The 72,089-nt window shown below is 42.3% G+C and overlaps 1 protein-coding gene and 1 pseudogene across 1 annotated transcript; both read right to left on the reverse strand.

Annotated features, from left to right (window-relative positions):
* Positions 1 to 6,499: 6,499 nt before the first annotated feature.
* On the reverse strand, positions 6,500 to 17,243 carry LOC123399427 (annotated as a pseudogene).
* Positions 17,244 to 57,871: 40,628 nt separating this feature from the next.
* LOC123397974 (NDR1/HIN1-like protein 6) lies at positions 57,872 to 59,065 on the reverse strand. Its single transcript, XM_045092482.1, has one exon. It carries the CDS (start codon positions 58,909 to 58,911, stop codon positions 58,282 to 58,284), a length of 630 nt encoding a protein of 209 aa, XP_044948417.1. The 5' UTR covers positions 58,912 to 59,065; the 3' UTR covers positions 57,872 to 58,281.
* Positions 59,066 to 72,089: the final 13,024 nt, after the last annotated feature.

Genomic DNA, 72,089 nt, shown 5'->3' on the forward strand with positions numbered 1-72,089 from the left:
GGCGGCGATTGGGCAAGCACTTCCGAGTACCAGGCACAGGTTCTGTTTGTGGCATATACAGAAGAACATGAAGGAGAACAACGCGACAGTGTTTGCGCAACATCGAGGGATGTCTGATGAGTTACATCTAATAATCAAAAAATCACTAAATGCAGATGAATATGAAGGCTCGTGGAAAAGAGCGATTTCAAAATACAAAGCAGAAGGAAATAGGCATCTGAATGCGTTGTGGGAACTTCGTATATTCTGGGTACCAGCCTACTTCAAGGACTGCTTTTATCCATTCTCATCGACGACCAAACCTAATGAGAGCACAAACTCAATATGGAAAAATTATGTGAACCACAAGGATACCATAACGATGTTTGTTGGTGCTTACAACATCATGCAGCAAAATTGCCTTGCTACGCTTCACAAGAAAAGGCACCAGACAGAAGAGAAGGTACCTTCACGAGAGACGGGTTTTCCACTTGAAACAGAAGCAAGTGAAATATACACTAATGAAATTTTCAGGAAATTTCAGCGAGAGCTGCGCAACCGCACATACTATAAGTGTCACGACCTGGCAAAAGGTAGGCAATACCTTTTAAAAAGGATGTCATCGCAAGATAAAGACAGGAAACCGTACCCAGGTGAGGAATTTGATAGGTCTGACTTCAGGGTAGATGTGGATGAGCATAAGGAAATATACACATGCAGCTGCAAGAAGATGACTAGGGATGGCATACAGTGCTGCCATGTACTTAACGTTATGGACCAGAGAGGCATGGTTGAACACCTTCCAAAATATTTTATCATCCCCAGATGGACCAGGAATTGGTCAGATAGCTTGACACTACTGGCTACAAGTCAAGGTGACAGCATGACCGCACAAGAAGATGAAACTATGAGATTTGGTCTCGTGTATGCAGAGTTGTCCTCCCGTGCCTATAGTGGTTGTGGCACCGTGCCTATAGGGGTTGGACTCCCGTGCCTATAAGGGATGCACTCCCGTGCCTGTTAGTGGCTGCACTACTGTGGCTGTAGAGGCTATCCTCCCATGCCTATAGTGGTTGTGGCTCCATGCCTATAGGGGATGCACTACCGTCCCTATAGGGGCTGCACTCCCGTGCCTGTTAGCGGTTGCACTGCCGTGGCTGTAGAGGCTGCACTCCAGTGTCAATAGGGGCTGCACTCCAGTGCCTATAGGGCTGCACTCCCGTGCCTGTTATTGGCTGCACTCCCATGGCTGTTGTGTTATCTTTATTTTGTGTACTTTGTGTACTTGTTATGAATGATAAAGATTACATAGTTCAAATGATGAAGATTACATAGTTAAAGTGATGAAGACTACATAGTTTCAAATGATCCAGATTACATAGTTCAAATGATAAAGATTAGATAACAGGCTGATGGATACATGACATTGTAGTGCCAAATGATGAAGATTACATAGTTCAAATGATGAAGATTACATAGTTCAAATGATCCATATTACATAGTTCAAATGATAAAGATTAGATGGCAGGCTAATGGATACATGACATTGTAGTGCCAAATGATGAAGATTACATAGTTCAAATGATGAAGATTTCATAGTTCAAATGATCCAGATTACATAGTTCAAATGATAAAGATTAGATAGAAGGCTGATGGGTACATGACATTGTAATGCCAAATGAAAAAAATTACATAGCCTCATTGTCTTTAGGTCCAGGATTGCAGCAAATGACATCATTTCTTTCTTTGACCCATGCCCAACGAGAAGCCTGCTTCGGCAGTGGCGAAAAAGGTTGCTTTACTAACCAATCAATAACCTGACCATGGTTCTGAATGTTAAACTGTTCATGTTCTTCCCTTGTTGCACAAAGCGCAACATGTAATGCAAGATCACGTCGACAACCTTTTTCCCTCTTCTTCAGCTTGGTGATCTCGCTCTCCTTTTTGTCGATTATTCTTTTCCCAACGTCCTTATAAAAATAGAAGTTTGAAAAGGCTCTACAAGCCGCATTCAACGCATCAATCGCTCCCACCCAGTCGTTCATTTTTTTATCAATAAATTTGTGTTCACGCTTTGCCACCGACTCAGCAAAAACCTCAGCGTAAACGAACTGTGTCATCCTGCATTTCAGAGAATGACTATTCAATACGCACTAACTATTCAATACACAAGTTTGAGCTAGGGTTTCTCTAAGAAGTAAATAATCTAAGATGTAAAAATTATAGCATAATAAGAAGAATTAACAAAAAGAAATGAGATGAATCGGAGGAGAATACAACAAGGAACAAATTTATGGAAAGATTTTTGTTAGGGAATCACCTTTTCGCGAGGATTCGATTGGGATCTTTGAGGGCAACGAGATAGGAGGAGAGCATAATAGAAGCAGCAAGCTCGAGGTGAATGAATGGGGAAAGTGAGTGTGGTGGGACCCTCACAGCCACTCCAGAATATATCGAAGCATGGTTCAGGACCCAGACGCCATTTCGCACATTGCCGTTCTGAAGCTGACACGTGGATTCGTCGGGAAGATGGCCCACATGTCAGTAGGCGAGCCTTCGCAAGAAGTTTTCACATGGTCCCACTCCACCACCAAACGTCGGAAAGCATGTACTTACCACCACACTCACTTTAATCCAATAATTACTCCATCAATGCAAGCCTCTCTATATCTCTTAAACAGAGTTACTTGCTCTTCCGCTTTATCATCAGATCTGGTTCTTTCAGTTTAGCGCGTTCCCCTCTTTCTGTCTACGGTTCGTATGTCTTACTTAGATCTCCACTCTTTTTTGCAGTGTGATTTAGCTAGCGTATGTCGGATTCCTGCATATGTTACCTATTTTATATCTGTACGTGTGATTTTGTGTGGCGAAACGGCATCTCCGTTTCTACATTTACGTCTCTCTTTTCTCCAATAATTACTCCGTCAATATGAGCCTCCTTGTATCTCGTAAACAGAGTTACTTGCTCTTCCTCTTTATCATCAGATGTGGTTCTTTCAGTTTAGCGTGTTCCCCTGTTTCTATCTACGGTTCGTATGTCTTACTTAGATCTCCACTCTTGTTTGCAATGTGAATTAGCTAGCGTACGTGGGATTCCTGCATATGTTACCTGTTTTAAATATCCAATCTCTGCCACTAGTGGTAGATGTGTGAATTTTTCTACATATAAACATTAACATCAAAGGATGTACAAAACTATGTCCTCTTTTGAGATTAAATTGAGTATATATCACTAATGCATAGTCTTGGTATAAATGGTTACACATGTTGTCAAAGATCTATATAATTTTTTCCAATTCTGTTGCAACTCAGTCTTATATATTGTTTTGTTTACACATATTGTCATAAATCTGGTGCATCTCAGTCTTATATATTGTTTTGTATTTGTAGACAGCGATGAACTGCAATGTTTGCTGGAACCTCGGTTGTCATGGTGGTGAATCAGTTGTTGACCACTCATTCATGATTATCCCTTTGCCTCGTTGTTATGAGTCGTACCTGGTAAATTTTGGGTACCGGTAACAAGAACATTTTGTTTTGTGGCTTTGCTTCTACCGTTCTTACATAAGCAATAATATTAGTCTTGCAATATAAAATATATAAATAGTGACACAAAATCATTCTTGTCAGTAGCTTTTTTGCATGGTTGTTTTGCTATATGATTCATTACTTATTTATTTTTCTTATTTGGCAGTATGCTCCTTGCTATTACCGGAAGCAGGTCCTCTCTTTGATTTCATTTTGGCAAGATGAAGCTTTAGATGAGGGTTTTCAAAATGATGGTTTTAACCTTGTGTTTGGCACCGATGAGGAGTTGTCATACAATATTAAGTTTACCGATAGCGCTGACTGGTCCAAGTTTCATGGTCCTGGGTGGGAAAAGATTATGCATGACTATGATCTTTGTTATGGTGATATTAATAAACTAGATTTGCAAGGCAAAGATTTCTTCTTTCACAATCAAATGGAGTTGAATGAAGCTCTAGGGACTCACAAAGCCGTTCCCAATCCTTCTGTTGGTATGTTACACTCGCCTATAAAAAGACCATGCCATCTGAATCTCGATTAAGATTGTAGGACTGAATATTTATTTTTACTGTTCTGTCGACATTTTTTCCTTGATTCACACACGTTGACTTATAGATGATTTTATTGTTTCAGATCTTGAAGACCTCGGTATATCCCAGAGAAACTACCTAGACAAGACTCTCTACACCTGAGGCATACAACTTTCATATACTGAAATGGTGTACGTGACCAGCCTCGTTTTAAGTGCTAAAGACACCCCTCTGATTGCCTTTGTGCACTGTCTAAATTTTAGCAATGTTCACCAAGGCCGTTTGGTAAGTCATTTCTTCTTTCTCCAAATGTCATTCCCCTTGATACAATTTCACAACTTACAACGATTTGTTTTTGTACAGAAAATACCTACTATTGTTGCCCGTGCTCTAAGGATGAAGGTTGGATATTTTCCTCTAAAGGGCAGCATCAAACTTGTTGAACTTTCTAGTTCGGTCGAATTCCCTCGCACGTACTGCTTGCACAAAGATGGAAGGTTGGCAATATCCGGGTTTTCTGCTTTGACAAATGCAGCTGAATTGACAATAGACTCGGTTGTGCTCTTCACAATCAACAAGGGAGTCGTGGCCGACAAGGAGTTGCTCTCACTTGTAGTTACTGATCTCTACAGGAAAACTGTGTGAAGTGTGGCGCTTGCAATAGTTGCAAAACAAATCGTTCAACTTCTGCGTCGTTCCTTAGCTAGACTAAAAACCAGTGCGTACTCTTAATGAACATTTTGAACAAGGCTTAGGTGACGTGTGTTTTCCACACGTATAGACGTGCCTCTAATAATCGGCTGCCTTACTCATGTACTGTTTTCAAATGGAGTGCCTCTCCAGTAACACCACGGCCGTGCCTCTACAAGCCACATGTCACTTGTGACATTTGTAGGGTGAACTGATGGGTTACGCGTCATAGACATAGAGGCAGTGAAGAAAAAATCGCGCCTCTGGCCGAGTGCCTGTACCGCTTGGCCGTGCATCCCCCGATAACAAAACCATGCCTCTGGCGGAGGCACGACTGTGCCTCTCATTGATATTAGGCACTTATCTCATTGATGTGTTGTTTTTGCATTCACATCATGAACCTTCAGAACGTGGTAGTCCAACTTGGAAACCCGTGTGTATCCTTAAGAAAAGGCGTGATTCTTCTGTCTTGATGGCGTTGCACCTCTGATATTTTATGTTCTGGTATTTGTTTCAGAACAAGCGGAGCGACAGAAAACATTTTGAACAAGGCTTAGGTGACGTGCGTTTTCTACACGTATAGACGTGCTTCTAATAACACCTCTGATACTGGTATACTGTTTTCACATGGAGTGCCTCTCGAGTAACACCACAGCCGTGCCTCTACAAACAACATGTCACTAGTGACATTTGTAGGGTGAACAGATGGGTTACGCGTCATTGAAATAGACGAAGTGAATGAAAAATCGTGCCTCTCGCCGGGTGACTGTCCCGCAAGGCCGTGCATCTCCTGATAGAAACACCATGCCTAGGGCGGAAGCACAACTGTGCTTCTCGAAGAAAAAGAGAGGCGCTGCCATGTCTCTAGAGTTAGCACAACATGCCTCTCGCGGAAGGAAAAACATGCACTATGATTTGGTAAGTAATTGGTGCCTCAATAATAACAATCATATATGAACTTATCTCATTGCATGGCTGTTTTTGCTTTCACATCATGTATATTCTGGACTACCGCTAGTCCAACTTGGTCTATGTGCCTTGATTACCACCTAAAAACCTACAACTGGGGCACGTAAATTCAGAATAGCACTGCCATTTGACGCGATAGGTATGGTAGCAATTAAATTAGGCCATGGAAAAACCCACTCACGATTAAGGAACCGAGGATTCTACCACTGCCACTCCCGCTGGGCGGTTGCCATGCACAGAAACTGCAAAACCCACTACGTTACTCGAACGAACCGCCTTCCGCTACACTACGAATCAATTGCGGAGAAAATACCTCCACCACACTACACCATTTTCTCTCCAACTTCCGCAAAAAACCAGGCAAGACCACTGTCATAAAGGCCCGTGCGTTTTCTTAATCACAAGGCGTCCTTATTTTGGCCGTGCAGCCGTGACTCTGTGTGTGAACGTGTCATCCAATTTTTCACGTCACACGGGCGCGACTGTCCAAGGGTGTACTATTCAGCGGAAATTTTTGCAAGGTGGGAGAAGTAGCCTTTGGCGATGAAGGTGTGGCCCGAAACATTCGCAAAACTATAACTGAAAATGACATAGTAACTCTTAATACGTTTAAACTTGTTCATACTTGCTATACCATAGAAGTGAAAAGAACTTGTTTAATCCATAAGCAAATGCATGATTACAATGGAAACTACAATGACAAGAAAATCTGTGTTTCGAAAAAGCAAACAACCTACTTTATCTAATGTAAAGCAAATGTGATCAACAATCTAATATAACTAGAAAGCAATCAATCTAAATCTTCACCAGACGTCATCTCCCCAGGTCCTGCCACACTTCTTGGACTTCTCCAGCATTGCGCAGCGAAGTCCATCCTGAGTGACGGTGATGCCACTCCATATCTCGTACGCGGCGTAAGCGTGCTTTGTTGCGTACTGGACATGCTTCATGGACAAGGGCATGCACACCCAGTGCTTGTGATCTTCGTTTGTAAGCTTCCGCTTCATGCTCATGTAGTAGTCATCAATGAGCATGCTAGAGACGTCACCAAGCGAGTCCGTATGCTTGGTGCTTTCGGGCACCCTCCATTCCTTCTGGATGTCGACAAAGTGCGCGATATGCAGGTCCACGCGGTGCAGCTTCTCGATATCCTAATCGATGGAAAAGCTAGGAAAAGTGTACCTTGGTTCAAGGAGGAAGTTGTCGAATACCGTGCACCTCTGTTGGGTGGCGCTCAGTTGGAATAGCAGCACCGGCTAGGAATTACCGACGAACAGCTGGATGAGGGCGGCCTTCTGCTTGTGTGCTTCCTCGTAGGTGTATGACCACCCACAAGTGTAGGGGATCTATTGTAGTCCTTTCGATAAGTAAGAGTGTCGAACCGAGCGAGGAGCAGAAGGAACTGACAAGTGGTTTTCAGCAAGGTATTCTCTGCAAGCACTGAAATTATCGGTAACAGATAGTTGTGTGATAAGATGATTCGTAGCAAGTAGCAAGTAGCAATAGTAACAAAGGTGCAGCAAGGTGGCCCAATCCCTTTTGTAGCAAGGGACAAGCCTGGACAAACTCTTATATGAGGTAAAGCGCTCCCGAGGACACATGGTAATTTCTGTGAAGCTAGTTTTTATCATGTTCATATGATTCGCATTCGCTACTTTGATAGTTTGATACGTGGGTGGACCGGTGCTTGGGTGCTGCCCTTACTTGGACAAACAGATCACTTATGATTAACCCCTCTCACAAGCATCCGCAACTACGAAAGAACAATTGAGACTAAGTCTAACCATAATATTAAACTAGTGGATCCAAATCAGCCCCTTACGAAGCAACGCATAAACTAGGGTTTAAGCTTCTGTCAATCTAGCAGCCCATCATCTACTTATTACTTCCCAATGCCTTCCTCTAGGCCCGAATAATGGTGAAGTGTTATGTAGTCTACGTTCACATAACACCACTAGAGGAAAAACAACATACAACGAATCAAAATATCGAACGAATACCAAATTCACATGAATACTTATAGGAAGACTTATCCCATGTCCTCAGGAACAAAAGTGACTACTCATAAAGCATAATTATGTTCATGACCAGAGAGGTATTGAATAGCATTAGAGATCTGAAAATATGGTCTTCCACCAAGTAATCCAACTAGCATCAACTACAAAGAGTAATTAACACTACTAGCAACCTTACAAGTACCGATCGGAGTCGCGAGACGGAGATTGGTTACAAGAGATGAACTAGGGTTTGGAGATGAGATGGTGCTGATGAAGATGTTGATGGTGACGAGTTCCGTCTGATGAGGGGAGTATTGGTTATGATGATGGCGACGATTTCCCCCTCCGGGAGGGAAGTTTCCCTGGTAGGACGGCCCTGCCGGAGCTCTAGATTGGTTCTGCTCAAGTTCCGCCTCGTGGCGGCGGCGATTCCTCCCGAAAGCCTCCTCCTGATTTTTTCTAGAACGAAACCCTCCTTATAGAAAAAGATGGGAGCCAGAGGGGCAACAGGGGGCCCACAAGCCACCTAGGCGCGACCAGGGGGCTAGGCCGCGCCTAGCAGGCTTGTGGCCTTCTGGTGGCTCCCCTTTGGTACTTCTTCGGCCCAGTATTTTTTATAAAATCCAAAATAATTCCTCGTTGATTTTCACGGCTTTTGGAGTTGCGCAGAATAGGTATCTCAAACTTGCTCCTTTTTCAGACCAGAATTCCAGCTGTCGGCATTCTCCCTCTTCATGTAAACCTTATAAAATAAGAGTGAAAAGGCATAAGTATTGTACCGTGAAGTGTAATAACTGCCCATAAAGCGATAAATATCAACATAAAAGCATGATGCAAAATGGACGTATCAACTCCCCCAAGCTTATACCTCGCTTGTCCTCAAGCGGAAGCCGAGATCAATAAATATGCCCACATGTTTAGAGATAGAGGTGTCGATAAAACAAAATACGGACATGCAGGCATCATGATCATAATTAGAACAACAATATCGTTATATAAACTCTTATGCTAAAGTGATGAATCCTTCACAAAGTAAAGTATGGGTCAAGAACCTTATTGAGAATTAACAACCAATAATCTTTAGTCATTGAAGCAATTGAAATTTTTCATAACAACGGAAAGAGTCAAATAAGATCTTGTAAAGCAAATCCACACACTCAATCATCCTTTCGTCTTGTACAACTGCTAAAACTCACGTGGTATTCATGATATCCAAGTTTCAGTTGGCCACAGAGAAAGATAGGGGCTTGCAGTTTCGCCTCCCTACTACATACCTCAAGGGTAATGTCAACAATAATAATTCATGGATACTTACTTCCAAGTTGACATGTGAATATAGATCTTTCCCTAGCATATGACGTTAGCCAAGATAAAGGCTAAATAAGGAATTGATGTCGATCACCATGACTCTTTTAAGGACAAAATGTAAAGGTACAAGATAGGCCCTTCGCAGAGGGAAGCAGAGGTTGTCATGCGCTTTTGAGGTTTGTATGTGTGATCTCTTAGTGTGGAGGAACGTCACTTTATATTGCCTCATGTGATAAAGAACTTTATTATGCAGTCTGTCGCTTTTATGTCTTCCTCATCACAGGTTCAGACAAACCTTATTTTCCATACAGTAATAGATTATACATATTTAGGGAGCAATTTTTATTACTTGCACCGATGACAACTTACTTGAGGGATCTTCTTCAATCCATAGGTAGGTATGGCGGACTCTCATGGCAAAACTGGGTTGAAGGTTTATGGATGCACAAGTAGTATCTCTACTTAGTGCGGAAGTTTTGGCTGATATGAGGTGGAAGCAATCGTCATATGCTAAGGGATCGCTAGTCATATAACATTGTTCGGAACCAAGCAAACATAATTCATTATGTTGTCTTCCTTGTCCGACATCTACTTCTAAGCATGTAATAGTTTAATGAGTGTTCACAATCATAGATGGTGCCCAAGATGATATATTTATATGTGAACCTATCCTTCTTTATTACTTCCTATTAATTGCAACAATGACCAAGGTCTACGTTTGTCCACCCACAACAAGTTTCAATCATCATTCTTTTTATATGTGAAGCCATCACTTCCCATAAGATCATTACATGATCTTTCATGCTTTTGTTCTTTTATTATTCTTTAGATCATGGCATGAGGAAAGGCCCTTAACTAAAGTACTCTTTATTATATGACTCACGAGATCGAATACATTGGGGGTAACACAAAGCAAAAATCAAGCCTAGAACACTAAGAACTTTATTCTACTAGAGAAAGATAAAACCAAAAAGGATTGAACTAAAAAAAAGGTAAAGGCAAAAGATGTGATGGTGATACGATACCAGGGAAACTCCACCAAGCTTGGCACAACCCAAGGGGATTTCCCATACCCTTGCTTAATTGTCTTCCTTTGAAGGTGATGGTGGTGGAGTTGTCCTGTCTTTTGATTTCAAGAGGGCCATCAATCTTTGATTTATGCCTTGGAGTTCTGTGATATGTTTCTCCAGCAAAACAACTTCGCGGGTGAGATAAGTATTATGAACACGAGTTATTTCACATAACCTCAAGAGTTCAATCAAGGATGGAGGTAAAAGGTGGAGATAGGGTTGAAGAAAATCCTCTTCCTCAGCTTCTTCCTTGTTGAGCACAGATTGCCCTTCGTCCAACGCCGGATTCTCCTCCTTAGTTTTGCCCTTAGTTTCTTCAAGCAGCCTTTCCTTGGCCTCCATGACCTCCATTCTTTTCAGATCAGCATTTACTTCTTCATCGACTTGACGGAGATCGTTCTCCTCGACATATTCCTGAGACGATATCCTTACCCTAAATCTGCAGCAAAGACAGGCTCGAAACAAAAACAGAGGATATTTGCGCGATACGAGGGTCGGACCTTCCAGGAGAATATATAATGAATTTTCCCGACCAAAAGGAGTACTCCGCAAGAAAACGGAGTCCGGGAGGCACACGAGGTGTCCATAAGCCATCCAGGCACGGCCACGGGGGTAGGCCGTGCCTGGCAGGCTTCTCGCCTCGTCGTGCGCTTTCCGGACTGTTTTAAATTTTTCTATTTTTCTAAAAATTCCAAAGAGGAGAAAATTTGCTACTGGAAAAGTTTTGGAGTCGGTTTACTTACCGAATCACATACCTCTTCATTTATGGAGTGTGAAACAGGCTGATAAATATCCCTTATGTACTCCTCCGGAGTTATGGTATTAATAACATTGCTTTCAACATTTATGGGAGTACCTCAGATATAATGCTTGATTCTTTGCCCATTTACCACTCTCGGAAAATTACCTTCCGTTTTGTTGATCTTGATGGCACCGGAACGATATACTTCCTCAACAATGTAAGGACCTTCCCATTTAGAGAGAAGCTTGCGTGCAAAAAATCTTAAACGAGAATTGTATAGCAAGACATAATCACCTACATTGAACTCATGTTTTTGTATCCTTTTATCATGCCACCTTTTAACTTTTTCTTTGAACAACTTGGCATTTTCATATGCCTGAGCTCTCCATTCATCAAGTGAGATAATATCAAATAACCTCTTCTCACCAGCAAGTTTGAAATCAAAGTTGAGCTCTTTGATTGCCCAATAAGCCTTATGCTCTAGCTCAAGAGGTAAATGACATGATTTACCGTAAACCATTTTGTACGGAGACATGCCCATGGGATTCTTATAAGTTCTATAAGCCCACAGTGCATCATCGAGCTTCTTAGACCAATTCTTTCTAGACCTATTAACAGTCTTTTGCAGAATTAGTTTAATATCTCTATTACTTAGCTCTACTTGACCACTGGACTGAGGATGATAGGGAGATGCAATTCTATGGTTGATATCATACTTAGCAAGCGTTTTACGAAAAGCACCATGAATAAAATGTGAACCACCGTCAGTCATCAAATATTTGGGGACTCCAAATCTGGGGAAATAACTTCTTTAAGCATCCTAATAGAAGTGTTATGATCAGCACTACTAGTTGGGATAGCTTCTACCCACCTAGTAACGTAATGAATAACAACTAGGATATGAGTATACCCGTTGGACTTTGGAAAAGGCCCCATATAATCAAAACCCCAAACATCAAATGGTTCAATGACAAGTGAATAATTCATAGGCATTTCCTGACGTTTACTGATATTACCTCTTCTTTGACATTCATCACAAGACAAGACAAACTTACGGGCATCCTTGAAGAGAGTTGGGCAATAGAAACTGGATTGCAATACCTTGTGTGCAGTTCTATCTCCCGCATGGTGTCCTCCGTAAGCCTCGGAGTGACACTTCTGTAGGATCTGTCCCTGTTCATTCTCAGGTACACAACGTCTAATAACACCATCTACTCCTTCCTTATAAAGGTGAGGATCATCCCAAAAGTAAAGTCTCAAATCAAAGAAGAATTTCTTCTTTTGCTGGTATGTGAAACTAGGTGGTATATATTTGGCAACAATATAATTTGCATAATCAGCATACCAAGGTGTACTACGTGAAGTATTGATGACACTCAATTGCTCACCAGGAAATCTATCATCAATAGGTTGTGGGTCATCAAGAACATTCTCCAACTTAGACAAGTTATCTGCTACGGGGTTCTTAGCACCCTTCCTATCAACAACATGCAAATCAAATTCTTGTAGCAAGAGAACCCGTCTGATAAGTCTAGGTTTAGCATCTTTCTTTTCCATCACATACTTAATAGCAGCATGATCAGTGTGAATAGTAACCTTGGAATCAACAATGTAAGATCTGAACTTTTTACATGCAAACACGACTTCTAAAAATTCATTTTTCAGTAGTATCATAGTTTCTTTGGCACTCTCTAGAGTTTTACTAGCATAATGAATAACATTCAATTTCTTGTCAACTCTTTTTCCTACAACAGCACCAACATCATAATCACTAGCATCACACATAATTTCCAAAGGTATGTTCCAATCAGGTGGTTGAACAATAGGTGTAGTTATCAAGGCCTTCTTAAGTATTTCAAAGGCTTCCTCACAATCATCGTCAAAAACAAAAAAGAATATCCTTTTGCAAGAGATTGGTAAGAGGCCTAGCAATTTTAGAAAAGTCCTTAATGAACCTTCTATAGAAACCAGCATGACCAAGGAAACTTCTTATACCTTTAATGTTTGTAGGGCATGGCATTTTCTGGATCTCGTCAACCTTAGGCTTATCGACTTCAATACCTATTTTAGAAATTTTATGTCCTATGATGATGCCTTCATTAACCATAAAGTGGCACTTCTCCCAATTCAAGACAAGGTTGGTATCTTTACATCTCTGCAAAACTCGATCAAGGTTGCTGAGGCAATCATCAAAAGAAGACCCGTAAACAGAGAAGTCATCCATGAAAACCTTAACAATCTTTTCACAAAAGTCATAGAATATAGCCATCATACATCTTTGAAAGGTACCAGGTGCATTACATAAGCCAAAAGGCATACGTATGTAAGCAAAGGTACCGAAAGGGCAGGTAAAAGTGGTTTTCTCCTGATCAGATTGTGCAACAGTTATTTGGGAGAAACCGGAATAACCATCTAGAAAGCAGAAGTGTGTGTGTTTAGACAACTCTCTAGCATTTGATCAATAAAAGGCAAAGGGTAATGATCTTTCCTCTGTGGGATCAATTCATATTTATCATTAGGGACAATGGTAATACCTCCCTTCTTAGGGAGGCAATGCACCAGACTTACCCAATCACTATGAGCAATAGGATAGATAATACCTGCTTCCAGGAGCTTTAATACTTCTTTTCTTACTACCTCTTTCATCTTAGGATTTAATCTCCGTTGATGATCGGCAACTGGTTTGGAATCAGGATCGGTTTTAATTTTATGCTGGCATAGAGTAGGACTAATGCCCTTAAGATCATCAAGAGTATATCCAATAGCAGCACGGTGCTTCCTTAGAGTTTTCAGTAATTTCTTTTCTTCATGTTCTTAAAGGCTAGCACTAATAATAACAAGATATATCTCTTTTTCATCGAGATAAGCATACTTAAGAGTAGTAGGTAACTGTTTAAGCTCGAACACAGGATCACCCTTTGGTGGGGGTGGATCTCCAAGCAATTCAACATGAAAATTATTCTTAAGAATATGATGTTGTTCAAAGATAACTCTATCTATCTCATTCCCTTCATCCATATGCATATCATTTTCATGCTCAAGCAAGTATTGCTCTAAAAGATCAGTAGGAGGCACAACAATAGAAGCTAGGGCAATAATTTCATCCTTACTAGACAACTCTTTTTCATGAGGTTGTCTACCAAACTTGGAGAAATTGAACTCATGTGAGATACCTTCAAAGCCAACAGTGACAGTTTGCTTCTCACAGTCAATATGAGAATTGACAGTATTAAGGAAAGGTCTGCCAAATATGATGGGACAAAAGCTATCTTGTGTGGTAGCAAGAACGAGAAAATCAGCAGGATACTTAGTTTTACCACACAAGACTTCAACATCTCTAACAATTCACAAAGGGCAGATAGTATCTCTATTGGCAAGCTGAATAGTGACATCCATAGGTTCCATCTCGACAGGTACAATCCCGTCTTTAATTTCATCATATAAAGATTGAGGTATTGCACTAACACTAGCACCCACGTCACATAAACCATGATAACAATGATCTCCTATCTTAACAGAAACAACAGGTGTGCCAACAACAGGCCTATGTTTGTCTCTACCATGAGTTTTAGCAATTCTAGCAGCATCTTCATAGAAGTGAATATAATGGCTATCAACATTGTTGGATAGGAGGTCTTTGATAATAGCAATGCTAGGTTCAACTCTACTTTGCTCAGCGGGTGTAGGTGTTATAATGTAGCCCCTACGTATCACAGTTGAAGCTTGAGAATGATCCTTTATTCTAACAGGGAAAGGTGGTTTCTCAATGTAAGCACTAGGAACAATAGGATCATTATAAGCAATGACTTTCTCTTCAACTAGATTGGGTTTAACTACATTGACTTCTAAGGGAGGATGATATTTAAACCACTTCTCTTTAGGGAGATTAATATGAGCAATAAATGATTCACATAATGAATCTACTATCTCAGAGTCATGTCCATGTTTAGCGCTAAAATCACAAAAAGTATTTGTTTCAACGAAGGATTTAACGCAATCGAACTTAAGATTCATACGTGACTCCTTACCTTCATCAAACTCCCAATGTACAGGGTTGCGTTTAATTCTTTCCAATAAATTCCATTTGAAGTCAATATCTCTCTTCATAAAAGAACTGGTACAATAAGTGTCAAGCATGGTGCAATTATCATGAGAAAGCCGAGCATAGAAGTTCTGAATAATAATTTCTCTCGAGAGCTCATGGTTGGGGCATGAATATAACATTGATTTAAGCCTCCCCCAGGCTTGAGCGATACTTTTTCTATCACGAGGACAAAAATTATAGATATAATTCCGATCACGATGTACCAAATGCATAGGATAAAACTTTTGATGAAATTCCAATTTCAATCAGTTGTAGTTCCATGATCCAGTATCATCACATAGCCTATACCCTGTCAATGATTTATCCCTAAAAGATAAGGGAAATACCTTCTGCTTGACCTCATCCTCGGGCAAACCTGCAAGCTTAAAGAAACCACAAACTTCATCTACACAGATTAGATGCAAGTCAAGATGTGATGTTCCATCTCCTGTAGAAGGATTAGTCAACAGTTTCTCTAGCATACCCGAAGGAGTTTCATAACAAATATTTTTGAGGTGAAGTAGGTTGAAGTAGGTGCAGTAGGTTGAGGAGCAACTCCTTGTGCTTCCGTTCGAGGTGAAGATGCCCCGAACAAGCTCCTCAAAGGATTAGTCTCCATAGTGACAAGTGACAATAAATTTCAGCACACTATATAAATGTTTCCTTACAAAATTCTAGTTACCAAAGGCGCTTCACTCCCCGGCAATGGCGCCAGAAAGGAGTCTTGATGACCCACAACTGATAAGTGGTTTTCAGCAAGGTATTCTCTGCAAGCACTGAAATTATTGGTAACAGATAGTTGTGTGATAAGATAATTCATAGCAAGTAGCAAGTAGCAATAGTAACAAAGGTGCAGCAAGGTGGCCCAATCCCTTTTGTAGCAAGGGACAAGCCTGGACAAGCTCTTATATGAGGTAAAGCGCTCCCGAGGACACATGGGAATTTCTGTCAAGCTAATTTTCATCATGTTCATATGATTCGCGTTCGCTACTTTGATAGTTTGATATGTGGGTGGACCGGTGCTTGGGTCCTGCCCTTACTTGGAAAAACATCCCACTTATGATTAACCCCTCTCGCAAGCATCCCCAACTACGAAAGAATAATTGAGACTAAGTCTAACCATAGCATTAAACTAGTGGATCCAAATCAGCCCCTTACGAAGCAACGCATAAAATAGGGTTTAAGCTTTTGTCACTCTAGAAACTCATCATCTACTTATTACTTACCAATGCCTTCCTCTAGGCCCAAATAATGGTGAAGTGTAATGTAGTCTATGTTAACATAATACTACTAGAGGAAAAACAACATACAACGCATCAAAATATCGAACGAATACCAAATTCACATGACTACTAATAGCAAGACTTATCCCATGTCCTCAGGAACAAAAGTGACTACTCACAAAGCATAATTATGTTCATGACCAGAGAGGTATTGAATAGCATAAGAGATCTGAACATATGATCTTCCACTGAGTAATCCAACTAGCATCAACTACCAAGAGTAATTAACACTACTAGCAACCTTACAAGTACCAATCGGAGCCGCGAGACGGAGATTGGTTACAAGAGATGAACTAGGGTTTGGAGATGAGATGGTGCTGATGAAGATGTTGATGGTGATGAGTCCCCTCCGATGAGAGGAGTGTTGGTGATGATGATGGTGACGATTTCCCCCTCTGGGAGGGAAGTTTCCCCGGCAGGACGGCCCTGCCGGAGCTCTAGATTGGTTCTGCTAAAGTTCCGCCAGGTGGCGGCGGCGATTCCTCCCGAAAGCCTCCTCCTGATTTCTTCCGGAACAAAACCCTCCTTATAGCAAAAGATGGGAGATAGAGGGGAAACAGGGGGCCCAAAAGCCACCTAGGCGCGGCCAGGGGGTAGGTTGCGCCTGGCAGGCTTGTGGCCTCCTAGTGGATCCCCTCTGGTACTTCTTCCGCCCAGTATTTTTTATAAAATCCAAAATAATTCCTCGTTGATTTTCATGGCTTTTGGAGTTGCGCAGAATAGGTATCTCAAACTTGCTCCTTTTTCAGACCAGAATTCCAGTTGCCGACATTCTCCCTCTTCATGTAAATCTTATAAAATAAGAGAGAAAAGGCATAAGTATTGTACCGTGAAGTGTAATAACAGCCCATAAAGCGATAAATATAAACATAAAAGCATGATTCAAAATGGACGTATCAGTGTACTCCACATCAACTCCGACAATCTTGTTGCGTTGTATCTGGAGATGCTGCTCGTACTGATCGATGATGGCCTCCACCTTCCGCAAGTCGTTGGTGTGGATTATGTGCAGCTTGGTGGTGCCTTGAGCCTGAACCTGCTTGCGTTCTCTTATGAACCCCATAGCCTGCAGAAGGGTTTTTGTGGAAAACGATCGGCGGGCACACGAGCGTTGTCGATTGTATGTGGAGGAGGTTCCATGCCATGCAAGAAGACATCAATTAATGGCGTCGCATGGTGATAACCGATGTGGGCACGATCTCTCTTCAGATGCGTTCGTGCACATCATGGGTTTGCGACACAACGCTCTAATTCTGATGCACGATCTCTCTTCAGGTGCGTTCATGCAGATCGTGGGTTTGTGACGCAACCGCTCGAATTCTGATTGGATTTTTTTGATCCATGCGAATTTATTAATTGTCTACTTTTCATGGCAATTTTTCCGTCAACACCAAAAAAAATGTTACTAGCCATAAGTGGGGAGGGAGCAGATGAGGGGTCAGACGCATGGCTGTGTATGCAATAAATACACAAGTGAGCGCCTGGGTGTAAGGAAATATGAATCACGGTTTAATTGAATAGGCACGGGTGTATACGCAGAAGATCCACGGGTGAACGTACGACATGCACGGCTGGTGCACTAACACGAAGCATGCCTTTAGACGGGAAAAATATGAAATCATTGGATTTAGGAAGGAACGTGCATGATGGAAAACAAGAATACGAAATTATTATTAGGCAGAAGCACGGATGTGCACAGGCGCCTCCACGCTTGGGCGACGGTTGTTTCATATATAAAACAAAATTGTACACACGATCTACCTCACAGAGATGTGCTCCGACCTCGGATGCACCGCCACACACGTGACAAACGGAATTGCAGATACAGATGACAATGAAACTCGTTGGTCGTTATCCTCTACGAGATAACTCAGGAGAGAGTAGAATATTTTTGTTTACTACACATAGCTAGAGAATATAAAATGTTGTTTCACCAAGATAAAAGGAGAGTAAGTAGTTTGGTTTTGGGAGCTGTGAGCTTCTTCGTGGGTAAACATCACAATAACAATGCTATTAACAAGGTTACAGTTTGAGCAAGAAAAGTACAAGCATTGTTTGTGTTGGAATTATGCCCTAGAGGCAATAATAAATAGAGTTATTATTATAATTCCTGTATCAAGATAATCGTTTATTATCCATGCTATAATTGTATTGAATGAAGACTTATATACATGTGTGGATACATAGACAAAACACTGTCCCTAGCAAGCCTCTAGTTGGCTAGCCAGTTGATCAAAGATATTCAGGGTCTTCTGATTATGAACAAGGTGTTGTTGATTGATAACTGGATCACGTCATTACGAGAATCACGTGATGGACTAGACCCAAACTAATAAGACGTAGCGTATTGATCGTGTCATTTTGTTGCTACTGTTTTCTGCGTGTCAAGTATTTGTTCCTATGACCATGAGATCATATAACTCACTGACACCGGAGGAATGCTTTGTGTGTATCAAACGTCGCAACGTAACTGGGTGAATATAAAGATTCTCTACAGGTATCTCCTAAGGTGTTCGTTGAGTTAGTATGGATCGAGACTGGGATTTGTCACTCCGTGTGACGGAGAGGTATCTCGGGGCCCACTCGGTAATACAACATCACACACAAGCCTTGCAAGCAATGTGACTTAGTGTAAGTTGCAGGATATTGTATTACGGAACGAGTAAAGAGACTTGCCGGTAAACGAGATTGAAATAGGTATGCGGATACTCATGATCGAATCTCGGGCAAGTAACATACCGAAGGACAAAGGGAATGACATACGGGATTATATGAATCCTTGGCACTGAGGTTCAAACGGTAAGATCTTCGTAGAATATGTGGGATCCAATATGGGCATCCAGGTCCCGCTATTGGATATTGACCGAGGAGTCACTCGGGTCATGTCTACATAGTTCTCGAACCCGCAGGGTGTGCACACTTAAGGTTCGACGTTGTTTTATGCGTATTTGAGTTATATGGTTGGTTACCGAATGTTGTTCGGAGTCCCGGATGAGATCACAGACGTCACGAGGGTTTCCGGAATGGTCCGGAAACGAATATTGATATATAGTATGACCTCATTTGATTACCAGAAGGTTTTCGGAGTTATCGGGAATGTACCGGGAATGACGAATGGGTTCCGGGTGTTCACCGGGGGGGCAACCCACCCCGGGGAAGCCCGTAGGCCTTGGGGTGGTGCACCAGCCCTTAGTGGGCTGGTGGGACAGCCCAAGAAGGCCCTATGCGCCATAGGAAGAAAATCAAAGAGAAAAAAAAAGAGGAGGTGGGAAAAAGGGGAAGGACTCCTCCTTCCAAACCTAGTTGGATTCGGTTTGGAAGGGGAGGACTCCCCCCCTTGCCTCGGCCGACCCCCTTGAGGGTCCTTGGACCCCAAGGCAAGGCTCCCCCTCTTCCCCCTATATATACGGAGGTTTTAGGGCTGATTTGAGACAACTTTGCCACGGCAGCCCGACGACATATCTCCACAGTTTTACCTCTAGATCGCGTTTCTGCGGAGCTCGGGCGGAGCCCTGCTGAGATTAGATCACCACCAACCTCCGGAGCGCCGTCACGCTGTCGGAGAACTCATCTACCTCTCCGTCTATCTTGCTAGATCAAGAAGGCCGAGATCATCGTCGAGCTGTACGTGTGCTGAACGCGGAGGTGCCGTCCGTTCGGCACTAGATCGTGGGACTGATCGCGGGACGGTTCGCGGGGTGGATCGAGGGACGTGAGGACGTTCCACTACATCAACCGCGTTCACTAACGCTTGTGCTATGCGATCTACAAGGGTACGTAGATCTAATATCCCCTCTCGTAGATGGACATCACCATGATAGGTCTTCGTGCGCGTAGGAAATTTTTTGTTTCCCATGCGACGTTCCCCAACAGTGGTATCAGAGCCAGGTTCATGCGTAGATGTCTTCTCGAGTAGAACACTTGTGGGCGGTGATGTGCGTTTTGCTGCCCTCCTTAGTCTTTTATTGATTCCGTGGTATTGTTGGATTGAAGCGGCTTGGACCGACATTACTCGTACGCTTATGAGAGACTGGTTTCATCGCTACGAGTAACCCCGTTGCTCAAAGATGACTGGCAAGTGTCAGTTTCTCCAACTTTAGTTGAATCGGATTTGACCGAGGAGGTCCTTGTATAAGGTTAAATAGAAATTCATATATCTCCGTTGTGGTGTTTGCGTAAGTAAGATGCAATCCTACTAGATACCCATGGTCACCACGTAAAACATGCAACAACAAAATTAGAGGACGTCTAACTTGTTTTTGCAGGGTATGCTTGTGATGTGATATGGCCAACGATGTGATGTGATATATTGGATGTATGAGATGATCATGTTGTAATCGATAATATCGACTTGCACGTCGATGGTACGGCAACCGGCAGGAGCCATAGGGTTGTCTTTAAACTAACGTTTGTGCTTGCAGATGCGTTTACTATTTTGCTAGGATGTAGCTTTAGTAGTAATAGCATGAGTAGCATGACAACCCCGATGGCGACACGTTGATGGAGATCATGGTGTGGCGCCGGTGACATGAAGATCGTGCCGGTGCTTTGGTGATGGAGATCAAGGAGCACGTGATGATGGCCATATCATGTCACTTATGAATTGCATGTGATGTTAATCCTTTTATGCACCTTATTTTGCTTAGAACGACGGTAGCATTAAGAGGTGATCTCTCACTAAAATTTCAAGACGAAATTGTGTTCTCCCCGACTGTGCACCGTTGCTACAGTTCGTCGTTTCGAGACACCACGTGATGATCGGGTGTGATAAACTCAACGTTCACATCCAACGGGTGCAAAACAGTTGCACACGCGGAACACTCGGGTTAAGCTTGACGAGCCTAGCATGTGCAGACATGGCCTCAGAACACATGAGACCGAAAGGTCGATCATGAATCATATAGATGATATGCTTAGAATAGGGATGCTTACTACTGAAATTGTACTCAACTCACGTGATGATCGGACTTGAGCTAGTGTAAGTGGATCATGAACCACTCAAATGACTAGAGAGATGTACTTTTTGAGTGGGAGTTTAGCGAGTAATTTGATTAAGTTAAACTCTAATTATCTTGAACATAGTCTAAGTCCACGTTGAATATATTTGTGTTGTAGATCATGGCTCACGCGAGAGTCACCCTGAATTTTAATACGTTCCTAGAGAAAGCTAAGTTGAAAGATGATGGAAGCAACTTTCTAGACTGGGCTTGTAATCTTAAGCTAATCTTACAAGCTGGGAAGAAGGATTATGTCCTTAATGCTGCGCTAGGAGATGAACCACCCGCTACGGCTGACCAGGATGTTAAGAACGCTTGGTTAACACGTAAGGAGGACTACTCAATAGTTCAATGTGCAGTCTTGTATGGCTTAGAACCGGGACTTCAACATTGCTTTGAGCGTCATGGAGCATTTGAGATGTTCAAGGAGTTGAAGTTCATCTTTCAGAAGAATGCCCGGATCGAGAGGTATGAGACCTCCGATAAATTCTATGCTTGCAAGATGGAGGAGAACTCGTATGTCAGTGAACATGTGCTCAAAATGTCTGGGTACTCAAACCGTCTAGCTGAGCTGGGGATTGAACTCCCGCAAGAGGCTATCACTGACAGAATCCTTCAATCACTGCCGCCAAGCTATAAGGGCTTTGTGTTGAACTACAACATGCAAGGGATGAACAAGTCACTCGGCGAGTTGTTTGCGATGCTGAAAGTCGCAGAGTCTGAACTCCGTAAAGAGCATCAAGTGTTGATGGTGAATAAGACCACTAGTTTCAAGAGAAACGACAAAGGCAAGAAGGGTAATTCAAAGAAGAGCGGCAAGCCTGTTGCCAATCCGACGAAGAAACCCAAAGCTGGACCTAAGCCTGAAACAGAGTGCTACTATTGCAAGGGTATGGGTCACTGGAAGCGCAACTGCCCCAAGTATCTGGCTGATAAGAAGGCAGCCAAAGAAAAATCAGGTATATTTGATATACATGTTATTGATGTGTACTTAACCGGCTCTCGTAGTAGTGCCCGGGTATTCGATACCGGTTCTGTTGCTCATATTTGCAACTTGAAACAAGAACTGCGGAATAGACGAAGGCTGGCGAAAGATGAAGTGACGATGCGTGTAGGAAATGGTTCCAAGGTTGATGCAATCGCCGTCGCCATAGTTTTACTTCAGTTGCCATCAGGATTAGTTATGAACTTGAATCATTGTTATTTAGTGCCTGCGTTGAGCATGAACATTATATCTGGATCTTGTTTATTGCGAGACGGTTACTCTTTTAAGTCAGAGAATAATGGTTGTTCTATTTCTATGAGTAACATCTTTTATGGTCATGCACCCAATGTGAGAGGATTGTTCATATTGAATCTTGATAGTGATACACACATACATAACATTGAGACCAAAAGAGTTAGAGTTAACAATGATAGCGCCATATTTTTGTGGCACTGCCGCTTAGGTCATATTGGTGTAAAGCGCATGAAGAAACTCCATGCCGATGGACTTTTGGAGTCACTTGACTTTGATTCACTTGACACGTGCGAACCATGCCTCATGGGCAAGATGACTAAAACTCCGTTCTCCGAAACAATTGAGCGTGCAAGTGACTTGTTGGAAATCAAACATACCGATGTGTGCGGTCCGATGAGCGTAGAGGCACGCGACGGATATCGTTATTTTCTCACCTTCACTGACGATTTGAGTAGATATGGTTATGTCTACTTAATGAAGCACAAGTCTGAAACATTTGAAAAGTTCAAGCAATTTCAGAGTGAAGTTGAAAATCATCGTAACAAGAAGATCAAGTTCCTACGGTCTGATCGTGGGGGTGAATATCTGAGTTTCGAGTTTGGTGCTCACTTAAGACAATGTGGAATTGTTTCACAGTTGACACCGCCTGGAACACCACAGTGTAATGGTGTGTCTGAACGTCGTAATCGTACTTTATTAGAGATGGTGCAATCTATGATGTCTCTTACCGATTTGCCGTTATCGTTTTGGGGTTATGCATTAGACACAGCTGCATTCACTTTAAATAGGGCACCATCAAAATCCGTTGAGACGACACCATACGAACTGTGGTATGGCAAAAGGCCAAAGTTGTCGTTTCTTAAAGTTTGGGGGTGTGATGCTTATGTCAAAAAGCTTCAGCCTGAAAAGCTGGAACCCAAAGCGGAAAAGTGCATCTTCATAGGTTATCCAAAAGAGACAGTTGGGTACACCTTCTATCTCAAATCCGAGGGCAAAGTGTTTGTTGCTAAAAATGAAGCTTTTCTCAAGAAGGAGTTTCTCTCGAGAGAATTGAGTGGGAGGAAGATAGAACTTGATGAGGTTGTCGAACCTCTCATCCCTCTAGATGGTGGCGCAGGGCAAGGGGAAACCTCTGTCATTGCGATGCCGGTTGAGGAGGAAGTTAATGATGATGATCATGAAACTCAGGTTCAAGTTCCTGTCGAACCACGCAGGTCGACGAGACCACGTGCTGCTCCAGAGTGGTACGGTAATCCCGTCATGTCAATCATGTGGTTAGACAACAATGAACCTGCAAATTATGAAGAAGCAATGGTGGGCCCAGATTCCAACAAATGGCTAGAGGCCATGAAGTCCGAGATAGGATCCATGTATGAGAACAAAGTATGGACTTTGGAAGTACTACCTGAGGGCCGCAAGGCTATTCAGAACAAATGGATCTTTAAGAAGAAGACGGACGCTGACGGCAATGTGACCGTTTATAAAGCTCGACTTGTGGCAAAGGGTTTTTCACAAGTTCAAGGAGTTGACTACGATGAGACATTCTCACCTGTAGCGATGCTTAAGTCCGTCAGAATCATGTTAGCAATAGCTGCATTTTTCGATTATGAAATCTGGCAGATGGATGTCAAAACGGTGTTCCTTAACGGTTTCCTTAAGGAAGAGTTGTATATGATGCAACCCGAAGGTGTTGTCGATCCTAAGAATGCTAACAAGGTGTGCAAGCTCCAGTGATCCATTTATGGACTGGTGCAAGCATCTCGGAGTTGGAACAAACGCTTTGATGAGGTGATCAAAGCATTTGGGTTTATACAAGTGGTTGGAGAATCTTGTATTTACAAGAAAGTGAGTGGGAGCTCTGTGGCGTTTCTAATATTATATGTGGATGACATATTGCTGATTGGAAACAATGTAGAGTTTTTGGAGAGCATAAAGGATTACTTGAATAAAAGTTTCTCTATGAAGGACCTAGGAGAAGCTGCTTACATTCTAGGCATTAAGATCTACAGGGATAGATCGAAACGCCTGATAGGACTTTCACAAAGTACATACCTTGATAAAGTTTTGAAGACGTTCAAAATAGAACAGTCCAAGAAAGGGTTCTTGCCAGTTTTACAAGGTACGAGATTGAGTAAGACTCAGTGCCCAGCAACTGATGGGGATAGAGAGCATATGAGCACCGTCCCCTATGCTTCAGCCATAGGTTCTATCACGTATGCAATGCTGTGCACTAGATCGGACGTTAGCTTGGCCATAAGTATGGCAGGCAGGTTCCAGAGTAATCCTGGAGTGGATCACTGGACGGCGGTCAAGAATATCCTGAAGTACCTGAAAAGGACTAAGGCGATGTTTCTCGTGTATGGAGGTGACGAAGAGCTCACTGTAAAGGGTTACGTCGATGCAAGCTTTGACACAGATCCGGGCGACTCTAAGTCGCAGACCGGATACGTATTTATTCTTAATGGGGGTGCGGTAAGCTTGTGCAGTTCCAAGCAAAGCGTCGTAGCAGATTCTACATGTGAAGCGGAGTACATGGCTGCCTCGGACGCGGCTAAGGAGGGTGTCTGGATGAAGCAGTTCATGACGGATCTTGGAGTAGTGCCAAGCGCACTGAATCCAATAACCTTGTTCTGTGACAACACGGGTGCCATTTCCCTAGCAAAGGAACCACGGTTTCACAAGAAGTCCAGACACATCAAACGATGCTTCAACCTCATCCGCGACTACGTCGAAGGGGAGGACGTAAATATATGCAAAGTGCACACGGATCTGAATGTAGCAGACCCGCTGACTAAACCTCTTCCACGGGCAAAGCATGATCAACACCAGAACTGTATGGGTGTTAGATTTATTACAATGTACTTCGCATGACGATGTGAGGGCTAGATTATTGACTCTAGTGCAAGTGGGAGACTGTTGGAATTATGCCCTAGATGCAATAATAAATATAGTTATCATTATAATTCATGTATCAATACAATCGTTTATTATCCATGCTATAATTGTATTGAATGAAGACTTATATACATGTGTGGATACATAGACAAAGCACTATCCCTAGCAAGCCTCTAGTTGGCTAGCCAGTTGATCAAAGATAGTCAGGGTCTTCTGATTATGAACAAGGTGTTGTTGCTTGATAACTGGATCACGTCATTAGGAGAATCACGTGATGGACTAGACCCAAACTAATAAGACGTAGCGTATTGATCGTGTCATTTTGTTGCTACTGTTTTCTGCGTGTCAAGTATTTATTCCTATGACCATGAGATCATATAACTCATTGACACCGGAGGAATGCTTTATGTGTATCAAATGTCGCAACGTAACTGGGTGACCATAAAGATGCTCTACAGGTATCTCCGAAGGTGTTCGTTGAGTTAGTATGGATCGAGACTGGGATTTGTCACTCCGTGTGACGGAGAGGTATCTCGGGGCCCACTCGGTAATACAACATCGCACACAAGCCTCGCAAGCAATGTGACTTAGTGTAAGTTGTGGGATCTTGTATTACGGAACGAGTAAAGAGACTTGCCGGTAAACGAGATTGAAATAGGTATGCGGATACTGACGATCGAATCTCGGGCAAGTAACATACCGAAGGACAAAGGGAATGACATACGGGATTAGATGAATCCTTGGCACCGAGGTTCAAACGATAAGATCTTCGTAGAATATGTGGGATCCAATATGGGCATCCAGGTCCCGCTATTGGATATTGACCGAGGAGTCACTCGGGTCATGTCTACATAGTTCTCGAACCCGCAGGGTTTGCACACTTAAGGTTCGACGTTGTTTTATGCGTATTTGAGTTATATGGTAGGTTACCGAATGTTGTTCGGAGTCCCGGATGAGATCACGGACGTCACGAGGGTTTCCGGAATGGTCCGGAAACGAAGATTGATATATAGGATGACCTCATTTTATTACCGGAAGGTTTTCGGAGTTACCGGGAATGTACCGGGAATGACGAATGGGTTCCGGGTGTTCACCGGGGGGGGGGGGGCAACCCACCCCGGGGAAGCCCATAGGCCTTGGGGGTGGTGCACCAGCCCTTAGTGGGCTGGTGGGACAGCCCAAGAAGGCCCTATGCGCCGTAGGAAGAAAATCAAAGAGAAAAGAAAAAAAGAGGAGGTGGGAAAAAGGGGAAGGACTCCTCCTTCCAAACCTAGTTGGATTCGGTTTGGAAGGGGAGGACTCCCCCCCTTGGCTCGGCCGACCCCCTTGAGGGTCCTCGGACCCCAAGGCAAGGCTCCCCCTCTTCCCCCTATGTATACGGAGGTTTTAGGGCTGATTTGAGACAACTTTGCCACGGCAGCCCGACCAGATATCTCCACAGTTTTACCTCTAGATCGCGTTTCTACGGAGCTCGGGCGAAGCCCTGCTGAGATTAGATCACCACCAACCTCCGGAGCGCCGTCACGCTTTCGGAGAACTCATCTACCTCTCTGTCTCTCTTGTTGGATCAAGAAGGCCGAGATTATCGTCGAGCTATATGTGTGCTGAACGCGGAGGTGCCGTCCGTTCGGCACTAGATCGTGGGACTGATCGCGGGACGGTTCGCGGGGCGGATCGAGGGACGTGAGGACGTTCCACTACATCAACCGCATTCACTAACGCTTCTGCTGTGCGATCTACAAGGGTACGTAGATCGAATATCCCCTCTCGTAGATGGACATCACCATGATAGGTCTTCGTGCGCGTAGGAAATTGTTTGTTTCCCATGCGACGTTCTCCAACAGTTTGAACACAATAACAATGCTGTTAACCTGGTTATAGACCGAGGAATAGATACAAGCAATGTTTCAGCACCCAGACTTAAAAGAGGCGGCAACATCTAGCCCAACGCTGTTTTCAGCACTTACAAGTGAATGGATCCGTTGAATCCAGGTGCTCAGCACGTGCTTCTCTTAGATCCAGGGGCTCGTGGTCGCAACTTGGCGACCACCTAAGGCAAGCATGTCTAGAAGCCTTTTTGTCCCACTGAAGCACCCCTCGTTGCTGTTTGTAAAATCCTTCCGTGAAGTCTCCATGAGAAAGAAACTTAAGCCTGATAGTCTCCAACTGCCTTGCATTGAGGATAAAAAATGTTGCAAATTGAATGCTTTTCTCGCATTGTTTATAGCCTAAAAGCGTCACTAACTTCGAACGAACGTCATAATAGTGCTCACAAGAATGATCATCCGTAAGGTTTTCATCACCAGAGACTCCTCCCTAAATAGGAACAAAGATTTATTATGCTAAAGGTCTACAATGAAAAATTATGTTGAAACAACAAATCAATCATTAATTATAATAAACTCTGTTCTCATGAAAGCTTACTATTTTTTTAGACACAGATGTGGGTAATACATACATATTTGTACATGACTTACAGACCTAAGACAAGATTTTTTACATGAATGGAGTAGTACACAATGCATGTTATGTTTTCTCATTGTGCGTGAGAATAATCACTTCGATATACAAGTTTTCCAAGCTTCTGAAGCATTGCACGAAGGCAACGGCTGTGCCCACATTATAATCCATATTGATAAGCAACGTCTTCACAGATTGTACCACTGTGGATGAGCAAACTGTCAGAAAACACTTCATGAAAAATAAAGCATAATATTAATATAGAGTAAAGATTGGATTACATGGAACTTGCTTTATTCGAATGAATCCAACTGAAAATATCATGCAAAGTTAGTACCTGAATAACTATACGGTGTCGTGCGATGTTGGATTCATCAAAAATATCAGATATTTTGCGCAAGACATCCAGTCTAGGTGCAGAGATGATATCTATCTGCAAATTACTCCTACGATGACCACAAATCAACCGTTGTAGTGAGAAGGCATCCTCTATAACTAGTTTGCCACGAAAAGTACACATGCCAATGGTTATAAGGTTACGTGACTTTATTCTGATGTCCAAACAAGCATCAGGCATTCGAGTGCAGGGCAAATGCTACACTCGATTATGCTTTGTAAAGAGACTTCAAATATATCGACATCCACAACCGAGAGTCTCCTGACCAGTGGTAGTTTAAGCGAACATACATATTTTTTTGGTAACGTGCAAAGAGCAAAGGTGATGGTGTAGAGAGACGAGGAAATCTGGGGGTTCAATGTCGGTGGCGATGGGAAAACCGAAGGTGAAGAGATTGGTATTATGTCACCTTGTGCCACCAGTTGTGGTATCATGTAGTAAAACTCAAGCACGTGAAGATTGTTCGATCTAGGGGATTCGAGCCAGGCGTCGACGGTTGAGGGTATGCACTGGAGGTAGCTCGCCGGGATGCATAGGCTGTGAACTACGCTCTCATGGCGGGAGAAGATGACTTCTCGAATGTTCCCATCAAATTCAACAACAGTGTATTCATTAAAAGCAGTTCTAGTGTAGTTAAGCGGTGTAGCTCCTCCGTTGTGGACTTCAAACCGCAAATGATCTCGTAATCTACTTTATCGAAGGCATTAAAAACTCTAGAGAAAGGGATATCACGACAGTCCAGATTGAGAGGAGCGGTGCGCCAAAGAGGGCTCCATCGGGTTGAGAGGATTTGAGTGCGGATGCCCTCCTTAGTGGAGAGACGGGAGATGATCTCACCGAGGATGGAGCGTGGGAGGTCGCTGATGCGGTCTGGACCAGACTCATATTCTTGATCCTTGGTTCCACCGAAGCAACCCTCGCCGCTACAAGCCGCCGCCACCAAACGCCAGAGGAGCGCGTCGCCGGTGGCGCGAGCCTCGCCATCTTGGTGCTCGGAGCACCGGGATGGATATCCATCTCCGTCCCAATTGGTTCGCGGTGTGGATCGGACAAACGGCTAGGTCTTCACTCTTCACAGCGCACTGTGTGCAATGTGGATCTGGACAGACGGTTAGGTCTTCACTCTTCACTACGCGCTCTGTGCGATGTGGATCTGTACATACGGTTAGGTCTTTGATAACCCACAAGTATAGGGGATCAATTGTAGCCTTTCTCGATAAGTAGGAGTGTCGAACCCAACGAGGAGCTAAAGGTAGGACAAATATTCCCTCAAGTTCTATCGACCACCGATACAACTCTACGCACACTTTACGTTAGCTTTACCTAGAACAAGTATGAAACTAGAAGTACTTTGTAGGAATGATAGGATAGGCTTGCAAGAAAGTAAAGAACACGTAAATAAAACTAGGGGCTGGTTAGATAAGGAAACAAATACGAGTGTCTAACAAGTGTGGAAAAGTGGTGGTAGGAGTTGCGGAATTGTCCCTAAGCAATTGACTACGTTACTAGATCGATAACAAGTATCATGTGGGAGAGGCCTCTGCTAGCATGTCATCCCTTACTTGGAATTCTATGCACCTATGATTGGAACTATTAGCAAGCGTTCGCAACTACTAACGTTCATTAAGGTAAAACCCAACCATAGCAATAAGATATATTGGTCCCCCTTCAATCCCATATGCATCAATTTCTATGCTAGGTTTTCAGCTTCTGTCACTCTAGCCTGCCAATACATAGTCCTATAAACATACAACTAACCCTATTGTGTGTTCGATGCGCGCGATCATATGATGGGCACCAAAGGACATCAACATAACCACAAGAAAATTAAACCAATCATAGCAATTCATCAATCACCGATAGGACAACGATAATCTACTCAAACATCATAGGATAGAAACACATCATTGGATAATAATATGAAGCATAAAGCACCATGTTCAAGTAGAGGGTACAGCGGGTTGCGGGAGAGTGAACCGCTGAATATAGATGGGGGAAGATGATGGAGATGTTGGTGAAGATGACGGAGGTGTTGGTGTAGTTCACCGTCACACGATGATGTCCTGGGCGGCGTTCCGGCACCGTCGGGAGAGAGGGGGAGAGAGCCCTCCTCCTTCTTCTTCTTCCTTGACCTCCTCCCTAGATGGGATAAGGGTTTCCCCTCTGGTCCATTGTCTCCATGGCGGCGGAGGGGCGAGAGCCCCTTCGAGATTGGATCTCTCTCCATCTCTCTGTCCTAATGTTTCTGCGCTCCCAGATTCTGCGTTTCACCGTTTCTTAAATTTCCGGAGATCCGTAAATCCGATTGCGCTGAAATTTTAACACGGTTTTCTTCCGGATATTATATTTCTTGCAGAGAAAGAAGGGCCCCAACCGCCTTAAGGAGTGGCCACAAGCCTGCCTACCGCGGGCCCACCCCCTGGCCGCGGCGACAGGGCTTATGGGCACTCCGTGCATCGCCTCGCGTTGATTCTTCTTCCCAAAAATTATAAATATTCCAAAAAAATCCCCGTAAGTTTTTATTACATTTGGACTTTGTTTGGTATGGATATTCCGCGAAACAAAAAACATGCAACAAACAGGAATTGGCACTGGGCACTGGATCAATATGTTAGTCCCAAAAATAGTATAAAAATTTGCCAAAAGTATATGAAAGTTGTAGAATATTGGCATGAAACAATCAAAAATTATAGATACGATGGAGACGCGTATCAGCATCCCCAAGCTTAATTCCTACTCGTCCTCGAGTAGGTAAATGATAAAAAAGATAATTTTTGATGTGGAATGCTACCTAGCATAGTCTTGATCATATGATCTAATCATGGCATGAATACTAAAACACGAGTGATTCGAAGCAATAGTCTATCATTTGACATAAAGACAATAATATTTCAAGCATACTAACAAAGCAATCATGTCTTCTCAAAATATCATGGCCAAAGAAAGTTATCCCTACAAAATCATATAGTCTGACTATGCTCCATCTTCCCCACACAACGTATTTAAATCATGCACAACCCCGGTTTTAGCCAAGCAATTGTGTCATACTTTAGTGTTCTCAAACCTTTTCAACTTTCATGCAATACATGAGCGTGAGCCATGGACATAGCACTATAGGTGGAATAGAATATGGTGGTCAGGGAGAAAAAAAAAGGAGGAGATAGTCTCACATCAACTAGGCGTATCAACGGGCTATGGAGATGCCCATCAATAGATATCAATGTGAGTGAGTAGGGATTGCCACGCAACGGATGCACTAGAGCTTATAAGTGTATGAAAGCTCACAAAAGAAACTAGTGGGTGTGCACCCAACTTGCTTGCTCACGAAGACCTAGGGCAACTTTGAGGAAGACCATCATTGGAATATACAAGCCAAGTTATATAATGAAAATTTCCCACTAGTATATGGAAGTGACAACATAGCAAATTCTCTGTCATGAAGATCATAGTGCTATTTGAAGCACAAGTGTGGAAAGAGGATAGTAGCAATTGTCCCTTCTCTCATTTCTCTCATTTTTTGTGGGCTCTTTGGCCTCTCTTTTTTTATATATATTTTGGTGGGCATCTTTGGCCTCTTTTTGTAAATGGGCTTCGCTGGCCTCTTTTATTTCCTCACATGGGACAATGCTCTATTAATAATGATCATCACACTTACAACTCAATACTTAGAGCAATGATGACTCTATATGAAATGCCTTCGGTAGTATACCGTGACAATGATCTATCATAGCAATGACATCAAAAAACGGACAAGCCATGGAAACATCATGCTAGCTATCTTACGATCATGCAATGGCAATATGGAAGTCGTGGCACATGTCATGAGACGGAACGGTGGTAGTTGCATGCAATATATCTCGGAATGGCTATGAAAATGCGATAATAGGTAGGTATTGTGGCTGTTTTGAGGAAGGCTATATGGTGGGTGTAATGCACCGGCGAAAGTTGCGCGGTACTAGAGAGGCTATCAATGGTGGAAGGGTGAGAGTGCGTATAATCCATGGACTCAACATTAGTCATAAAGAACTCACATACTTATTGCAAAAGTCTATTAGTCATCGAAACAAGGTACTACACGCATGCTCCTAGGGGAAAGGTTGGTAGGAGTTAACCATCGCGCGATCCCGACCTCCACACAAAGGATGACAATCAATAAATAAATCATGCTCCGACTTCATCACATAACAGTTCACCATACGTGCATGCTACGGGAATCACAAACCTTAACACAAGTATTTCTACGAATACACAATTACTCACTAGCATGACTCTAATATCACATATTCATGTCGCAAAACTATTGCAAGGAATCAAGCATATCATATTCAGTGATCTACAAGTTTTATGTAGGATTTTATGACTAACCATGTGAATGGCCAACTCCTGTTAACTCTCTAAATAGGTATAAGTGAAGCACGAGAGTTTAATTATTTCTACAAAAGATATGCCCCGCTCTAACAAATATAAGTGAAGCAAAAGAGCATTCTACAAATGGAGGTTTTCTATGTGTAGGGAAACAGGAAATCCAAACTTCAAAAGATATAAGTGAAGCACAAGAAGCATTCTATAAAGCCAACCAAGGAATATCTCATACCAGCATGGTGCATAAAAGAAAAAGGAAAAAAACGCAAAAGACACTCCAAGCATTTGCACATATCATGTGATGAATTAAAATATAGCTCCGAGTAAAATTACAGATAGATTGTAGACGAAAGAGGGGATGCCTTCCGGGGCATCCCCAAGCTTAGACGCTTGAGTCTTCCTTGAATATTACCTTGGGGTGCCTCGGGCATCCCCAAGATTAGGCTCTTGCCTCTCCTTATTCCTTCATCCATCATGCTCTCACCCAAATCTTGAAAACTTCAATCACACAAAATTCAACAAAACTTCGTGAGATCCGTTAGTATAATAAAATAAATCACCACTTCAAGTACTGTTGTGAACGCATTCTAAATTCATATTAGCATTATATCTACTGTAATCCTACTCCACCATGGTTCATACCCACCGATACTACCCATAGATTCATCAAAATAAGAGAACAATGCATAGAAAACAGAATCTGTCAAAACAGAACAGTCTGTAGCAATCTGTATATTCCATATACCTCTGGTATCTCAAAAAATCTGAACAATTACGAACTTATGTAAAATTTTCATATAAATCAGCACAAAAAACAATCAACTCAAAAGCTCTTCCAGAATAAAAATGACAATTAATTTCGTGAGCAGAAAGTTTCTGTCTTTTCTCAGCGTGATCAAACAACTATCACCCAAACTAATCGTAAAGGCTTTGTTTGGCACATTATTTTTAAAATACAAAGGAATTGTACAAGGGGATAATTATTTTTGTGAGAAACTTCCATTAAAAATTCTACATTTTTTCCATGAGCATGAACACAAGTGTTCAAGGTCGACCCTCACTTCCGCAATGCATCACCTGTCAATCACTTCTCTTTTTGAAAAAGTTTTAAGTTCCCCTATATATTTTTTTGTTTTTAAACTAAATAAAAGCACTCAAAATAAATAAATGAGTCTTTAAAACTTCCGGGTTGTCTCCCAGGCAGCGCTTTCTTTAAAGCCATTAAGCTAGGCATAAAGTGCTCAAGTAATGGATCCACCCGGATCCCAAGGTATATCAAAGCCAATTTTAATTAGCAATGATTTGAAATTTAGTAGTGAGCACAAGGTAACATATATCAAGCAATGACGAAGTCTAACTCTCTTCCTATGCATTGGCATGTCATAAAAGAACAATTCATGCACACCAAGTAAAGGCCAATACATAGCATAAGCAGTTTCTTGCAATTTTATCGTATTGAAACATAGAGAGGTGGAGATGTAGTTCCTCTCTCATAATAACTGCAAGTAGGAGCAGCAAGCACATGCATATTATATTCATCAATATCATCATGTGTAACATAAGGAACTATAGCTAGCTCATCTTCATAAGCATCATTCATATTGGCATCATGGCCACAAGCATAGCAAGCATCAAGTTCATCAAAAAGGGATATTTCAAACGAATCCAAGGGATCATAGCATTCATCCTTCGGTAAGAACGAAGGGAAATTAAATAATGTATGAGTAGAAGAGTTACTCTCATTAGCAGGTGGACATGGGTAGCTAGTCCGTTCTTCCTCCTTTTGTTCTTCACTCTCCTCTTTATCTTTTTCATCTAATGAGCTCACAATTTCAGCATTTTATTCTTCCATAGTTTCTGGCAAAATAATAATCTCTTCTTGGGAAGCAGAGGATTTCTCCTTAAATCGTTCAATATGGGCATTATATTCATAATCAGTATAACAATAATGAGGCATAGCCAAATTTTCAGATCGGTAAGGAGCATCATCATTATCATCACAGCTTTTAAACAAAGCCTCAATTTCATAAGCACCCATAAAAGCAACAAACTGTTCTATTTGATCCACATCATAGTAATCATATATACCTTTAGCATAAGAAGCCAAGGTTCTATGATTATTAAACTCATAAGAAAAGGGAAGGTGTGGAGCCTTCATCCTAGAGCAACAAGTAACACCATGTCTCTTCTATAGTTCCCAAGCATACCATTTCAACAAATGGATTTGATCCCATAAAAGTTTCCCTTTTTGAGTCAAGTGATAATCCCTAAAGTATTCACGTTGATCCAACGTGTATCCCATTATATAATTGAATGGGGCTTTCTTAGGATTATTAAAGAAGTGCATAATATTTTCCACATACCGAGCCTCGAGGGTTTTAGGAGGTTCCCCATCTCCATGAGTAGCAAGTACACCTAATTTTTTTGGTATTTCGTGTTCCATATCCATAACTAAAGATAAAGAACAGCTTAGAATAGCAAATAAATCTACTTAGTGATAAAGCAAACAAGCAAACACGAGAATATTCACCCCACACTATTGCTCCCCGGCAACGGCGCCAGAAAAAGGTCCTGATAACCCACAAATATAGGGGATCAATTGTAGCCTCTCTCGATAAGTAAGAGTGTCGAACCCAACGAGGAGCTAAAGGTAGGACAAATATTCCCTCAAGTTCTATCGACCACCGATACAACTCTTTGCACACTTTACGTTCGCTTTACTTAGAACAAGTATGAAACTAGAAGTACTTTGTAGGAGTGATAGGATAGGCTTGCAAGAAAGTAAAGAACACGTAAATAAAACTAGGGGTTGGTTAGATAAAGAAACAACTACGAGTGTCTAACAAGTGTGGAAAAGTGGTGGTAGGAGTTGTGGAATTGTCCCTAAGAAATTGACTACGTTACTAGATCGATAGCAAGTATCATGTGGGAGAGGCCTCTGCTAGCATGTCATCCCTTACTTGGAATTCTATGCACTTATAATTGGAACTATTAGCAATCGTCTGCAACTACTAACGTTCATTAAAGTAAAACCCAACCATAGCAATAAGATATATTGGTCCCCCTTCAATCCCATATGCATCAATTTCTATGCTAGGTTTTCAGCTTCTGTCACTCTAGCCTGCCAATACATAGTCCTATCAACATACAACTAACCCTATGGTGTGATCCACGCGCAAGATCATATGATGGGCACTAAAGGACATCAACATAACCACAAGAAAATTAAACCAATCATAGCAATTCATCAATCACCGATAGGACAACGATAATCTACTCAGACATCATAGGATAACAACACATCATTGGATAATAATATGTAGCATAAAGCACCATGTTCAAGTAGAGGGTACAGCGGGTTGCGGAAGAGTGAACCGCTGAATATAGATGGGGGAAGATGATGGAGATGTTGGTGAATATGACGGAGGTGTTAGTGTAGATCGCCGTCACACAATGATGTCCCGGGCGGCGTTCCGGCGCCGCTGGGAGAGAGGGGGAGAGAGACCCCCTCCTTCTTCTTCTTCCTTGACCTCCTCCCTAGATGGGAGAAGGGTTTCCCCTCTAGTCCATGGTCTCCATGGTGGCGGAGGGGCGAGAGCCCCTCCGAGATTGGATCTCTCTCTCTCTGTGTCCTTCTGTTTCTGCGCTCCCAGATTATGTGTTTCACCGTTTCTTAAATTCCTGGAGATCCGTAACTCCGATTGGAATGAAATATTAACACGATTTTCTTACGGATATTATCTTTCTTGTGGCGAAAGAAGGGCTCCAACCTCCTTAAAGAGTGGCCGCAAGCCTCCCTGCCGCGGGCCCACCCCCTGTCCGCGGCAACACGGCTTGTGGGCACTCCGTGCATCGCCTCGCGTTGATTCTTCTTCCCAAAAATCATAAATATTCCAAAAAAAATCCCTGTAAGTGTTTATTACATTTGGACTTCGTTTGGTATGGATATTCTGTGAAACAAGAAACATGCAACAAACAGGAACTGGCACTGGGCACTGGATCAATATGTTAGTCCCAAAAATAGTATAAAAAGATGCCAAAAGTATATGAAAGTTGTAGAATATTGGCATGAAACAATCAAAAATTATAGATACGACGGAGATGTATCAGTCTTCACTCTTCACTGCACGCAGATCCACGCAGTGTGTTGCCACGCGCGTGCCCCTGTGTGTTGCCACGCGCGTGCCCCCATCTGTTGCCACGTGCGTGACCCTGTGTGTTGCTGATCGTTGCAATGTCACACCATTGCCGTGAGTGCGCTACCTGTTTGTCTTTCGTCACCAAAACTCAGCGGGGGCATTGGGGCACGCCTGTTCAATGGGAAGGTACACGGGCGTGCCCTTGTTTGTTGCCAATCGTTGCGATGTCACACTGTTTCCGTGAGTGCGCTGGATGTTCGCCTTTCGTCACCAAAACTAAACGGGGGGCATTGGGGCATGTTTGTTCAATGGGGAGGGCCACGCGCATGCCCCTGTGTGTTGCCGATCGTTGCAATGTCACACCATTTCCGTGAGTGTGTTGGTTGTTCGGCTTTCTTCAGCAAAACACAACTGGGGCATTGGGGCACGCTTGTTCAATAGGAAGGGCCACGTGCGTGCCCCTGTGTGTTGCCGGTCGTTCCGATGTCACAACTTTTCCGTAAGTGTGGGCAGTTCACGCACGGTTCCATGTGTACCAAAGCCACACGCGGCCGTGTACTATAATATTAACAGTGCATGTACACATGCATAGCAGAAGAACCATGACACTACTCTGTCTTTTGGCAGAAGTAATAACGTTCAACACAATGAGTTGGTGTACACTTATGAGATTAGTTGTCGAGATCAAACTCTACACATAATTTTTATACTGTAGTCCACGAGATGGTGTCGAAGCATCCCTCAAATGAACAGGAAACAACCGAAATGAACATTTCTAATTTACCACAGTTATATGTACTAAAGTGATGAAGGTAAACATTAGATCGTTCTTAGCTCTCAATTTAGACCACTATCTAGCTGGACATGATAATATATTTAGTATATACAACCACATACTATCATATAATTATAAAATAAAACACACCACGCAGTGTGCTCGGTAAGACACTAGGAGAACACTATTTCAGGAGAGATCATTAATTGTAAGGCGCAATAAGCTCATATCTCGCATTCTTGGCCAGTGCTTTTCAATCGTGATAAGCACTATTGAGCCAACCTTCAACTGTGATTCTTCTGCAAAACCCGAAAACCCTGTCACTTCCATTGTACCATCAGCTCTTATCGAGTAAGTAGTCTTAACATTGATTTCATCAGAGTTCTGTACAAGCCTTACGGCGCCTCTTGGCGGAAGGTACACAAACTTGGCCTTCATTGTCTTTAGAACAACTGACGGAATTCTCTGAAGATTGTTATGATGGAAAAGGGCCAAATTTTTAGCACGCACACAAAACAAATTAATAAGTAGTGAAAATTAGAAATATGTCAAAATAAATAAATAAACACTTACTAGCCTGCCAGTCTTGATATTTGTGATGTTGACACGATGGACAAATGGTATTGTTGGCAAGTCATGGGCGTTGAAGACGTAGTAAACAAGGTGCCCCATTTGTTTGTAGGACAGTTCTAACCCTCGTGTATGGTCTATCTTGTTGACATATTCTTTCTCCGAAGCACTAAGTTCGTCTAGAGCTAAATAAATAAAAACTTGTTAAGCCAATTTGCTTGAATAATAGTGGCAATTATACTGAGACAGAATCTTTGGATTCAGTTAGTCTTGTTAATGGTTTATTTAAAAAGTCAAGTACCTTTGCATAGTTGTCTGAATAGTTTTGTGTATATAAAATTTAAACAAAGAGGTAGCATCATTATTATTAATTGAAATAGGGGTACATTGCCAAAAGAAAAATGATAACGCAAATCAGTAGTTGTTCTACGGGTAGATGAAAACCATACCAACTGATGGTTTCGGTTGTGCTCTGAGACCTCCTCGGCATTCACTGAACCTCAGGTCAATTAGAATGCAGAGACCTTCGCCATCTAAGTTCATGATCATGATATCTTGCTGCCGAAGGTCATAATCACTCATTAACTTTCTCCAGCCAGGTCCATGAATTTTAGAGATGAGAGTTTCATCAGTCATGTTTACTTCATAAGAGAGATTTTCATTTGTCAGAAGCACGGGGTTCTTAATTTCGCCCTCCTCTTCCAGAGCTCGTTGCTTCCATTGGTTCACCAACGAAACAACATGTTGGCTACGGAAGCATGGTAGATACTGCAAAGAAATTAAAATGCTTCAATCGGCAAGTAGGAATTCTTCAATCAGTTAAAATGTAGGGTTTTCCAGACTACTAAAAAATGCTTCACGCAGTAGTCCAGCATTTGGTAAAAGGTGTGCTTTGAAAAACACAATCATTTCGTTGATTATGCACATCTAGTTCTTCCCATGAGAAACGGAACATGGCACTAATTTATATGCATGTCGTGCCAAAACTTTTCTACTTACAGCGCATGTCTCGTAACACAGTGGCAACTGAAGTGCTATTGTAGTGCATTGAACGCATGTTTCTAGTCCAGCACAATTCACGTTCTTACATGTTCTACAACTCATAATTCTACTAAAAAATATATATAAACAATGTACAAGAAGTTACATGTGAACTTTGGTATACATGAAATTATCAACACAAGCATGTTCGAGTAAAGAGATGTTTACATGCAAAGAGCTAAAAAAGCAATGTGCAACTTGATTTTCGACAGCTTAGATCGTGCAGCAATTATACCAGGAAACTAGTGTTCACTTCGTTGCCATTGCAAAAAATGTATGCCCAGCTACTTATGTATAATATTAGCCAGTTTCACTTTATTACACAGAACTGTATCTAATAATACGACGGTTTTCCGTTCAGAGGCTCGGATCTCCTTTCTAATTCTGGCACCTTCCCCAACCAATGATCTATAAGGGCCATCCACGCCCCTAGAGCCGCTCTCACCACACCATTGTCAGTAAGGAACACAGCACAACGCCTCATCCACATTCCCCTTTAACCTCCGCTCACGCCGTTTTTAGGCATAGAGCTACTAGGTTTTCTCTAACCTTCACCTTTAACCTCCCTGCCCACAATGATGCAATTTATTTGTCTCCTAGGTGTGCGACGTCGTACCTCACTATCGGTTGTAGAGCTTTCTCCTGCTCGAAGTAGCTCGTTGATGTCGAAAATCGACGGAGCGGAAACCTTCCCCCCGGGATCTAGCGGATCTGTATGAGATCACCGCAAAATTTTAATCATAATAGCATAGATCTATCGATTTGCAGCATGAAGAATCAAAAATCTCCAAGATGGAACAAACAATGAAAAAACAATTACTGCGGAAATGGAGAGATAACGTACGAATCGTAGAGTGAGTTTCAGGTAAGAAAGAGAACATAGGGCGACAGAGGAAAACTAAGTGTTGTACAGCGGGTTAGTCGGGTATTCTTTTTACAGTGTAGAGATAGTTGTACTTGGGGCCACCAAAGCGAATGCTGAGGTTTTAGATTTCCACGTTCAAAGCTTTCGTTGCGTCAAGAATCACAATAGTGCGTGGAAACTTCGAAATATTCTGGTTGAACATTCACTTAAACAGTCATGTGGCTTCAATCACGTGCCTTTATAGTCTGAATACCGATGCTCTGGAGCTTCCCTACTAGTGCCTCTGACGGCTTCACTCCCGTGGCTATAGATGATGTCATCCCGTGCCCGTAGGGCCTGCAATGCCATGGATATCGAGGCTTTACTCTCATGTCTCCCTGCCAGCACATGCTTCACTCCCGTGGATGTGGAGGCTTTCCTCCCGTGCCTCTACGTGTTCCCCTCCCGTGCTATAGAGATTTAAATTCCGTGGTTGTGCGGTCTCAGTACCGTGCCTCTGTAGGATTCAACTACGTGCCTTTGACGGCTTCACTCCTGTGGCTATAGACGATGTCATCCCGTTCCCATAGGGCCTGCAATGTCATGGATCTCGAGGCTTTACACCCGTGTCTCCCTGCCTGTACAAGCTTCACTACCGTGGATGTGGAGGCTTTCCTCCCGTGCCTCTACGTGCTCCCCTCCCGTGGCTATAGAGCCTTAAATTCCGTGGTTGTACGGTCTCAGTACTGTGCCTCTGTTGGATTCAACTACGTGCCTCTGGCGGCTTCACTCCCGTGGCTATAGATGTTGTCATCACGTGCTCGTAGGGCCAGCAATGTCGTGCATCTCGAGGCTTTACACACGTGTCTCCCTGCCTGCACATGCTTCACTCCTGTGGTTGTGGAGGCTTTCCTCCCGTGCCTCTACGTGCTCCCCTCCCGTGGCTATAGAGCCTTAAATTCCGTGGTTGTACGGTCTCAGTACCGTGCCTCTGTTGGATTCAACTATGTGCCCCTGGCGGCTTCACTCCCATGGCTATAGATGTTGTCATCACGTGCCCATAGGGCCAGCAATGTCGTACATCTCGAGGCTTTACACATGTGTCTCCCTGCCTTCACATGCTTCACTCCTGTGGCTGTGGAGGCTTTCCTCCCGTGCCTCTACGTGCTCCCCTCCCATGGCTATAGAGCCTTAAATTCCGTGGTTGTACGGTCTCAGTACCGTGCCTCTGTTGGATTCAACTACATGCCTCTGGCGGCTTCACTCCCGTGGCTATAGATGTTGTCATCACGTGCCCGTAGGCCTGCAATGCCGTGGATCTCAAGGCTTTACACCCGTGTCTCCCTGCCTGCACATGCTTCACTACTGTGGATGTGGAGGCTTTCCTCCCGTGCCTCTACGTGCTCCCCTCCCTTGGATATAGAGACTTAAATTCCGTGGATGTACGGTCTCAGTATCGTTCCTCTGTAGGATTCAACTACGTGCCTCTGGAGGCTTCACTCACGTGGCTATAGACGTTGTCATCACGTGCCCGTAGGGCTTGCAATGTCATGCATCTCGAGGCTTTACACCCGTGTCTCCCTACCTACACATGCTTCAATCCCGTGGTTGTGGAGGCTTTCCTCCTGTGCCTCTACGTGCTCCCCTCCCGTGGCTAAAGAGCCTTAAATTCCGTGGTTGTACGGTCTCAGTACCGTGCCTCTGTAGGATTCAACTACGAGCCTCCGGACGCTTCACTCACGTGGCTATACCGGTTGTCATCACGTGCCCGTAGGGCCTGCAATGATGTGGATCTCGAGGCTTTACACCCGTGTCTCCCTGCCTGCACATGCTTCAATCCCGTGGATGTGGAGGCTTTCCTCCCGTGCCTCTACGTGCTCCCCTCCCGTGGCTATAGAGACTTAAATTCCGTGGTTGTACAGTCTCAGTACTGTGCCTCTGTAGGATTCAACTACGTGCCTCTGGAGGCTTCACTCACATGGCTATACCGGATGTCATCATGTGCCCATAGGGCCTCCAATGTCGTGGATCTCGAGGCTTTACTCTCGTGTCTCCCTGTCTGCACATGCTTCAATCCCGTGGCTGTGGAGGCTTTCCTCCCGTGCCTCTAGGAGCTTCCCTCCCATGCCCCCTATAGTACATCGAGAAGTCTCACTCCTCCATCTCTGCAGAGGCCTCAATACCATGCCTATAGGTGTTGCACACCCGTGCCGCTAGAAGCATCTCTATACGGGTTAAACAGTTGTGGTTGTACGCGCGTTACTCCCGTGTATATAGACGCTTCCACCCCTGGCCTTTAAGGTCTGACAAACTCTAAAACTCTCTAACTGAGTATTCCGATGCATGCCGTTGATACCAGTGTCTAGAGAACCCCACGTGTGTGACTATAGAGGCCCCACTACGTGCATGTACACGCCTCACTACGTTCCTATAGAGGGATGAGACATGTGCGTGTAGATGATTCACACCCGTGGCTATAGAGGTTGTACTGTCATGCCTGACAACCATAGCAGTTGAGTGAGGCCTTCACACAATCGCACAGACTGTACTGTCATGCCTATATAGGCTTCCCTGTGTAAACCATGGGTGTGTTGGTCGTGCCGCGTGTAATATCCTAGACGTACAGTCTATGAGTGGACAGAGACATGTGTATGAATTTTCTAGACACATGATTTCATCGGTCTTTTTAGGCATGTTTGTGCATATTTCAGATGAAGATTCTGGCAGAGAGTCAGGGGATCAAACCATCAACAGAGCCAAGTGTTTGAATTTTCTAGACTAACGATTCACGAGTCTTCGTATACATATACAGATGGACGTGGTCTTCATATATATGCTTTCAGTTACACGTTAACAAGTTTACATTGGGGAAAGCAGCGAAGGTGACAGTTTCATCGTGCCAATTCGCAAGCATTACTCTTCATACATATGTAAAACCTTTAGAATCTCTTGACCCATCGCATGAGGTTTCACTTCATTTACTTCACTGAGTAGTAGCATGTATAGTGTTTCCGCCTTCCAGATTTCCAGATCATCCTACGAAAATTCACCAAAGAATAATTAAATAATATGTATCTTGGTACTAGTGCGCAAGTAAAAGAATTTCCAGTTTTTTTATATTGTCCTAGCAGTGTGAGGGAAACTTACATCAAAATTATCTATGTCTTCGACGAATTTTATGCCATTGTACAGCAATGCAAGCTTCAGAGCAACATACACTGATTCACCCTTGTTAACCATTGGCATCTCTTCCAAAACATTTACTTTCCAATTACCCTTCCGCTTGGTTTCCATTTCTCTGTGATGTACCACTTCGTGAACCACTTTAAACCTAGGTACCTGCAAGAAGATTTAAAAAAATTGTATTTAGGATACTTACAACCTAGGTACCTACAAAATATTTACTTGTCGATTACCCTTACCCTATGGGGGGTGTTTGTAGAAAACACCAAGTTGAAATTTTTTGAATTGGATATTTTGTATTTAGGATACTTACAACTTTCAATTTGTGGTTGTGGTAAAGATTAGACTCTCTAAGCCTTTTACTTTTTCTTGCTTCGATAACGTCCAACAACTTATTTGCTTCCACATCGTTCAAACTGCTATAGTCTACATTGTTTTCTTCTTCTATTTCTTTGTGAGGTACTTCATCAGGATCGATGACGTGGACTTTATTCGTGTATCTGTCGAGCATATATACGGCGTAATGGCTATTCTTCTCCATTATTAAGAATATCTGCGAACAAAGAAGTTTTTTTTGTTATTTAACAATATATGAATGAATTTGATGAAACACATATTTTGATTGCGTCTTGGAGAGAAAGTTTTTTACCATATTTGCTGTTAAGAACTTCTTCTGCTGTTTTTCGCTCAGGTACAGGGGAATCAGTTGTTCCTTCTGGTTGAGCAATTCCATTTTAAACTTACTAACACCTTGACTGGGATTTTCTATTTCAGTATATGCTGCACCAAAAAGAAATAAACTGTTATCGACATGAAACTTGCAAATTTGGAAGGATGTGCATGCTTTTTTAAAATTTACCTCTGCAAAACACTGGCCTAATATTAGTCTGTCTTCATCACTATCTTGTGTAGGCTGTCTGCTCTCCGAGATATATGCTATTTCGTTCAGCACCCTCTTTTCAAAGCGAGGTCTCTAGAGTCCTGTTGTTGGTCCAAATGATGCCTTTAGATGCGCTCCAGTTAAAATTGATTCTGACTGTCCATGCCTCCGCTTATATAGATTTTTGCTATGAAAAGAAAAAATAGAATTATTGATGCGGAGAGGAATATGAAAAGTATCCTGAGGTATTATTCCGCATTCATGAGTAAAACAGGTCACTTTTTGAATTCATTTTGCCATTTGTCGCTCATGATTAGTTGCAGGAGCTTCATTGTGTCGTTTGTGTGCTCAAAGCATGGTGCTTCATGCTTTGGATATGTCATGCTGCTATGTTGTTTGCCCTTGTGTTTGATCATCGTCTCTGACAGAGCAGCAAAAAATTAATGGTCATTTTTTCTATGCTAGAAAATATATGTCAAACTGTCTGGTCATAGAGTTGTCAGCGTGCGCTGCTCCGGAAAAGTCATCTCACCTTCCTTGCGAGAAAAAATATTTGAATTCATTGGCTTGAATTGTTGAATTGTTGCAGGCAGCTGGTGCCACTTTATTTGATTAGTTTTACCGAATATCGCTGTGAACAGGAACTCTGGTTTCCATTCGTCATCCACCTTAGTATACTGCAGTCATGATATCCGAATACTTACTACTTTCAAGGAAACTTTGATTCTAGAAGTAATTAAAAAAAATATTGTTAACTTACATGGAGTTCGTCATCATCATTCGCTAGTGATTGGTCGTTCCAGTATTTTGCAAATTGCACCATGCATTGTCCACATTGTGCATTCCTTTGTTTTGGTGTGTTAACTCTTCTAGGCCTGGCTGCCAATTGTCCCCCAATTTGGTTCGTCATGGTCTTTTAGTGCTGCTTCCCCGTAATGCCTCGTCAGCAATACATACATCCTTTCAATCTATGATTTCGTTTTCCTCTCAATGTTAAGGAAAGTAATGATGCCGTGTTACCAACATATAGATAACAAGTCTTAAGACCCACATACTAGTTCTTTACAGCTTCTATGCTGACCTCTTCATGTCTTGTTAATACACCTCTTGTAATCTAGCGAGTCCAGAATGTCAAGTCTATTCTAATACTTGTTAAGGACATACAACGTGTGGTGTGAAGCGGTGTTATGAGGTATCATGATCTGCACTGAGTCACACACAGAGAGTCAAAATGTCACGTGAACATGCGGGCTTAAGGAGAACAATAACTTATGTGAGGTGGTATTACCAGCTTCTTATCTAGAAGGTTTATTCCTTTCACGGTTGCTTCAAACTGCTGTAGTGAATCATCCTCGTTGAATTCTTTTAGTCCTCCATCTTCATATTCGAGGCCGAGTACAAGCTGCAAGAAAAAAGAAGTGTTCGTTTAGCCAAACTTTTTTTCTATCGTTTCTGTGATTGAAGTGCCTTCATGGAACAGGGTTCTACGGAAATTAGCAAATTCTGCTGTGAGTATAGCTTTATCACTTGTATTGTACTGTTTCTGTTCTGTCCATTCTTCGAACAATGCATTACACATGGTCGCCTCCATTTGCCCCTTTCCTCCTTTCTGGAGCTGGACCAGCATGATTTGTCCAGTAATACAATCTTCACGAACTGCGCTTTTATACAAGTTTGCACTACAACAGCAAAAACGTTTACACAAAAAATAGAGTCACTGCTTACATAGGTTCGCTTGTTTTTCTTTTTTAAGGTCACAGAGGCTACTTACTTTCTGCATTCCTTCTGGCCTTCATCGCTCATTAGATAGTGATGAAGAGCTTTGGCTTTGTCCATGTGAATGAAGTGTTGATGCTCAAATGTTGGAATGTTAGTTACGCCGTAGAGCCTGGTTGACCGCTTTAACGGCCTCTTGATAGATATTATGTTTGCCGGCGTGATCTCATATGACTGACGTGTTGACGTATCTGGGGAATCCGACTGCAACCTTGCCAGGCGCTCATTCACTTCCTTGTTGAAATTCTTCTTAGCTTCCATCATTAACGCTGTTTTGAAATGTTGAAAATCCATTTGTCCTTTAACTACAAGTTCATTCTAGGTGTCTACTTGAGTCGGTGTGAGGCTCTCAAGAAAGCGTGCCACTTCTTCTTCAGGGGCTAGCGTTTTTGGAAGTAAGAACTCCAAAGACTCGCCTGTGCATGATGTGCTGCTTACTGCTGGGTTTTTCTCCAGTTTTCTCGTCTCACCTTTGCTTGCCTCTCTACAAACAGAAATCACAGCATCGTGTTTGCGTTGTTCAATTATCCTTTGTTCAAATATCTTTCTATTCTCCTTGCTTGGGCCGAGAGGTAGATCTGATTTTATTGGAGGATCCTTGCGTTCATGCACCCACTGTAAATGTTGACTGTCGTCCTTGCGTTCATCTTCACTGTCTAACACTTCAATGGCTTGTGTATCTCGAGCGCACGTATCAATTTCCTGGGGAAATTGAGGAATTTCTACTTCAGTCATGCCGCATTGAACTTGTTTCATTTCTCCGTCTTCAATTACAAATTTATGTTTCAGCATATCTAACCGACAAAAACAAACAAACAAGAATTGTCAGCCTTTGCTTGTAAAAACTACATCTCAGAACAGAACTAGTTTTTTTTAAAGACGAACCTCTCGTACAGTTTAGGAATATTAAGTTTGCATTGCCGATGTGCTCACTCAATAAATGATACAGAATTCTCTTCCTCAACTCATGGACTTGTTCTTCAGTCAATGAGATGGTTTTTCCTTCTTCGGAATAGTGCTTGACGTTCATGTACATGTAGGACGCACAGTCCAGCCTGTGAGTTGGAACAATTATTCGTTACTATTGTGCTCCCCTTGGTATCAAAGTACTTTATATGTTTTCATGTAAAACTGTTTCAACAACGAGCTATTTTTAGGACCACAAGAATTAATTGTTACTCCATCCTCCGTCCCAAAATAAGTGACTCAAAAGTGGCTCAACTTTGTACTAAAGTTAGTGCAAAGTTGAGTCACTTATTATGGGATGGAGGCAGTAGATTAAACATAAAGTACAAGGATGTTAGTAGTGTTTACGTGTCTGGTCCCTTAAGTGGCACATGCACATCGAACTCCTTGAAATGGTCAATGTTACTTGGCGAAAGTAGAATCTTTGATCCTATTGTCTCCAAATCTTCTTGAATTTTCTTGCTACAACACTGAAGAATTGTCTTTCCTCGCTATAATCCTTTATAGAGTCAAGCAGCTCGAAGCGCTGTTTTTTCATATTGACTGATATGCCACAAAGTGGCCGATAGTCTTCTGATTCACAAACCCCCGTGTAGCATTTGGCAAAAGAAACTGCAAAAAGGAAAATATTGAAACATAAACATTTGTAACATAAACGTAAACATTTGTAGTCATTCTCAGATTTGGTAGTTTGTTCAGTTTACCATGTCATAATCTTGCAGATCCTCTCCTTTGATATCAAAAAACCTCCTAAGATGCTTGCGTATAACTTTTTCTTTAATTTTATTGTCATCGTAGTCTCTAAAATTCAAGGGATCTTTGTCATCAGCTTTGTTTATTGAATGATGTTTGTTTCGTAATGCGCACATATAAAGAATTTTGTTAGTACACATGTGCACACGCTGATATTCATTTAATTAAAACATGAAATTGTACCGTGGTTTTTTACTTACAGTGTTGTGTAGCATTAGGATCTTCCTCCGTGAGCCCTTGAATTAATTTTGTAGCATCAGTAACACAGGGTCAATGATTGTACTGTGCACCGCATTACCAACTTGGAAGCTTCTGGTAGCGTTTTCGATGTTGGTAATCACGTCAGACGTTATTATGAAATCACCATTTCTGCAACATATATATGTATATGTATATATATACATAGAGAGATACAGATAAAGAATATATTAGTTAACAGGTAAAAAACATTGAAATAAATTATTCTGTGGATGTAACATACTTTTCTTCGTCCGTCCATTCCCTGCGACATAGAGCGTTGAATATTTTTTTGATGAATTCTTTCGTGGGCTCAGTGTCTCTCATGCCTGAAGAGGACATGATTACAGATTTAATTGGCATCGTAGAAGTTAATGCTTTGTTTTATGCTCTTAGAGGTGTTCTACCTTGTCTTTTTTCGTCACTTTCCTGTCTTGCTGTGTCATGAGCTGCCTCAACTTGTGCATGTGTCATCTCTGTAACCTCTGAAGATTTGTCCTCCGCACTTTCGATTGCATTCTCGTTTTTGTCGAGAACACTCTGAAGATTTGCTTCAATATGTATATTTGTGGGCTCTTCTTCATCCACTTTCTGTGTTATCAACTACATGTATAATTAAATCAAAGTAAAACTGCAATATTTAATTTTGTATAATCAGCTTGTGGAATACCACCTCTTGTGATGTTGTCACCCTTGCAGTGTCCTGTGGTCCTATTGTTTGGTTCGTTTTGTTGACCTCTTCAGTAATTTTGAGAAGAGCTTCGCCTTGTAATCTTACTTCTTCCTCCTTGTCTACTGAACTTACTTGTTCTGTTTTTTGCAAATCTCATTGTTTGTCTCCGGTGAAAGGGTTGTTACCTTGCTGTTCTGTGAAGATCGTTCCTTTTTCCTATTTTTGTGAACCAAAAAATGTAAATGTCAATGGATATTTAATTTTTATAAAATCAGCTTGAAGAATACCACATCTTTGATTGTTGTCGCCGGTGCCGCGTCCTGATATCGTGTTGTTTGTTGCTCTTCTTTATCATGTGGTTGTTCAAAGAAAGAGTTAATTTTAAATACTAGTGATAGATACATATTTATCGATATGTGAATGTTTTCGTAGTAATATGTTTGTTGACCTCTTCTGATTGTTCGCCTACGTCTAATATGTCAGTACTATCATTTGTTTGAAGCTACTGTTCAAACTAAAAATAAATTATTAGGGACTGTATTTCTTCTTTGTGCACTAATTATATTTCATTTAAAAGAAATTATTAGGAACTGTAATTCTTGGCTGGTTTTGTTGACCTCTACAATGACTTTGACATGAGGTGCGCCTCGAAATCTTCCTCCTTCCTCCTCGTCTAGTGAACTTCCTGATCCTGTTTTTCCAAGTATTGTTCTTGGTCTCCGGTGATAGGACTATCTTGTTGTTCTATGGCGATGCTTTATTTTTCCTGCTTTTATGAACAAAAAATGTAAATAACAATGGAACTAAAGGATGAGACGATAGGGTCATTAGAGACACTGAGCCTAATATTCAGATTATGCTCACGCAGAGGAAAAGGACTCTTAAAGGATGGCGACTTGTTGACATAAAGCTTCCTGGGCCTATTAGGAACTAAAGTATGTGAACAACAACATCGGTATTCCCCTTTTTGTTTCTTACATCTGATAAAACTAAATAGTAATTAGAAGCAACTGTTTTTCTTTACTCCATAACATTTTGTTTTCTTTAAATAAAAGAAAATTGGTGTGTTTGTTGAACAAAAAAAGTAAGTAACAATAAAACTTCATTTGGAACATAGGATCTTTTATAACTCTTGTCCAAACTTTACCTTCATAGTCATTCGTGCGTGTGGGATATCTCCTACTATTTGTGTTTGGTCCGAAAGCTGATCTTCTGTTATAGCAATTAATTCCGTTGTACTGACAACCTCCCCCGTATTTTTGGTTTCCACCTGTTCTATTTTTTCTAGTTCTTCTGCAGCAGTGCTGGCATTTTTTTCCTGCGTAACATTGAGATAAAAAATGTTATCGTAATTAACCGGATCACAAGATAAATCTCCCAAATAGAATTTTTATTGTCGTTTGATTTTACCTGTCCATCGGTCGTCGCCGTGATCAACTCTGCATCCAGTGGTATTTCTTTCTGAGGAAAAATAGTTTTGAGCTTGTCCTCAACTGTCATCTCTTAGACTTGTACATCTGTATCAGGAGCAACTTCATCTTGAGTGTGGCTTTTCACAGCATGCTCTAGTATTTCCTGTTCTTGTAATACCAGGGTATGAAACATGGTGAGTTTTTATAATACATTTTGTTTAGACATGTTATATGGGGGTAAGTTGGTTATGGAAGGTCACCTCATTAGTTGTTTCTCCTTGCTGTTTCTCTTCATCTTCTCATCTGTCGCTGCTTGATTTCACCTGTTAAATCTCTCAAATAACATTGAGATAAAAAATGTTTTCGTAATTAACCGGATCACAAGATAAATCTCCCAAATAGGATTTTTATTGTCGTTTGATTTTACCTGTCTGTCGGTCGTCGTCGTGATCAACTCTGCATCCACTGGTATTTCTTTCTAAGGAAAAATAGTTTTGATCTTGTCCTCAACTGTCATCTCTGAGACTTGTACATCTGTATCAGGAGCAACTTCATCTTGAGTGTGGCTTTGCACAACATGCTCTAGTATTTCATGTTCTTGTAATACCAGGGTATGAAACATGGTGAGTTTTTGTAGTACATTTTGTTTAGACATGTACTATGGGGGTAAGTTGGTTATGGAAGGTCACCTCATTAGTTGTTTCTCCTTGCTATTTCTCTTCATCTTCTGATCTGTCACTGCTTGATTTTACCTGGTAAATCTCCTAAATAACATTGAGATAAAAATGTTATCGTAATTAACCAGATCACAAGATAAATCTTCCAAATAGGATTTTTATTGTCGTTTGATTTTACCTGTCCGTCGGTAGTCGTCGTGATCAACTCTGCATCCAGTGGTATTTCTTTCTGAGGAAAAATAGTTTTGAGCTTGTCCTCAACTGTCATCTCTGAGACTTGTACATCTGTATCAGGAGCAACTTCATCTTGAGTGTGGCTTTGCACGGCATGCTCTAGTATTTCATGTTCTTGTAATACCAGGGTATGCAACATGGTGAGTTTTTGTAGTACATTTTGTTTAGACATGTTCTTTGGGGGTAAGTTGGTTATGAAACGTCACCTCATTAGTTGTTTCTATTTGCTGTTTCTCTTCATCTTATGATCTGTCGCTGCTTGAACCAAACTCTGTTGCACTTGTTAGTTGTTTCTTGTCCAGCCGAGTCTACATTTCATTACAAGTTTGTTAGCTTCCAAAAAAAGTGCATGTCGAGCTCAAAACTATTACTTAGTTCTTGACTTGTTACGATGCCTGAGGATGAGCCTTTCCTTGCAAGTTCCCTCGTATATGCACAGATGGTAGTTGATGTCTTATATGCATGCTCATGCCCAGTGTTGCTGCCATCGTCATGCCTGCGCTCCTGGTATTGCTTGTCTTCTGAATGCTTCTTATGTGTTTTGGCTCGGCTTTCAGTTCTCTTCTTTTGTGTTCTTGTTCTTTTCGTTCCTTCTAGTTTCTCTTCTACTTCATTTCTTGCTTCTCTCGTTCTTATCGGTGCCTCTTCTATTGTTTCAACTATTGGTGTCAGGTTCCTATTGCAACACATGTGTTGATAGGATTGTGTTGTTCGAAAGTAGCAATCAGTGACTCCGTTTGGCCAGACAAGTCCTTGTGTGGCCAATTCGTCGTAATTTGCCTCATCATCAGTGCATCCTGCCAAATTAATCTGCCCTAATGGCGGTAATTGTCCTGCTTCCACAAGCACTTGTTCCAACATTTTGTTGATCCTTTTGAAAGCTTCTTCAGATTCCTTGTTGGTTCTTATCTCAGGTCCACTTATTGTTCTGATGTTGGATGCTCGTTCACGCATAAGCTTTGGTGCATCTATTAGAAGTTTTGTAGCTTGCTTGCCACGTCTCCTACTCTCTACTGGTACCACTTGAAGCGACATTGAAGGTGATCCTGCGTTTACATGAGCCATAAAGAATATCCTATCCTCTGTCCCTTTCCATGTCTGCATTGTTTCGATAAGATAAAGTTTTTTAGAATAAATGATGCTTTTTAGTAACGATGAATTAATAGACACCAGAGATATCTTTATCTTGCCAAATTCATAGTCATCTGGACGTCCTTTTCCATCCTTCTTCATGTCTTCTTTAGCTATCTTCTCTAGATCCTTCTCGTCAAGATAGTTCGCTCTGGGCGTTGAACTAGTATTCATTTTCTTGGCTATCTTGTTCATTCCTCTTGTGTTTGGTAACAGCAACGAGTCGAGGTACATGCTTACTGGTCCCTGTGTCGAGTCGTAGAGGTGGTCTTTGTTTCTTTTCTCACCCTTTTTCATTTTTTGCCGATCAATAGCTCCAGCCTAGATTGTTTCGATAATGACCTGGCAAAAATCCATCTGCGCCATATCTTCATAATTCATATCCTCCAGCATCACTGCTTGTCTGTTGTAGCGAGGGAAGGTTGTCCCACAAACAACCTTGTTGGAAAATATGAGGAAGAGGATTTTGATAGCCTTTTTGTTTTCTTCTTCTCGATCTATTTCTACAAGCAACTTTAGTTTCTTAATGAGATCTGAATGTGCGAACTCAGTATTTCTGAAGCCAAGCTCTGATTGGAAGACCTTCATTGATTCCTTGCAATTCATTGGCCTTGGTGCTGTCCTTTTCTCGCCATTTCGGTATCCAAAAACCTTATGGATGCCTTCCTTGGTAATCTTTATTTCCTTGTGTGCATCGCCGCCGCCGAAGCTTATCGTCATCGTGTTTGTGTCCATGTTTTTGTAGATATATGATGTGAGGTTCCTGTTGAATGAACCCTTTATTTTGCAGCCCTCTATGCTGCCAAATCCAGCCGTCTTAACATCTCTTCAATGACGTTCTTTGAGAATTCCCCATGCTTCATTGACCTGTACAAACGTAGCTCCAACTTTGATTTGACATTTTTCATCAGTTCCTATTTTATATGCTTCGTTGGCTATCATCAGTGGCGATTGTTTTCCACTTGTCCTTGTCCTCTTTCTTCCCTTTTGGCTTGTATTTCCCTGATACAGAAAAAACACAAACAAAAGCTTTGTTAGGAGGTACAGTTTTATTTTCAGTAGCAGCAAATACTTGTAGAGAAATCATCTCTTACACAATCACTCTCGTCCTCACCGGCATCGCTGTCGTTTGCAGGATTGAAATTGTTATCACTTTCTGTGTTGCCACTGCCATTGCCAACACTGGAATCATCTAAAACTCTGTTTTTTGAGTCCTCTCCTTCTTCAGGTCGCTGTCGTTTCTTCTTGTTCTTCCCATCATTTTGTTTTATGTTTGCAGATGGTTTTGCTTGACGATGACGTGGTGCGATTAGCATTAGAGGCGCTGGCTGTTGCTTCAAGGTTTCAGTCATGACCAAGACCTCAGTGCTTTTCTTTCCCTTATGTGTCTTTTTCGCAAGATTAGTAGCATCTGTTGTTTCCATCTGTCTTTTTTTCCTTTTTCTGCTGTAAGTTATCGTACTTCCAGGTTCTTCTTTGTGCTTATTGGCTGCCGTCCTCGTTGTTGGATGCCCAGGGGACATGTTTTGTCTACCTTCGAATTGTTCATTAATTTCAGTGAGAACTGCTTGAATATCGACGTTTTCGTGCCCTTCGTGCCCTGCTTAATCACGAACACATAAGGTTCGTAACATAACATTTAATATAAACAATAAGACATAATATTTACTATAAACAGTAAGACATTATACATGAGATATGCAATGACATTATACATGATTTCCTGGTGTAAGTTAACAGCTACCTTGTTTGACTGTTGGATCGACAACATTACCTATTTTCTCTTGGTCATCTTGTACAAAGTCCTTTGCACCAGCCATTTCTACATGTAAAACAACATGTTGTGAAGTACCTACTTGGATTTGACAGCAAATTAAGTGCACAAGGTGTGAAAAAAAAATGATATAATCCGTACAGGCACGATTTGTTTGATATTAGAAGCACGAAATTACTACACATGGAGCACGGATTTTGAAATCCATAAACAATCGTGGCTACCTATTCTCTCCCACGCTACTTGTACTTGTTAGATAAGTTGAGACAAAGTATTATAAAACAGATTTAGGACGGCTGCTAGGGTTTCCTTATTGGGGGAAATAGATACTACTAAAAGCGAATTGGTGCAACGGGACGAAGTGCAGAAATGTTTACCTTGGATTTCGCGTGCGGGACTCCTCGAATCCATCCTCCGCTTTCCTTGCTCTTCCTTGTTATCTCCGCCGCTGTTTTTTGCGACCGTAGTTCTTCCTGGACGGTCGCCGCTCGCGGGATGGGATCTTGTTGCGGGGCACCTTTCAAGTGCTTTGTGTCGCACTAGAGAGCGGTTGGCGAAGCGCGGCGGCGGTTACCGACGAAGTTAGAGCCGGTTTTCGATCGCCGTGTGCTTGAGAAGCAGAAGGAGAACAGAGAGCGTGCGAGAGGGGAAGTGTTTGAGATTTTCAATTCGGGGAAGGAGAAGCAAGGGAGTAGTACGGACTAGGAAGAGCGAGGGAACCGTCCTCCATATTGCATCAAGATTCGTAAAAGGAACCGGTTTGTTTTTTGCTTTATTATTAACCGTCAGGAAGCGTGACACTATAATCACGAAGGTGTCACACAAAACTACACGCATGCTGTCTAGACAAAAGATGTAAAAACAAAGATGTCTAGACACAGATGTCAAGATTTATATGAATGCTAACCGAGCCAAAGGCGAGCTAGTGTCACGTAGCCGGAGGCGCCATTTGCATGCGAGAACTACGAAAAATGGAGGAACGACGAAAAAGGTGATGCGACATAGGACCCCCCCCCCTTGAAGATTTATATGAATGCTAACTGAGCCGAAGGCGAGCTAGTGTCGCGCCGCCGGAGGCGCCGCCTGCATGCGGGAACGACGAAAAAGGGGGGAACGACGAAAAAGGAAGGAACGACAAAAAAGGCGCTGCAACCTAGGACCCCTCTTCAAGATTTATATGAATACTAACCGAGCCGAAGGCAAGCTAGTGTCGCGCCAACAAAGGCGCCGCCTGCATGCGGGAACGATGAAAAAGGGTGGAACAACGAAAAAGGGAGGAAAGACGAAAAAGGCGTTGCGACCTAGGACCCCCCCCCCTTCAAGATTTATATGAATGCTAACCGAGCCTAAGGCGAGCTAGTGTCGCGTCGCCGGAGGCGCCGCCTGCATGCGGGAACGACGAAAAAGGGGGGAACGACGAAAAAGGGAGGAACAACGAAAAAGGCGCTGCGACCTAGGACCCCCCCCCTTCAAGATTTATATGAATGCTAACCGAGCCGAAGGAGAGCTAGTGTCGCGCCGCCGGAGGCGCCGCGTGCATGCGGGAACGACGAAAAAGGGGGGAACGACGAAAAAGGGAGGAACGATGAGAAAGGCGCTGCGACCTAGGACCCCCCCCCCCTTCAAGATTTATATGAATGCTAACCGAGCCGAATGCGGGCTAGTGTTGCGCCACCGGAGGTGCCGCTTGCATGCGGGAACGATGAACCGTGCCTCTAAATATAGATGAACCGTGCCTCTATTTATTCATGGGGTGTGCCTCTATTTATTCATGGGGCGTGTCTCTATTATCCGTGCTTCTATTTATTCATGGAGCATGCCTCTAAAGATTAATGAATCATGCCTGTATATATTCATGGGGTGTGCCTCGAAATAATTTTGATAGGTAAAGCTTGGATCATACCTGTGAAAGTTGATAGTTTTATGTTGTACACGCTAGTTTAAAGTTGACATTTGATCATGTTGAAAGCTCCCACCCGTAACTTCCTCTGAAATCTCAATTTCCCGGAAATATAATGGGAAAAACAAAAAGGGAAACAAGGAAAACACGGAACAAGGCTGAACTAAAAACGCAAAAAGTTCAAGGGGTTAGTTGAAAAATTTCCAAAACCGGAAACAAAAACGGGAAAACAGGAATATTCGCTGGTGCCTAACGCGCGCGAAACGTTCCTTCGTTTCGCACGGAGCGTGCGCGCGTCAACTAGTTGCTCATGTCTTGGGGTCAACCGACGTAGTGGTCTGGCTGGGCTTCTCGTCTAGAGGGGGGTGGAGTGACTGCAGAGAGAGATAGGGAGAGGGAGGAAAGTTCCCAAAGAGTCCACCACAGGTTGACCATCGAGTGGTGGACGCCACATCATTGAAATGGGCCGCTCCCACCCAGCCACGTCGAGTGCCTTTCATTAAACGCACATATCGCATGTTTCCTAGCTTTGTTGAGTGCCTTTCAAAAATAACTCTGCAAACACGTTTTCCTTTTTTAAAAATTATTTTCCTATTTTCTTTTCCATTGATTTCATTTCTGGTATTCGTTTTTCCTATCCGGGGTTGGGGCATTAAATTAAATGCCCATAAATGCATTTTATGGCATAAAAAACTCAAAAAAATTCCAATTTTGACACTGTATGTTCGGTGTCTAGAAAAATCAAATTCAAGTGATGAATCAATCATAATTTCTCCTTTAAACAATCTCTTCCTACTGAAAAACATGATTCTTCTGTCGGTATGGTTCGGTTTCTAAGAAGTGTTTGTCATAATTTTTGACAAACCTTCTTATTTTTTACCACAACCTCTAGGTATCATATAACCATGCCAAGTTTTATGCTTTTCGAACGTCGTGTGCATTTTTGGAATTGAAAACAAACAACCTCGGGGTTGAATCCTGGCACTCGGTGTTTGTAATTCCTTTTTCTTATTTGGATAAGATCTGAACATAGACTCACTAGCACAAACAGGATTTTCCGCTCATTTTTTGGAGATTTTTTCCTGCACCTGCAATCCAAATTTGAATTCATATCTGTTAAATATCTAGAAATAGACATAATGACTTGAATATAGTAAATGAGCCTAAAAAATGCCAAATTTTGACATGAAACTTGTAATTGAGTATCTTCAGTGCAGAACAAAATCAAGGCCAACAGATGAAGGACAGGTCGCATCGCCTTCAAACCTAACACCTTCCCTCTTGAAATCGCGTATCTTCTTCGGAGCTAGTCTGGTTTCTATGCAGTGTATGTCACAAATTTTGTGAACTATTCTCAAATTGTTACCACAACCTCTAGGGATCATATATAGACACTATGTCAAGTTTCATGTTTTTTGGACTTCGTTTGCGTTTTACACCAATAACCTCCACTTTTAGAGTCGAGTCTTTGACACCCTCATGTTTGGAATTTATTTATCTCTCTTGTACAAATCATATACATAGACTCAAGAACAATAGTTTTTCTACCGATTTTTTACAAAAAAATCATGCACTTGCAATTTAAATTTAAATTATATTCACTAAACATGCAAATGCACCTAATGACTTGAATATGGCAAACGGATACAAAAAGTGCCAAATTTTTTACATGGTGTATGTTGAGTGTAGAAAACAATTCAAGGCCAAATCGATGAACCATTAAAGATGACATTTTTCCTCTTGGAGCCATGTATGTTCCTCGAAGATGGTCTGGTTTTTCACAGTGTACGTCGCAACTTTTGAGAAACTAACCTCTAGGGATCATATAAAAACACCATGACAAGTTTCATGTTTTTGGACTTCCTTTGCATTTTTTTATAACCTAAAAAACCAACAACTCCAGGTTTGGGTCAAGTCTTGGCACCATCGAGTTTGGAATTCCTCTATTTTTCTTGTACATGTCCTAAATATAAACTCAAGAACACAAATATGATTTTTTATCCAATTCTTTATGCTCTTGCAGCTCGAATTTGAATTATATTCACTAAATACCGAGAACTGCACTTAGTGACTATAAAAGAAAATAGAGAGAGGAAAAGGAAAGGAAGTAAAAATATATATATTTTTGCGGGTGAAGTAAAAATAATCCTAACTGATAATATATAGAAAAGAATAAAACAAAAAAATATATCAAAATGGAACAAGAAAGGAGAAGGAAAAAAATAAGTGTTTGCCGGTTGAAAAAAATGTGTTTGGCAACAAAAAGAAGAAGATGAAGAGAAACGAGAAAATAAGTGTATGTCGAGTGCAGAAAAAAGAAACTTGGTAAAGAGTGTGTGTCTGCCAGTGCGAAAAAATAAATACTCAGTGAAGAGACAAAGATTATGTATGCTACTTTGCTCGGTGCCCGAAAAAAATACATTCAGCAAACATCTGGCACTAGGCAAAGTTTCAGATCCAGTAGTGTGTAAGCTTCATAGATTTTCTAAAATATGTACGAAAAAGGATCCTACAAATCTTGAAATGCCCAAGATCATTGGACAGTCATTGGACGTCCACTTCACGTGGGACATCCACGTTGATGAAACAAACCAAATAGTATGATTTGGAACCCATTTGACTACAGTGTTAGTTAGAGGTTACATCACAGTACAAACATGTGTATCCATTCCTCCCCAGCTCCACTGGACAATCAACCAACGAATATACTGTATGTCGAAGAGCAAGAGGTTAATTCCTGCATGAGTAGTTAATTAACCCAGCCCTCCGGAAATTGAATACCACATCAGAACTCCACGTTGCCCTGGTAAGTGGCCGACTTGATGGTAGGCGGCTTCTTGGGTGATATGCTGTCGACGACGAGAGCCGCGTGCACGTTCACCTTGATCTGCGACAAGTCGTAGGTATCCAGCTGCAGCTGCACCGGCACGGTGACGTATACGTCGAGCGGCACGTTGCCGGCCTTCTCGCTCTCCTCGAGCGCGTCCTGCAGACCGGACCCGAACCCGTGGCGCCCCTCCATGGAGATCTCCAGCATGGTGACGTTGTTGTGGCCCTGGAAGAAGGTCGGGAGTTTGCCGGAGCACAGCGGCGTGCCGCGGTAGGAGACGACAGTGTGGGAGCCCTCCGCGTACTTGATGCCGATCTTGTCGTTGGGGTTCTCGGCGCGGACGGTGGCGACGAGCTTAGTGTAGAGCGTGAGGTCGGAGGAGCTGAAGTCGAACTTCGAGACGGCCATCTTGCTAATGGAGTAGGACGGCGCCTTGGGGTGCATGGTGTAGAAGAAGTGGATCACCGCGCCGGCCACCAACGCCATGATGACTAAGAGGAAGCAGCAGCAGCCGCACAAGCAGCAGCAAATGCCGCCGCCTTTGTTCTCGTCCTCGGGGTAGCGGGGGACGCTGCGCTTCCCCATGGCCTGATTATTGTTAAGCTAGGTACGTGCGTACGGCGTATGCGCAGCTAGCTAGCAATGGATTGATATCGACGACGTCCTTCCGACCGGCCGCGGCGGGAGCTCTGAGCGAGAGGCCGGCGTCGGCAGGGGGGCGAGGTGGGGAGGGGGGGTAGGCCGTGCGTTGAAGGGACGAGGCCGTTGGTTATATGGGCGCTGTTTCGGTTTGGTAACAGAGGTTGCGAGGTAATGTCGGGAATCAGACATGGAGAGGAGACGAATGGCTAGAGAACAGCGGGCATCTGTTTGCTAATTATGTCCAAAGTCAAGATTGGTCTCACACAAGTAATTATTAGCTCTCGGAAATTTAGCTATAATCGTCACATGTATAATTCTTGACTTGTCCATGTGTACTGTGCGCTCGTATGGTTAGATTTTTACGATGAAACCAACACGCAAGAGTTTAAGTTTTATATTTGGCACTGTTCTATTATTTCATCTTTTCGTTCGATGCAATGACCTTTTGCGTGAAAAAGGATGTTTTCACCGACAACGAAGGCATCTACAAAATTCTTGACTTGTCCACATAATACTCAATATATCTTCTGCATTGCTAAGTACTTTTTTCTTTCTAAATGCTAAAAATCTGATATCGGATTTTTGAAGTTTCGTATCATTCGTACACGAATCATGGAACAAAGCTGGTCTAACCATGACATCTTCAAAGATTAATCTGGGCTTCATCACGAGCGCCTACCATATGGAACCTTATTGACTTACTTACTAGTGAGTCGCACACTCCACTCGCTCCCATCGTTGCGGTTACCCACATGACGACACTCGCGACGCTCACTTTCGTTGTCATGCAAGAAGAGGAGGACCTAGTACAACACATCAACGACGCCGGCAATGATCCCATTTGCCACCGTGCGGGGGGAGGATATGGGATGGATGTGACAGGCGGCAGCCATGGCGACGTCGCAGCGGCGCGCGGCAGTGCTCACGACAGTTAGCGGTGTAGCTCTTCATTGTCGCACGAAAGGAGGAGGAGCTCATACACCATATCGACGACGCTGGTGAAGATCCCATTCATCATCGTGCGAGAGGTGTAGAAGCAAGAAAACGGATTAGATCCAACATGCGACACGCATGGCAACTTCGCCTCCTACACCTTCATCTTCGCCGTCTGGCGTACACGGGCATGACACACCGGGCTTGAGTCGCCTCCTCAATTCATCGTCGATTGCGGCCTATGGGCCCACGCCCTTTGCCACCTTTTGATTTGTTGTTGTTTTGCGTCGTAGAAGGTGTTGCCTCTCATGGGGGTGGTGTTGTCAAAGAAGATTTTGTTGCTCGCGGAGGCAGCGCTGCAAGAGGAGTTGTTGTTACCAAGAGGCGGTGTGCCAGAGGAGGAGTTGTTGCTGCTCACGGAGGCGGCGCACTAGAGAAGGAGTTGTTGCTCGTAGAGGATAGAAGAGGTCGGCAACTTCACCTTCCATCAGTTTCCCACTAACGAGCAGCTCGAGAAGGTGCCACGAAAAACTTATGATTTTTTTTTTATTTCTAGCATATGGCAATTAAGTATAAAATGATTGGACCATTCACATGACAATTTTAGGTGTAATTGTGTTCTCTAGAATTTCTCTATGGCAAAAATTGTCACTGTTTTATGGAATAATCAACTTGATTTTTATTAGTTGCCATGGCAAAAAAAGGATAATTAGATTTATGCCTCTAGTTGTGTCTCACTCGATTGTTATACCCCTAATTTTTAAAAGTCACCGGCTTTGTCCAAGTCACTTCGCTCCGCTTATGCTTTTGTCCTCTGAACGTTTGACCGTCAGTTTGGAAACTTCATAACTAATTCATACTAAATCATAAAAATGCAAATAAAATACCAAAATGTTCGAAAAAACATTATCTATAAGTCAGTGTCATTTGCATTCATGAGAAAGGTGTTGTAAAGTGCCCATCCGAGTTTTAGCTCTTATGATGCCACCATGAATAGTAAAATATAAAAGTCAAAATATTCTAAAAAAATTGGTGGAAAAGAATGAGAAATGTTCTAAGTGATTGCCAGGTTTCATGAGCGAACGACATTCATCGCAAAAGAAACAATCAGCACTCGAAAATAGATTGTTTTTTTGCCATGACTTCCACGAATGTCGTTCTGTGATGAAATTTGACAAGCACTTAAAACATTTTTCATTATTTGCCACCAAATACTTTTTTAGAATTTTTTGATTTTTTATATTTTACTATTCATGATGGTATCATAAGAGCTAAAACTCGGATGGGCACTTTGCAACACCTTTGTCATGAATGCAAATGACACTAACATATAGGTGATGTTTTTCCGAACATTTTGGTATATTATTTGCATTATTTTGATTTAGTATGAATTAGTTATGAAGTTTTCAAACTAACGGTCAAACAGTCAAAGGGCAAAAGCATAAGAGGAGCGAAGTGACTTGGACAGAACCGGTGACTTTTGAAAATTAGGGGTAAAACTGCCGAGTGGGACACAACTAGGGGCATAATTCTAATTATCCCAAAAAAATTGTCATTTATCAACAGTTGCCATGGCAAAAAAATCGTTTGTGATACTTAACATCTTGTTCTTTGTTCTAATGGCAAATCAAACTATTTTAAACATTGGCAAAAAAATGTAAAATTTTGCCATAGCAATTTCTTTTCCTTTATGGACGATGGCAAATTCATTTTATAGACACACGGTCAATTTGTAAGACATATTTCCAATGATTACATGCCAATTTAGCTCTTGTTTTAAATAGCATATATTTTTCTCGAACCTGTTGTAATGCCTCGAACACATACATTGGTGGTCGTTACTCCTGTGGGATCTAAATTGAACCCACAAATCAACATTAGTTTTTCCTACGCACTTTGTTTTCACTCGTGCGCACCCGAGAATGACTTTCGGTCGGTCACCCATCCTGAAATTACTCCAAGCTGAGCACGCTTAACTTGAAAGTTCTTTTTGAATGGACTCCCGAAAAATAAAAAAAATCATCATTGATATGAGTAGTCTAACATCTCTAACAAGCTAGGCTATCACACCTAACCAATACAACAATTCCTTTTCATACAAGAGCTAGTACATTTGCCATGATATGCATAGTTGCTTCAATACAAGTACTCCTTTGATTCATAGGTTGCATGTTGTACAGATCTTATTTTCCATGGTTTTTCTGAATCATGGCAAATTAACTCTATGTACCATGGCAAATTTCATTTTTTGTACAATGGTAAATTCCTTTCTTTATTGCCCACTGCAAATTCACGTTATGGACCATGGCAAAATTATATTTTTGAAAACAAATTGACATGTTTTCAATAAACATAATTAGAAAAATTGCCATTTGTCCATAGAAAAATTGTGAAATTTGACATCTTTTCAAATAGCAAAAATTCCTAACTTTTCCACGAGTCCATTACAAATCAAAATGTTGCCTTGTTTTTTATATAACAAAAATTCCTAAATTTGCTTATTTCAAGTTCTATTGTAGTACCATGGCAGTTATATTTATCTATATCATGGCAAAAAATTGAACAATCGCAAATTTACTTAATGGACCATGGGAAATATATTGTTGGCGCCCCATGGATATATTTTTTTCAACCATGACAAAGTTATTATTTAGACCATGACAATTCTGTAAGGTAGACGCATTGTAATTTGTTACTTTTGACCATGGCAAATTTACTTTTTAAACATGCCAAGACTTTTTTCCCACGCCATGGACAAATTTATTTGTTGCATCATGGCAGATTTTTATTCAAGCATGGAAAAGTTATTGTTTTAACCATGGAAACTCTCTAAGTTACACCATGGCAATTTTACTTTTTTAACCAGGACAGAGTATTTTCTAACCATGGAAAAAATATTTTTTGGACCATGGAACATTTATACTTTGCACCATGGTAGTCTTTTTCCTCAACCATGGGAAAATTTATTAATTTGGACCACGGCAAATTCATATTTTGAACCATGCTAAATTTATATATTTGGAACATGATGAAATTTATTACTTTAACCTCACTTATTGTTTTGGAACATGGCGTATTTGTTTTGTAGACATCAAGGAAACATTCATCGTATACGCCATCATAAATTCCGTACTTTGTAAATCATATTTTGAAACATAGCTAATTTGTTGAACTGAGCATGGTAAAAAAAATTGTATATCATGGATATTTTCTTGAACATCACATGGAAAAAACAATTTCATTAGACTTTTTCACAAAAAAATGATTTTTTCCCATCATCTTTTTATATGAAACAATGGCAATTTCATTAAACATTAATTTGCTAAGTTTATTTCTATGTGCTTTTAAGTTATGTCATTCTTTTAGTTTCAGAACTCGCATGGTCTACCCGTACCGACCTCCCTTAGAACATAATTGTTAAACCTTTAGTTCGTATTCACTTTTGAACATGACATCAGTTTATTACACATGTTATGGTAATTTTTTATTTTTACTTTTGCTATTGAAAATCAGATTCAGAGTCAAGCTTCAAGGCTTGATAGCAGTGAACAAGAAACTTGGACAATTTACGTTTCTTCTTGTTATTTTGGCATAACAATGATGTTGGACAATGGGGAGGCCCGTTAAAAGACCTGGTCGAATTGCTGGGGTCACACTTTGGGGTTCTCCTCGCAAAGAAAATCATTCAATGGATCAACCTTCCATAGCTAATGGTTCTTTTGTTGTAGAGGTCCTTTGAAATTGGGCCTTCGGGTTTTATTGGAATATTTTTTTGCGGGGCAGTGATAAGTGTTTTGCCAAATAATCGAAAAACCACACCTAATGCATGTCATATCAACGCCTATGCATGCCAATCACAAATCATAATTCATGTTTTGAGCATGCACTAACTACATTTTCTGCATGAGGGTGTGCCTCATAACCACCTATGTATGTTAATCATAAGTTACAGTTTTTTGAGGGATTAACCGATGGGAAGTCGGTCAACAAACAACATTTACTCCAGCCCATCTATAGCCAAGAACTAGTCACAAAATTCAGAAATTGAATTTGGATTCGGTGAACATCAGTTTTTTTTGTTGCACACATAAATCGAATTGGATTTGTAGAATTCCAAGTGAATTGGTTGGCTGCCCATCTCGTCTTTGGTGGCCCTAGGTCCATGGAGACGCGGTGGATCCTGGCCCTTGCCCGCGGGAGGGTTCCATGTTTACATGTTTCTTTGAGTTTTGTTAGGTTTTGTGTCCTGCTCGGGAAGACGAGACGGCGGTGGACCGAATATGAAATAAGGTTGTCCCCTTCTAGCCCCTATCTCGATAATGCATCTAGTATCATCGGTGGGCATGTGGAGGTGTATCTTAGACAAATCTAACTTTTATGGATTTTCTCGGCTTCGTTGTTCGTCTATGTTTGTGTGTCTTTAATTTGAATTCTTCCGATCTACGCTACTCTTCATCGGTAGTGCTTGCTATTTTGGTGTGATGGTCATATGCGACCTAAGCACAATGACTTCCCGACTGTGTACTGCAATTTTTTTGCCCAGATCCAACGAGGGAGGGGTGATGACCGTGGCATGCCTTCGATGGGCTTCTAGTGGTCGCTAGGTGATCTACGGATCTGGATGTAGTTTTTATTGTTTTGGTGTTTGTTTTACTGTCATGATTGAATATGGTTAGGTCGAAAGTTTTCCTAAAAAAAACTAAAATAGTGAGCACATCTCATTTGATAGGTTGGATGTTTGAATTTTATTAACATTACCACCTCTGTTACATTTTTTGTGGAAAAACTTTCGACCTATTCATCTCCACCTGACCACCGCTATTACATTTCACACGCAGGATGGTCCAAGCATGACACTAAATCAGAGACCCTTTGATGAAACTGTGTGCGATGCATTAATCGCAAATGGTGATGTGATAAAACCATCAAAAAGGATACAAAATGTCTACGATGGTGAAGACATCACACACGATTTAGATTGTAGTTGCCTGTGCAATGTGTGGCAAACAGTTCACTCAAATGAACTATTTGTGATGAGCATAACAGCAGAGACGGTCAATCAAATGAAGGTGTGTGCAATATACGACATATAGTTCAATCGGATGAACTATTTGTGATTAGGCAACACAACATAATCAGTCAGCTAGATCAAGTTGTGTGCGATGTACGGCATACACCTCACTTGGATGAACTGTTTGCGATGAGCCAACACAACAAAAATGGTTCAACTTAACAAAATGTGTGTGATACGCGGCAAACAGGTTAGTAATCAGAAGTGTGTGGGAAGACCAATAACGACACACCTGATTCCTGTTAACAAGCCATGTATGTTGTGAGCACACGATTGCCGGTATACAATTGTGAGCGATTGATGAAATCACCACCGGCAGGTTCCATTGTTTAGTCCGTGTGCAATGTGATTTTCTATATCCACACAACATCTATGCTCTGTCTATAGAACATCAACATATATACTTATAAGAAAAGCATTGCATAATCAAATTAAGCATACAATTACATAATTGACTACACACATAACATTTCCACACACCAAAGTAAGCAATTACATGCATACTAAACTTGGAGAAATAAGCATATAATCATCTACTTCTTGTTGTGACGACACTTGCCATTGCTCTACTTTCCGGTGGATCTCTCGCCATTTTGGGGAAAGAGGCACTTTCTCATGTCAATGATTCACGTGTACATCTTGTAGCTCATGTACGCATCCTTGGCCACGTACATGATGCAAGCTTTGTCGAGTTTATCCATCCAGGTCGAGTGCCTCGTGCGCTTGTCCTTCTTGCATGAATCCTTCATGTCTCTGTAGTAGGGTTCGATCATGGGCTCGACGAGGTGAACTAGTGAGTCCTTCTCATGCTTCTTGTTGCCCCAGATCTTGTATTGGCCCTGCATGTCGACAAGATTCTAGAAGGCGATGCCCGAATTCTTGAGAGCCTTTACATTGTTGGTGATGTCCATCGTAGCAAACATGTAGTGGGGGCTGTTGACAAACCTGTTGAAAATCTCGCAAGGCCTTGTGGCCAGGCAGTAGTGGTAGACAAGGACATGAATGCACACGCACATCGGGGTGATGACGACCTTGGGTCGAGACCTGGAACGAGCGCGTGTGTACTCGAGGTCGAACCCTACCACCTTGTACTTCTCCTCAGCAAGCAACACATCCATGATGTGGATGGAGTACTCCACCCAGACCGGGTTGTTGGTGTACACCACCGAGAGCTCTGTGAACCTTCTGTGGGTGTCCATCATGGCATGCATGGTGAACTGTTGCTCGTCATCGGCAGACGCTCGGAGCGCCATTGGATCCATGCATGATACCCTCTAAGAATTTGTCATGGTGGGTGTGCTTCTTGCAATACTAGGGCGCAATTGAAAGGTTGAAGCACTACTGGAAAACAGTTTTTTGCCATCTGCCTAGTCTTTGCCGTCTGCTAGCTGATGGCAAAGAGTGTCTTTGCCGTCAGCTTCAGCAAAACGGACGGCACAGAACTGGCTGATGGCATACAGTCTTTTTGCCATCTGTCACCTCTTTGCCGTCTGCTAGCGGATGTCAAATTTTCCAGGGGCAGACGGCAAAGATATAGATAGGCCCACCTGACCGCGGGGTGGCTAGGTCAAACAGGAGTCGGACCTTTGCCGTCTGCTAGCGGACGGCAAAGAGTCCGGAGGCAGACGACAAAGAGTCTAGACTCTTTGCCGTCCGCCGGAAGATGGCAAAGCGCTAACTCCGTTAACGGCTCCTTCCCCCCCCCCACCCCGCCCCTCTCTCTCTCTCTGTAACGGCTCACGCCGCGCACCCCTCGCTCTCTCTGCCCACCCCGTGCGCTCCTCTCTCTGTAACGGCCGCCAGGACCACCGTCGCGCCGTCGCCCCCGTCGCGTCGCCGCCCCTATCGCCCCTGTCGCGCCCCACTACCGCCCCTGTCGCCCCCGCCGCCGCCCCTCTCTCTCTCCCCACCTCGCCCCCGCTGCCGCTGCCGCTGCCCACCACCGTCGCGCCGCCGCCCCTGGCGCCCCCGGCGCCGCCCCGCCAGCCCCAACACCCTGGCCCCTCCACAGCCGCCCCTCTCAGTGAGCCCCCACACCCCCACCCCCACCCCCCACCCGCATTATTTTTTACTAGTTTTATTATTTTTTAGTAGTTTTAGTAGTTGTTATTGTTAGTAGTTTTAGTGGTAGATTTAGTTAGGTCAGTAGTTTTAGTTAGGTTAGTTAGTTAGATTGGTTAGTTAGGTGGAGGAGGAGAAGAGGAGAAGAGGAGGAGGAGGAGGACAAGAAGAGGAGAAGAAGAAGAGGAGTAGGAGGAGGAGGAGGAGGAGAAGAAAAATAAGAAGAAGAAGAAGAAGAGGAGAAGAGAAAAATAAGAAGGAGAAGAAGAAGAAAAAGAAGAAGAAGAGAAGAAAAAAAGAAGAAGGAGAAGAAGTAAAGAAGAAGAGAAGAAGAAGAGAAGAAGAGAATAAGAAAAAAATAAGAAGGAGAAGAAGAGAAAAAAGAAGAAGAAGTTGATTTTTTATTGTTTGGTATTTAGTGGTAGCTAGATTCTTTTTTAGTTACTTAGTGGTAGATTCTGTTTTTGTTATAGTGGTAGATTCTGTTTTTGTTATTTTTTTGCTGTTTAGTGCTATCTAGGTTTAGCGATAGGTTTAGTTAGCTTGGTTAGTTAGGTTAGTTAGTTAGTTAGCTTACTAGAAAGAATAGGAAGAAGAAGAAGAGGAGGAGGAGGAGGAGAAGAGGAGAAGAGGAGGAGGAGGAGAAGAAGAAGAAGAAGAAGAATAGGAGGAGGAGAAGACAAAAAGAAGATCACATGTTTGGTATTTAGTTTTTTGGAATTAATTAGTAGTTTTAGTGGTACATTCTGTTAGTAAATTAGTAGATTTAGTGGTAGATTCTGTTAGTTTATTAGCCCATAATTATTGCTTAGGTTCAAGACTACTTCAAAGAAGATCACATGTTCTTTTATTGAAATCAAGTCTGTCAAAATAATGTATCGTCTATATTTATTGGTACCGGAGCAAAACAGGACAACTTAAATAATATTGCCATCCTCAAATGTAGAAAATATCGAAAAGTTTTATATAAACTGAAAAGTAGTATAGGTAACCTGGAAAGTCCTCTGGACCAAAAGGGCAACTTCTGGACCTGCGAACTTCGCGTGGTAGGTGCATGTCCATGCACCAGGGTAATTAACCCAACAATGACATAATTAGCCCATTTAGCTCCAAAATACCATAATAAGCTCAAAATGGCATAAGAACCTTGGTTAGCTCATTAATATTATATACTTAGCTTGTTTTCCTCTAAAATGGGATAATTAGCCCATTTAGCTCAAAAAAGACATAATTAGGTAATTTAGCTCCAACAAGAGGAGAAGAGGAGAAGAAATAGGCAAAATGAAAAGAAAGAAGAAGAAGAAGAAGAAGAAGAAGAAGAAGAAGAAGAAGAAGAGAAGAAGGAGAAGGAGGAGGAGGAGGAGGAGAAGGCCAAGGACCTTCTAGTCCTTCTCCTCCTCCTCCTTCTCCTCCTTCTTCTTGATTTCTTCTTCTTCTCCTCCTCCTCCTCTTTCTTGTCCTCTTTCTTATTATCCTTGCTTTAATTTCCGCAAGAATGACATAATTAGCCCATTTAGCTCCAAAATACCATAATAAGCTCAAAATGGCATGAGAACCTTGGTTAGCTCAGTATTACTATATACTTAGCTTGTTTTCCTCTAAAATGACATAATTGGAATATTTGTGTTGATCGGGTGGATTTACATGTGATAGTTGTCTAGTCGGTGTGAGGTCTGCTGTGCGAAGACCTGCCCGTGCGTTGTACGAGCTCCACCCCTGCATTCGTGGGTCAGTACAAATTTCATCTCCTCCCCGCCCCTTCATTTACTGTGGCTCGGTTTCCGGATGAAACTTTCTAGATTTAGGTAATTCAATTAATTTATCAGTATGCGTGACCAGTATGCGTCTCCCGTTCAAAAGGGCAACGACTATAAATATGCATGTCTTTGCATATTTATAACCGCCATCCTTTCGAATTGTCCAACATTATCCATGGACAGCCCGAGTATGTGTAGATTGGGTTCATTTTCCCGTATGCTGTGCTCTGGATCCGATGCGGAATTTCGGCAGTGCCTCCCTGTTGTTCTCCGGATGCACATCCTCTCTGTTTATTGCGGAGACGTGTATCAGGAGAACAGCGGGGAGGTGCTGCCGAAATTTTGCGTTGGATCCGGAGTAGAGCATGGGAAAACGAACCCAATCTACACATACTCGGGTGGGATTAGGACCTATCTTTACCTATTAGCGTGTAGGTTGCCTGGACGTAATAAAAATGGCGAACCTGATTACCGATGAATATAAATGCTAAATTATATATAAATATATTTCTTCTGTCTTTAGTAGCTACGCAAGATGAGTGATCGTGCGTGGATCTATACCGGTCACCCTAGTCAGAAAGAGATGACGAAAGAATGGTTTTTAAAAACAAAGGAATTTGTGAAAGCCGCATTCGCAAATGGCCAGGAAAGAAACTATTGCCCCTGTCTTGGATACGACAACTATAAAAAGACGACAGAGGCTGTAATGATTAAACACCTGCAGAGGAGGGGTTTTAAGCCTAATTATACGGTGTGGACATTTCATGGTGAGTCTATATAACGCACAAGAGCTGAGGTGGTCCGTCGTTGCACGGACGAGCATGGTAACGGGATCGAAGACATGGTGCAAGACTTTGATGATGCTCGGGATTCGGAAGATGAGATGGAGGAATCTGCAAAGGCCTTTTATGAAATGTTGGAGTCTTCAAAACGTCCTCTCCATGAGCACACTGAGCTCTATCAGCTGGATGCAATTGCACAAGTAATGGCTCTGAAGGCTCAGTTCAACTTGGGAAGAGAATGCTACGACGCGATGATGACACTATTTGGACGTTTCCTACCCAAAGGCCATGTCGTGCCTGCAAACCTGTACCAGTCGGACAAAATACTTCGTGTACTTAAGATGCCCTATGAGAAGATAGATGCATGTGAGAAAGGATATGTCTTATTTAGGAAGGAGTATGCACACTTGGACTATTGTCCCAATTGCGAGTCTTGCAGGTATCTTGTGGTAGACAACGGTATGGGTGAGAAGAGGAGGACCAAAATCGCAGTTAGTGTTCTTCGGTATATGCCAATCGTACCAAGACTTCAACGTCTTTTCATGGTCGAAGAGACAGCCAGACAGATGACATGGCACAAATTGGGCAAAAGAACCGAACTAGATGCAGATGGGAATAAGATGATGGTACACACATCGGATGGGGAAGCGTGGAAACATTTCGATGGATTGCATCAGGATAAAGTGGCAGATCCAAGGAATCCTCGAGTCTGCGCCGCCACGGATGGTTTTAATCCCTTCGGCATGACGGCAACCCAATACAGTTGTTGGCCTGTATTTGTCATTCCACTCAATCTCCCCCCCCCCCGGGCAGATTATGCAAAGAAAGAACATATTTCTGACGTTGATAATTCCAGGGCCCAATTATCCGGGGAAGAATATGAATGTGTACCTGCAACCGCTTAAGTATGAATTGGAAGAAGCTTGGGAAAATGGGGTCAAGACATACGATGCCGCTAGAAAAGAAAACTTCAAAATGCATGTGTGGTACATGTACTCTATGCATGACTTGCCAGCGTATGCGCTATTCTCTGGATGGTGTGTGCATGGAAGGTTCCCGTGCCCCCAATGCAAGGCAGCTCTTCAGTTTCATTGGTTGCAGGAGGGTCGGAAGTATTCTTGCTTTGACTTGCATAGATAGTTCCTGGATCCTGACCATCAGTTCAGAAAAGATAAGAAGAACTTTACCAAAGGTAAAGTTGTCAAAAACTTGGCACCACCTGCGTTCACAGGCCAACAGATCCTGGATCAGTTAAACGCCCTCGAGCCTGATCCAGAGCGTCCAGGGTATTTCAAGGGGTATAATTCAAAACACGCCTGGACTCACAAGCCATGCTTCTGGGATCTGCCTTACTTCAAAGACCTCCTTCTTCCACACAATATCGACATGATGCACACTGAAAAGAATATCGGAGAGGCTATTTTTGGTACATTGTTCGACATAGATGGGAAGACAAAGGATAATATTAAGGCTAGAGTCGATCAAGAGACACTATGTCATAGACTGTTACAAAACATGCAAGAAGGCAAAGGAAAGCAGAAGTGGTCGAAGCCAAAGGCCTGGTTCAATCTTGGAAGGCTAGCTATGAGGGAAATTATCTTGTGGGTCAAAATGCACTTGATGTTCCCCGATGGGTATGCAGCGAATCTAAAGAGGGGAGCGAGTCTTGAAAAATTAAAAATCTTTGGCCTCAAGAGTCATGATTGGCACATATGGCTAGAGCGGGTAATGCCGGTGATGTTACGTGGCTTTATTCCTGAGGATGAATGGCTAGTACTGGCGGAGCTGAGCTATTTCTTCTGTGTTCTTTGTGTGAAAGAATTGTCGCCTGGCATGGTAGAAGACATGGAGGAGTTTGCACCGGAGTTGTTGTGCATGTTAGAGAAGATCTTTCCACCGGGCTTCTTTAATCCAATGCAGCATTTGATTTTACATCTACCGACCGAGGCAAGATTGGGTGGGCCCGTGCAAGATCATTAGTGCTATGCAACTGAGAGGATGCAGAAGACCCTTCGAGCTAAATGTAAAAATAAGCGTAGAATTGAAGCATCGATGGCTGAGGCATTCATTACTGAGGAGGTGGCAAACTTTGTGACACCACACTACGAAGCCAAAAATCATCATTTGCATAATCCGAAGCCTCGGCACAATGATGGAGACCCTAAAAAAGGTGGGTCCAACCTCAGCCTATTCAAAGGGAAGCTCGCACCAGCCGGTGCTTCGAAACCAATAACGTTGGATATCGAAGAATGGAGGAACATTTCGTTGTATATCTTCAACAACCTAACAGAAGTGCGGCCGTACATCGAGTGAGTTCTCGGCACATTTTCCCGTAACTTCTAATTCATTTGAACTGCTCTTATTCCCGGATAATTCAAACAGCCGTTACGTCGTCAAATTCTCGGATGGAGCGGTGATCGAAAATGATTCCGTCGAAGAGTATGAGCTTCTGTCAAAGACAGGAGGCGGCTATCCCGGTTTCATCTCTTGGTTCAAACAAACGGTAATTATCAATAA

The sequence above is a fragment of the Hordeum vulgare genome, chromosome 5H (genome assembly GCF_904849725.1).
Source record: "Hordeum vulgare subsp. vulgare chromosome 5H, MorexV3_pseudomolecules_assembly, whole genome shotgun sequence".
In the NCBI taxonomy this organism is placed as follows: Eukaryota; Viridiplantae; Streptophyta; class Magnoliopsida; order Poales; family Poaceae; genus Hordeum; species Hordeum vulgare.

Coding starts and splice junctions, on each gene's coding strand:
- LOC123397974 (XM_045092482.1), bottom strand. CDS start 58,911: ATGGGGAAGCGCAGCGTCCCCCGCTACCCCGAGGACGAGAACAAAGGC.